This window comes from Platalea leucorodia, assembly GCF_965183815.1.
Source record: "Platalea leucorodia genome assembly, chromosome: 6".
NCBI lineage: Eukaryota > Metazoa > Chordata > Aves > Pelecaniformes > Threskiornithidae > Platalea > Platalea leucorodia.
Window position 1 is genome coordinate 56268741 of NC_138828.1, and position 71782 is coordinate 56340522.

Consider the following 71782-nt stretch of genomic DNA (forward strand, 5'->3'; position numbering starts at 1 on the left):
CTTCCCTTATTCATGTTGGTGTGAGTTTTAACCGTATCTCAGTGGAAGCAGCTGGCTTTACGTAGCTGGCAGTAGATACCACTTCAAAACTCCAGCTCACAGTTGGGTGCTTACATTTACAGTGTCCTCTTCTTGGTGATGATTTGACCCAAGTCCACTGCCAACAAGAACCTGACACTGATGGGGTGTTTTTCACTTGCAACTCTTCAAAATAACTGTGGCATGCTATTAGGGCCACCCTGATGTCAACATCTCTTTTGCTTTTGGCATTTTAAACACCAAGGTGTAATTTTCACAGCCAGTACTTATGACCAGGTGTGATTGATATAAAGTAACCATCAATCATCTGGTGGTACCCACATAGCAAGCACTGAAGTGGCTAAATGGAATTAACTCTCCAATGCTTAATGGTAGACATAATATCTATGCCTGCAATTTGTTTACTTGCAAATTCTGTGCAGGAGGTAGATTCTGGGACTTAAAGATCTGGCATTCAGGTTTTTCTCTTTCCTAGTTTCTTCTTCTCTCAGCTTGCATTTTTGCCTTGTCCTGTTCAGGCTCAGGAGTGTTTTCATAAGGGCAAAACCAGCTTTGCAATCTTTACTCAAGTTAGTCATTTCTGTGCAGTATCCCATTTATTTGAGTATTACTCACAGGTGCAAGGCTTTGCTGCTTTGGGCTCGTTTTCAATAGAAGAGAAGGTACCAGCCACCAGTAATCTTTTTGCAGCACATGATAAGAACCAAGTACTGTCAGGAAGAATGCATTTACTTTGGAGTATGAAAACCAACAAAATGAAATGAATAGGCATGAGGCATCCATGAGACAACAGCAGGCGAATGTTGGGGTTTTTTTTCTCTCTTTCAAAACATAAAGATGATGTCCAGGGGAAACAAAATCATGACGCCAAATGCTCTCTGAGGAACCCATACTTGACTGATGCTGTGGTCAGCACAAAGGGTGATCTGCTACAGTAATGGCCTATGTTTTTCCCACTGATGTTTTATTATAAGCATTCATATAAAAGAAGAAAAATATCTGTAGCGAAATTGTTAATAAAATAAAGGGTTATCTCTCTTACCTACACTATTAAAATTATTTTCTTTTTCTACTGAAGACACAGTAGTGTGCTTTAGATTTTTGATGTGGATTGAATGTAAATATGTTCCCCAAATTGACACAGCTGCATCGCAGAGATATGCTCGGTATGGTTACCTTGCTTGTCCGTGGATTCACAGATGCTTTGTAATTCCTTTTCTGCTGTGGGACCACACACATCCTCTCTTTTTTCACTGGCAAGCAAACAGGGCCTTAGGGTTCTTAGGCCTCTCAGCATGGTCCCAGCCCTAGGGAACCTGGGCTGACTTTCCTGTCCCTGTGTGTTGGCTTAAAGTCACTCTGATAACATTACTGTGGAGAGTTTCTGCCAGAACAATGTCACCCTATCACTGCATTTGAAAGTAATTGTATCTGCGAAGGGAAGACTCTGCAACACGCAAGCTAAAACATACTTTATTTAATATACTTTCTCTAATTACTCCACATGGCCAAAACTCAGTTACAGATGCTGAAGAGTCTTGATTCGTTCCTGCAGTCCATACACAAACAAAACTAACCTCTCGCTGGTGAGGATGGAATTATTCAGTGTAAATAAATTTTCCGTGAGCAACTAATTCCAGCTTAAATGAACTAATAGCTTGCAAACTGATTCCCTGATTTTCTTGAAGACATTCTGGCACATAAGGATTTGCCGGGCACAGCTGCCAGCCTGGTGGGCAGCTGAGCCACAGACCCCTTCCACTACCACCAGCTCTGCCAAGTCACCAGCACTGCTTCTCCTGGGGCCTGGTGGGATGAAAGAGGCAAGTTGATGCGAGAGGTGCAAACGGCAAACCACTCTCATCATCATGAACCTTCAGCGCTTGCAAGCACGAAGCATTCAGGGGCGATAACCGTGCTGCACACCCAAGCCCAAACTGAAGAGATGGCCTCTGTACATCGTAATGCCACAATTTTCACATCTGCCCATGGAAATTATTCACGAATTGGCTCATCTTCTATTTGATTAGCTGAGCTGTTTCTCCTATGCTTGTGTAGGGAGGCAGGGAGGGAGGGGACAGCAGGCAGATCGCTGAGGAGGTGAAATCAATGGGAGAAAATTAGTGCCTGCAAAGCTCTGTGCTGCCATGTGTACACCACAGCCATGTACTGCAGGCCAGTGCCTATCCCAGCACTAACCTGCCTTCTAGGTAATTAGAAACCCTCTGTATCGCCTTCTCTATTAAGTTGTCAGTCCTCAATATAATACTAAAAGAAGTAGCTTCCTACCATTTTAAGAAGAAAGATTTCTCACCAGTGAATAAGGAATGTCTGATACATTCAGATTTGCTTTTCAACCACCTGTAACCTGTCCCAAAGGATAAGTAGCTGCCTGCTTCCCTTGGACTTCATGCTGTCCGTGGCAATCCTATATTATATAGGATAATGGCTTCAGGTTGACTGTGTTGGAGGCAGAAGGGTTGCTGGGGACACTGGTGCAGGATGAATTTGTTTGTATTTTGTGTATGCTTGGAGCAATGGCTGAGAAATAAGTGATGAGTAAAAAAACGCCTACTGAGGTCAGCCTCTCTGGATGTATCCACCTAACTTTAAACAATGCAGTGTGGAAAAAAAAAATTTATTCACCAAATACTGTTTCCAAGTGAGTCTCTCTGGTGTATCTGCTTTTTTACATACACTAAATCATTTGGGGTTTGTTAGGCAGTATTATTTTTACTAAAATGATATTTTGCATTCCACAGCTTCCCATTTCCTGTAAAGGAAAACAGTCTTAAAATATATAGCTAAGCCACAGACAGACAGGAACAAGCTAATGCATAGACTGGCTCCACCTGTATAAGCCAGAATTTAAAAAAAACAACAGCAAACAAATAAAAAAAGTCGCAAAGGTGAAGGTAAAGCAGAGAGCCTCCCTTCTTAAACTTTGAAATTATATTCACTTCCAAGTGTCAGGAAGCACAAGACCGTACCTTGTGTAGGCTTTCGAGCTCACTCCTCGCTAGACATAGCCTTTTATTCCTTCCACAGGCTTCCTGACACTGAAATAATTTTGCCTAGAAAAGTGGTGTTTGGCACAAGGGTGCAGGGCTGAGGGAAGCTGCAAACCGCAGGGTACCAGACAGCTGCTCCAGGGAAGCAACGTGCAGGGATATATGACTGACATGGTCTGGCCGGCTTTGAATAAACACTATGAGTGCCCTTGCTTCACCTCAGCTTTCACAGTGAGGTGGCTTTGCGTCTTCCACTGCTGCCACACATTTGTTACCTCCTCCGTGCATTGCCAGCTTTGTGTGGGCATGGGCAGATGAGAAAGACAGAGAAAGACTTTTTACCCGGGTCTGTAGTGACAGGACAAGGGGCAACAGTTTTAAACTAAAAGAGGGTAAGTTTAGACTGGATATAAGGAAGAAAATTTTTACAATGAGGGTGGTGAGACACTGGAACAGGCTGCCTAGAGAAGCTGTGGATGCCCCATCATTGGAATTGTTCAAGGTCAGGTTGGACGGGGCTTTGAGCAATGTGATCTAGTGGAAGATGTCCCTGCCCATGGCAAGGGGTTGGACTAGGTGATCTTTGAAGGTCCCTTCCAACCCAATCTATTCTATGTTTCTATGATTCTATGTCAGACAAAGGACGAATGCCACTCTGACAGTGAAACCAGTGGAGATGGCTCTCACCATCCTGGCTGTGCTGGTAGGCTCCTACCTCCCAGCTGGGTAGGTACTCTGTGCAAAAATTTTAACAGTCCTGCCTAAAATAAAAATTAAAGAAAATACTACCACTGCAAGGCAATCTCTAATTCCCTGGAAAAGCTATGGACAAAGCCACACCAACCCAGGGAGGAACTTCGCTGGTAAAGTGGCAAAGCCCTTGAAGCTCCCTCCTCACTGGGAGCTGGTCTGTGACTCCCAACACACTTGGCAGAAGCCGGAGGATGCACATCAGGTGATGGTGGCATCTCTGAGCCTTTCCCTGCCATGCTGGGAGCAGTGTCACTGTCAGTGAGTCACACTTGTCACCGGCTCCTGCAGACATCCAGTTACTGCTGGCACATGAGCTGCCTCTGAAAAATCACTTCTGACTTCTGCTGGTGCTTGGGTTTATTAGTCTTGAATTGAAGATCCTTAAAAGGCTGGGGCTGGAGTACCTCAGATATCTCCTCCCCGTCTGTGATAACTGAGCTCATCAGCACCATGGTAGTGCTGCTGGTAACCAGGAGGGTGGTATTTTCAGTGCTAGAGTGTAGGCAAGGTGAAGTCCTATTAGAGAACCTGAGGGGCTAGAAGAAAAAATAAAAACCCAAGAACAGGCATATCCCAGAGCATGAGAGTCTGTTTTTGTCTCATGCCTTCAACTTTGCTGCGTTTTCTGCCTTCGCTGATTACGGAATCAGCGTCTTGATTTTTCTGACATTTAGATGTTGTTTTCTTTCTTTGCGGCTTCTTACACATGGTTTCCAGTTCTGAATTTGTCAAGCCAAACATCTCAGAAATCTTTTGTGATGTCAGTTGCAATTCCTACTTTGCTGGCAATTCTCTTCTGGGTTTCCTTACTCACTGTTTTTGCCCATGCCCCAGGATGACAAGAATCTGCAGCATCCCCTTTCTCTCAGATATTCATTTACGAGAGGTCTTTCTAATTGGAAACAATGTTTTTCCTGCTTCAACAAGAAAAAATGTACCGTTATGTTTTCAGAAAGTAGTGAATGCAACAAAAAAGCTGCCATATGAATTGAACATATGGGCTGGTAGACCCCATGAGATCTCCAAGCCCTGTGGTGTGATGGCAGTCACCTCTATAACTGCTCCGTTGGGACTGCAGATTGCACGAGGTGTGAGGAGAACAACTGAATTCCCTAGAAACATGGGAAACCTAGAAAGTGACTGGTCCTACAACTCTGTTTATCCAGTGTCCTTCAAAGTCAGTGGGGGCTCTGCAAAATCAGCTGGCTTTGGATCAGACCCCTGCTACCTTCCTGCTGGTTGGTAAGAAACAACAAGGGCCAAGTGGCTACACAAAACACATCCTTCATGGCAGGGGTTTACGTACACGAAACAGAACTACACACAGCTCTGTGTGTGTGTGTGTGTGTGTGAAAGAACTGTTCTGCTGTGGGAAGTTAACTTAAAGTGGCTTTTTTTAACAGAATTAAAACCAGAAGGTTTTTCCAACTTCAAATATTTATACAAACAGGAGTACTGTACTATATCAATCAAACACTCGTGGACTGAAGACACATTGAAATCTATGTACCTGATCTCTCAGAGAGCTCTGTGAGCTGCTTGGAGCTAGTTTATGTTAAAAAAACCCCTAGCTCAAATGACAATACCAGAGCTTGTTAGTTCTCTGTTTACACTGTGTGAACTTAAGTTACCAGCATGACAGGAGAGGATGTATATTTTAGATAACACAATCTGGTTTCTATCTTTTGTATTTTTAGATTTTAATCCTATCAGTCTCTTAGCCAAGCAACTGAGTATCAGGTTTAACTATTATTGTACAGAGGGAAAAATCCAAGCTTATCTTAAAAAAACAATAGGTTTGATTATTAAAAAAAGTTAAAACTAATAATTCCACTTGGAAACTGAGTCACATTTCTCAGACTCCTGTTTCAGTTCGTGAACCTTGCAGTGATAAAATAAAAGGAAATGGATTTGCAGAATTTTTGGTTCTGTTGCATGCATTTTTGTCCCTCATGAACAGAAATAGACTCTGAGAACTGCCTTCTACAGCATTATTTCTCAGCGATTTTCATAACATTTCAAGTAAAACATCCACTTTTCCTCTGCCTGCCCTGTAAACACCAATCTGAGAGTCAAGCCAGATCCTCTGCTCTTTCTGCGCGGTCGCAGAGCTCAGGTGGCCCAGCGCCGTGCCCCTCCCCATGCCCAGAGCAGCTCCAGGGACTGCGGGACCTTCTGGGAGCACCTGTGCTGCATGAACAGGCCACCTTCATTTTCTGCCTCACTCACTGCTGCCTCTCCTTGCCCTCCTGCTCTCTGAAATGACATTTCAAGCTACTTCTAGTCCAGTGAGAAAACTTCAGGGACTTGGAAGGTGCATTAGCCGCAGATAAGGTAGCTGGGCTGGAGTTGCAAACTCCAGTTTAGGGGAGATTTTTTGCAAGGATCTGGCTGCTCTTGGCAAGCAGAGGAACTTGACCAGACAGAGGTCATGGAGGAAACCTGTGGAAACCCACTGGTACCGTATGACAGTAATTATGCCCTGAAACCCCTTGGTACCAAACATGAGGATAACAAGGAATTGGTGAAACACTGTCGTCAACTGGGACAATCTTATATTTTACTGGGGAAAGGTGTATCCCTACATGAAGTTAAGGCCACCTCTGCACCCTTGAAAGCCATCCTGCTGTCCCAGGAGAATGGGCAGGTCCCCAGGATGACCATCCCGGTTGTGCCTGAGGTTCCGGCTGTGGCTAGGCAGTTTCCCTCCCTGCTACTTCCGTATCTGTTGTGATAACTGCTACCTGTGCTGGGCGAGCAAGGATAACTGGTTTAAAGAAGGTTAGTGTCACACTGTCTGTGCAGGTCAGGATATTATGCAAGTTGATTTCCACCAAAGCAAGCAAAACCAGGACACAATAGGAGCCAAGTGCCTGGTTAAAATAAATGGGAATTTTGCCTAAGTAAGGTTTGTAGCTCAGGCCTTTAATACAAACCAAGTCAAGAAAATTATGTTTGACTCAGCACTAGGCTAGCTATTTTAAAAGCTTTGAATACCTCTGATGTGACTGACCTTGAAGAAATTTTTTATTTGTGGTGCCATCAGCCAAAAAGGTTTGAATTCCTACCGAGGCTTTGCAGCGTGGTTTCCTAGGAAATTTATAGCAGTGGTAGCAAAAGCAGCAAAAGCAATTCAGATAAGCAAATAAGTAGATCCACATCTGCATCTTTCAGTGGATATAAAATGTAGAGCCAGAGAAAGAGCAGAAAATTTCTGTTTTACGTAAAGGATAGTACCCACTAATAGATAATATACCATTAACGCATGCTTAATTTCTGAGGGAAAATAAATAGTTCATAACTATAATGTATAACAACCACAGCAGCTTTTGCTGATGGGCTACAACTTGCCAGGAGGACAGACTAGATAGCTGGGTGCTGTATCATCTCTCCCTATGCCAGCACATTCCTCGAGTAGACTTTCTCCGCTTTCCACAGCGATGCACACTGCTGCCCTCCCTCCTGGACACCACAGCCACCCACGCTCCTCCCCAGCGGCACCACCCATCCCAACGCAGGGTTCAGGCTTCTCTGCTCCTGCTTCTGGCTCCTCACACACCCTCGCTACAGCTCTGTTAATAAAAACTCTGATACAGCATCTGTCAGCCACTTAATAACCCTTCCAAAACAGTGCATTAAACATACCTCTGTAAAGAAGAGGAAAGAAATATTTTGGATTGGTTCCCCTTCCAAAGCAATTTTGGAAAAGGTATCTGCAAACATTGTCAGGGTCCCCCTCACAGGTTTCTTTACCCATACTCATTGCCACCAATCTATTTATTGCTGTTAATCCTGCACAAGTGTGTCAAACTTTGGCAATGCCTTAGAAACCGCAGGAAGATTTCTGAAGGTTGCTTGGCCCCTGTCTTCCTCCCTTTCCTCCCGCGGCCACCCCTGCACTCCGCAAGCCCCAGCACCCATGGCACCACTGCCAGCAGTGCCTGATGGACCGATGGGCAGTGCAGGAAGCCCTGAGGGAGGCTGAATTTGTACTGATTCTGGGGCTTCTGAGCACTTCAGATAACCTCACCGCAAGTCCAAGCTGACTTTTTCTTCAGTGGTGGCAACGCTCTGCCATCCTCTTCGTCCAGCTGTTTTTAGCCCTGTTACTTAATCTGCGGATTTATGATCTTTGCTCTATTCAGGGTGAGGAATACAACTGATAAAAGGACAGGGGGAAGGGTCTTTTAAAGAGACAGATGATTACAGACCTCTGACAAAAGTCTGAAGACTTTTGAAGACTTTTCTTGACAACAAATGAAGTATCAGATGTCATCCTAGGCTACTCATTTTAAGATGTGCCATCAAAGAAAATAACTACCTGATGCTTTTCCTCATACAGCACTGTAAATGCTTCATATCTATGTTTCCATAGTTTCATATTTTCCTGTAACTGCTATATTTATACCTCCTTAGCAATAATAAATACAGTACTTGTCGCATCCACAGCTACAGGGCCTCGGAGCATTTTCCAAGGCTGATGTTGATCTTCAAAATCCTCTAGGCACAGGGTCTGCCTGTGGCATCCTTTAGTTTAATATGTCAAATGTAAAGTAAGAGGCAGAGGCACTGACTGGAAGCTGGAAACGCAAATATCTGGGTGCCCCATTCCCCTTTCGGCATTTAAACACCACTTGGTTTCAGCAGTTTAGGTACCGCTACCTCACTTCTCTCTGCAAAGCCTGAATGCGGCAGCGTGCCTGCAATGGAGCGGTGTGCAGGGCTTGGAGAGGGCCATCTCTTCAGGAGGCTCAGCTCGTGCCCTATAACAGAGGAGCAAAGGGGCTCTCGTTTAGTATCCTTAATTTTTTTAATGCCAGCTTTGGTGCGCATCGCTCCAAACCGATGCCACAACCTCTCCCCGGACTGCAGCAGGGCCAAGGCCCAGCACATCCCCAATGCCATGCTCAGGGAGGTGCCCAAAGCCAGCCTGGATGTATTCAAGTGCAGGTGTGCCCAAGGCACAGGATGGGGAAAGCCAAGAGGAATGCCCGAGACACAGGCAGGTTGAAATCCAGAAACAGAGGAGAGTTAGAAGAGGAGGAAAGCAAGACGGGTGAATCATTAAATGAACAGAAGCACACTGTATGTCTTTTCATACCCCCCTTACAAAAGGATGTGATTTTCTGATGAGCGATCATGGGACAGATCAGAGGCTAGCCAACAGCTGACATCATACATAATAAGCTTACACTAAAGCATGTGATGCCAGAACACCCTGTAACAAGAACACCACAGAACAGTTTTAATAACATATTCCAAACTTCCTGCGGTTGTTTATACCTTACTTCAGACTGATGAAAAGCATTTTCTTACATGTGGACTGGTGCAAAATACCTTTTAGCTAGTGCTAAAAGATCTGGGGGTAGAACACAGCACATACATTCTCAGCTAAGGACAGAAGAATTGCTTATGTACCTCAAGAAAGAAAAGTCATGTAATTACAAGATCTGGGGTGTATTCTAAAGCCTTCTATAAAATGACATGTCAAACAGCAGATTAACTGTTATTTTTAGACTAATTTTATGGTGTAGATATTATTCTGCAGCTTTTTCTTTCTCAGACATTAGAAGGGCTCTGGGGATCGATGAAGAGCTGTGAAACATCACATGAAAATCATTAGTCTGACCAGAAAGAGGGACAGATTCACTTCTGCACCCCAGATGTATGCTCATGCAAACCCCACTGACAATGGCACAAAGCTCAAGAGTTACAACCACGAATCAGACCCAAAGTCATTACAGATTGAAACTAGATACTGGTGAATGGCTTGTTTGGTGAGCCACATGAAAAAAGATGGTGTTTTCAGTACAGATTCTAGAAGACAGATGTCCACATTTCAGAAATTACTTCCAAACTGGCACTACTTGGCACTCTCAGAAGAGAGATAAAAAGATTTAAAAGAACACTCTTCATTTAAAAACATATTTGTGTCTGAACTATATTTACCCACTATGGCCTGTGAGGTTTTGAAGGAAAGACTCAGTTCTGCAGTTGTGTTGTTGATTGTGCCAGTCTCTAGACCTCAGAAATACTTTAATGCGCCTGAATTGATAAAAGCCAAAAAAGCAGGTAGCTATTTCTAGTTCATCTTCTACTGGGTGTTGCCGCCCTTTATCCAAGCTTCTCTTCCACTTGTTTCCAGCTTTTCTGGTTTACTTGAAATCCCTGGAAGTTGCCAGGTGAGAATCCTAGTAAAAAGGATTTAAAATCTCCCCTGCAGGCTCAGGCTTCTTAAACACTTTTCATGCTCCTTTGCATAGCTCAGAGACTGGAGAAGTCTCCACACCCAAAGGGGAACCCGCAGGCTCGGCACATATTCAAGGTAAAGGAAAACCCAATTCTGCCCTGCTTTCCTCTGTACAGAGATCCGTACCTTTATCCCTTCCCCAGGAGACTGTCTTAGCCTTGCAAACTGCTGTGCAGCACCAAAAGGCTCCTGCAGTCTCTCCCCTTGATGTGGTCTCACTTTGCGCGTTAAATTTGAACATGAATTGCTCCAGAGGGAGCATTACAGTGCAGCGATTAGGGCACCCAGGTGGGAGCTGGGACACACGGGACCATCAGCGCTAATAAATATTTAATCTTTGTATGCAAAGTGTAACAGCTTCAGCCAGAGAGACTGTGCACATGCCAGCCCCGCTCAACCCAGAGCCTGCTCAGCCAGGACTGCAGGAAAACGAGGCTTCAAGCAGATGGCAGAGTTGAACTTGGATCTCCCAAACCATAAGCATGTGCTTTAGTCAATCTGCACATTCAGCCCAATTAGTGAATAGTGCCAGATCCGCCAAAGCCGCATTTTTCTCATGCTCAATGATTGATCAAAACAAAAGAAAACATCTCCCCCAGGCTCACCAGTTAGTCTTGCTGCTGATCACGGCCCTACAGGCAGTGCCAGTGTTTTACAACAGTCGCTTTCTTCAGCTGTCAGCGCGCATCCTTTAGACACCAGCAGGAAATAAAGCACAAAACTAGAGACAGGAGACTGTTTAATGACAGAAATTGGCAAAGACAGGTGTAATCCTCAAGCTACTTTTAACTCATTTTAGGAAATAAGCAGGTATCATTTTGACAACATGTCTTTGGCAAACAAAGGTAGAGATTCCCATGGTAAGATGTGGTCTTCCTAGAGGACCCAGTCCTCATTCTGTGGGTAAATTGAGAGTGCCAGCTTTATCACAGCTGGGATGGGAGTTTTTGTGAAATCAGTCTAGAAAAGTATATTTTAAATTCAGCTTTCAATGCCATTAAATGCTATTGTTAAATGATGGCTATGGTGAGATACAAATTGAAGGAAGTCTGTTAGTATCTGCCCTTGATTTCACAGCTGCTGTATAAACACCAGCTTTGCCTCTGATATTGCCCTTTCCTTACCTACAGCTGCTCCTTTGCTGCAAGCTTTGATCCAGGTTTAACTTTGGTTCATTTAATCTCTAACACCTTCCTTACCTGTGGACTTTGCTCTGCTCTTTTCCTGCCTCTTCTCGTTAGCCTAAACCACACAGTTTTGCTTCTCAGTTCTCCATTCCTCATTAATTTATTTTCCAAGAAGCAAAAAGTGAAAATAATTATACATCTCAAACCCCAGGAAGTACCAAATTTAAACTAGGGAGATGATTTGTGTCCTGGGAAGAGTTTGAGGTCACACTGCTCTACTGCTCCTCATCGCAACCAAGAGCCTTGTGGCCTCCTTGACGGCTTCCACGCATACAGACAGGTTAGCTGTAGGAAAAAAAGGACAAACACCGCCCCTCTCCAGCTGTGCCTTCACATACACAGACAAATCCTGCTAGGAAATGACAGGGAGCAGCTAAAGGAAATGGACTTCAGAGATACGAAACACTCATCACTGCCTCCCTAGGAATGGGTGAAATGAAAGAGGAAGTGTCAAATCCAAACCAGACCCTGCACGTACACCTGCAACTGTGTACACACAGCCATCTGAACCTGCAGAAGACGAAAAGCAGACGAACAACTCCACTTGATAAGGGAATATGGGTATTTATGTTATTACATGCTAATGACTGCACGTAAGCCAGAGTATAAACCTGGCCTTTGTGAAAATGGGAGAGATAAACAGAAGTTAATCATCGTTTTCTTACAGTTCTGCTTTATGCTTGTGAATACTTGAGACTGAAGGCAGTACCTGGATCTCCTGTTGAGTATAGCCCTTGAACTTTCTTTCAGTTTTATTCAAATTTCTGCTAATTATTAAAGCTCAGCCAGGCAAACTCTAGTACTGTTTAGCAACAGCTTCTAGGAGTATCATTTTTAAAAAGTTACTAGCAAATTGAAAAAGACAAGAGGAAGGAATTTTTTTTTCCTGCCAAAGCAGGTAACTGTGCACATAATACTACTTAATCGGCTGAATGCTGGTCGTTTTCCCAGAGAATGAAGTTCTGGAGAAGGACCCCTAAAATCTTCTGTGAACTCCTGTGGACTTCTGTGCTGGCAGAAGGAGAGCTGGCCTGGCTATGTGCTGTATCAGATTGCTTTGCCATGTCTTTGAGATGGATGGTGAAGTCCCAGCTGCTGGAATCACAGCTTCTTCACTTTCATTTGTACACAGTGCATTGGTAGCTCTCATCATTGCAGATAAACATCATCATGTGAAGCAAGCACGACTTGAAAGTCCACCAAGTGGAACTGAAAGAACCCAGTGTGTTTTGCCTTGGTTTTAAATCATGCCTCAGAGGATCAGCCTATGATTTTTTGTCATTGGGTACAGCAATGCTTCAGGTTTTTTCCTGAGCACCATCATCATTTTGCCCCCTAGACATCTATCAGGGCTAATAAGGTCAGCCAGTGAGGAGCATATTGCACACTATGTAATCAAGACAGACTTTGAGTCAAAATCCTTCTACATCAGTAGGAATCTTTCCAGACCTGTACCAGAAGATGAATAGGGATGAAACAGCACGTGAGGACATTTTGGATAACTCTTTGATAATATATTGGAAGCAGAGATGGGAATGGACCTTCATTTACAAAGGATTGAAGAGTCATGGATTGAGGATCTGGAGATGGTATTAGAGGGCTGGTGCATATTGTCCGTTTATCATTTTGATAATACTGTTTCTCTGCTTTTTCTTGCTCTTCTCCAATGGGCAGCTCTTGCATCAAAATACTTATCTTTTAAAGAGGTAACCTAGCTGTGTTCCTGGACAGTCACTCACATACATGTCTCTCTGAAATCTATAGGTTTTAAACCCAAGACTGAGCTGTGATTCAAAGTATTGCAGTGAGCATGGAGCAAAGTACCTCAGTGAGCACCGAGCAAAGCATCTGTGTCCTCCAGAGCAATGTTCAGGCAAATGAGTCACAGCACCTGCAGGGAGGGAAGAAGAAGTCAAATTGATTTTCCAAAGTACTGACCACTGACATATCATGGGGACGATGTGGCCTTAAGGGAGAGGAAGGACAAGAAAGGACAATGGTATTGCTAGTTTGTGACTTCCATAATTATATGTTTGCAGAATTAAGAGGGAGGGAAGCAGGAAAGGCAAGTATTTATCAGTTGCTGCTTTCTGGTTGTTGCACCCTAAGGGACCTTTCTGCCAATTTCTTTGCAAAAAAGAGCTGAGCTTGCTGAAGCCCAAGCTGGGGGTGGGTTATATGGGAAGAGAACACATTGGCGACAGGGCACAGACAAGCCCAGCCACTGCACAGATAGTTCCTGCTCCTCCTGCTCCCCTAGGACCCTCTGATTACCTAGCATCCTTTGCTTTCATTACTCCATCCAAAACAATAATTTCATTTTCATGAGAAGGTTTCTCTGCAGAGAGAAACTATGGCCCTTTTGAGCAGACGTATAGCTGTACATCTACGTATTTAGCAGAATTTATTCTACAGGATTACTGACAACTAAGGTCACGTGCAAAGGTTGATAAGCTGAAACTGCATGTCTAGATTTGAGACAAAATTTCAACAAACCCTTTTGCTGTAGTCATGTTAACATAATGAAAAGTTTGAAAGATGTATAACTTCTGCAATAAACTCATATTCTCTTTTGCTTTGAAGTATTAGTACTTGTGTCCAGCCTTTGAGCACTTCCAATCACAGGACTACTAAAGCCAGAAGAATTCAGGCGGTTACAAAAAATAGTATGTCTTCAAGATGTGGCTACTCTACTAAAAAGATTTGATCTCAGCCTAGGCTGTGGGTCACATAAGATAGATAATAATTGATTTTCCATTGCTGTTTTTAAAATGTTTTATATAAATGGGTTTTTTTAAACTAAATTAAACCTCTTCTCCTTTTGTTTTTTCCAGATTCATAGAAAAATAGAAAACTTCAAAACATTCCCAAAAATTTCTGGTAGGTGTTTTAATGAAATAAAAAAATAAGCAAAAAGTTTATACTCATTTCATGAAAGATGCAGAGGATATATTTCAGTGCACCAGATGACCAATATTTGGAGTGCTTGACCATTCAAAGAGAGAAGAAGGTATGGTTATGTATATACAAACATAAACAATCCAATCTCATGACATCACATCAGGTTCAACAATATAACAATATCGTAAAATCATAATTTGTCAGTGTCCTGGTTTCAGCTGGGATAGAGTTAATTTTCATCTTGGTAGCCGGTATGGGGCTGTGTTTTGGGTTTAGGATGAGAACAATGTCGATGACACACTGATGCTTTGGTTCTTGCTAAGTAGTGCTAAGCTGTCTCTAAATAGGTGCTAAGTGGCGCTCACACTGGTCAAGGACTTTTCAGCTTCCCCTGCTCTGCCGGGGGCACAAGAAGCTGGGAGGGGGCACAGCCGGGGGGAGGGCTGGCCCAGACTGGCCCAAGGGCTATTCCATACCATATGACGTCATGCTCAGTATATATATGCTGGGGGAAGAAGAAGGAAGGGGGGACATTGGGCGTGATGGCGTTTGTCTTCCCAAGTAACCGTTACGCGTGATGGAGCCCTGCTTTCCTGGGGATGGCTGAACACCTGCCTGCCGATGGGAAGCAGTGAATGAATTCCTTGGTTTGTTTTGTTTGCGTGCACGGTTTTTGCTTTGCCTATTTAACTGTTCTACTTTATTTTACTTCAATTATTAAACTGTTCTTATCTCAACCCACGAGTTTTCTCCCTTTTACCCTTCTGATTCTCTCCCCATCCCACTGGTGGGGAGTGAGCGAGCGGCTGTGTGGTGCTTAGTTGCTGGCTGGGGTTAAACCACGACAGTCAGTATTTTAGCTGCTGCATGATTACTTGACATAAAACTCTAGCTAAAAAGAAGAACGGATGGTTTGGGGAGTTGACAGTAGGATCAGTTGTCAGCTGGTCAAATCCAGCCCAGGTTGCCAACAGCAATAATGATAGTAATGGAATTACCACTGCTGTTACCTTCTGGCAGCTGTTTGACTTAAGTAAAATGAGTTAATGGACTACTCCGATATTTTTAGGTTACCCATCCCTCCAGTTTCTAGACAGTGCCATAAAAGCTGACAGACCACTCCCTAGAAGAGAAGTGTCAAGGCGCAAAACTCACCAAGGGTGTTTTGATTGATGGTAAGCACACCTAGAAGTAAGAAACTTCAAGCCAGAACCACAAAATCCTCTGAGCCCTAAAAGAGCCTCTTTCAGTGCAGGGCTGGGACAAAGGGGCTGCTTTTATGGTTTTTTGAAATCCCCCTGGTGATTTCCTCAAGGCTAAATCTTTAATTGTCCCTCTAGGTAGTCCAGGAGTGTCACACTTTTGGACTTGCTGGTGTTGGCCAGATCCTTGCTCAATGCTCCTGTGTGAAGGAGAACAGAGTTACATTGTCCTGGACAATGGTGACAGGGTTTGATCCTTGCTAGGACTGTAGGGTGTGTTATATGACGACATTTACCCTGTCCTAGATCTTACATGGTCCTGTTCCCTCTTCCACCACATACATACGGTGGTCCTTCTACCTCCCTCACCAGCAGCTGATCCAGTGCCACCTCCTGTTGTTGGAGGGGTCTCCTTGGCCAGAGCTACTGTTCCCCCCATGGCACGAGTCAGACAAGTCCCAGCAGTAGGGCCAGCAGGATGTGTGTGACTGGGGGACCTCAGCAGGAGCCTAGGGACAGCCTGGCAGACAAGCTTCTAGGGCGAGACACATAGTGTTGGAGGGAGGAGAAGACAGGGGGAGAGCTTTGCCATGGGCTACATCACTACCATTCAGTAGATATTTAAGAAAACTCTTCCTTTGTGCTGACTTAGCATTCTCACAATCCCCCTGCTCACTCTTGGTGCAGAAGAAGATGACTTGAGCAGCGTTGTGACAAAATTCAGTGCTAGCACAGCAGAGCTCCCCTAGCTGAGATGGTCTCAAGATGAACGTGCGGCAGGTTCAAAGACAGAGGTAACGTCTTTTACGAACCCTGTCCCGGTGGCTGGCAAAAGCCAGGCAACGCTGGCAGTGTCTCTGACCAGTGTGAAGTTGCAAGGCTATGGTGGGGTTCAGACCCCTTCTTTGCATTATTCCTGGGACATAAAGGTGAGTGCCCCGTGGGCAGGCAGGTGGGCAGACGTGTGCCCGCACACAAGCGCCGCTGTGTTCTCTCTCATGTGTGTAAGCCCTTGCATGAGCAATGCTCCAGGGAAAGGAGGCTCTCACCGGCTCCCATAGCCAACTGCCACAGGACAGAGCAGAGGAATAAAATCCACCTTTCATGCCCAGGCTGGTGCTGCTGGTTCCCTGCCTGCAGCACCCTGGCAGGGGCAGCTCTCGCGCCCTGATCCTCTGCCGGGATTTTTTTTGGAAGCTGCCAAGATAAGAAAACCTGATAAATACTTCCCTGGAGTTGCAAGGCAACTTCTAACAGCTGTTCCTATGAAAGGTCCTTGTAGTGGCACAGTCTCGGTCTTAGCACAAGATGTCATAATATGCAGGATGAGAAGAGGAGGTCCTTTTCAGGAGGAAGGAGGTAAAAGTGGATTTCAACAGGGAAAAAAAAAAGAAAAGCTTGCGTTCTACATTCTCCATAGTGAACGTGGCATTTTCAGGAGAAAATTTGAATACCAAAATATTCGAGCCAAAAAATAAAGTTTTTAATTTTTGGCAGCTCAGGACAGGTTTGGGCTGCTCAGTTTTTGACAGTAAAGCAACATATATTCGCACCATTTTTTTCTTCTTCTTTTACAGAATGCTGACATTTTCAAACGCATTTTCTCTCAAAATGCAATTTCTCTTGTACATTTTCAACAACGCTTTTTCACGGTATTGAATTCTGAGGGTTTCTCACTGCCAGGGGAACAGCCGAGGATCCAGGGAGAAGCTGTGGAAATATATTAGCTATGCAGACTGACGGGAGCAGCTTGGAGCGGCGCTGGACCCCTTTGACCCAGGCCTTTGGCAACAGTGGCTGTCGTCCGAGTCTGAAGCAGGGCAGGGATACAGGAGAGCTCCCAGCCCTCTTCACCATGGGGGAAGCTGAAAAGGGTGGGAGGAAAAAGAGCCAAGTCAAGTGCACCTTTGAACAAATCGTGTAGTCTTAACAAGACCGCAGAAAAAAGCAGAATATGCCATGCCCCAGCATTGTCTCACTACTCGTGCCGAGCCTTGCAGCCAGGGAGAGCATCTCCCAACCAGCCCACAGCTGTAACAGAGCGTGTGCTTGCAGCCAAAGGCAACAGCTCAAACCTCTGTTTTGCTACATTATGTTGTAGCTGGGATTGGTATAGAGGGTCCTCTGTCCACTCCTGCTTTTGCATACATAAAAGTCAAGTGCAGGCAGCTCTGACCAAAGCCCTGGGGGGGTGGCAGCAGTGGCACCCCTCCTGCTCTGCTCAGAGCAATCTCCCTGGGCTGTCCAACAGGGAGGCACAGATCAGAAAAGCATGAGAAGGTCTTGGGACAGAGAGGGAAAACAAGTTTCACTAAATTCACCCACAGTTTCTTACTGGCTAGAAACACTATAGCAGTTTTTTTGGCTACAGGTGTCTTTCCTCCTTCAGGCCAGTCCACCTCCACTAACTTCTAGCCAGAGGAACTCCCGTTTCATACACAGAGCATCAGAGTATTGTACATAGATAACTAAAACTGCCAAAGGCAGCCAGCAGAAACTACACTGAAAGTGATTGAAATATGTTGAAGAAATCCCACTCCCCTGCTCATCCAGCTGATCAGACTAGAAATGATGGCTAACGGGTTTCTGAGCTCCTCTAAGCAAACAGTGTGGAAATATAAGTCTTGGTTTGGTGCATGCCCAGAGTGCTGAACTAATAACACTTGTCTCACATGTAAGCAGCTGCAAAAACTGATATTTACACAAGGATTCACAGAGATGAGAAAAGACTGCTTTTTTTGCTAGATGACAGGATCTGGTTCAAGTGGGAATCAATTTGGGAAAACCCTCTGGTCTGTGTCATAGAGCATGTCAGGTTAAATGACGACAGTAGACTCTTTTTTATATAGTTGAAGATTGGCTTTAATGCATTGACGTCATTCCCACATCAGTACAGCAGCATTTTTACCTACCAAAGCACCCATCATTTTGAATGTCAAATAGATTGTGAGCAAAACAAAACCCTACCTTTGAAAGCAATCAATCAAGGAGTTCACAAATGCACTTGGTATAAATACAAATACACCCAAATACTTGCTTGTGGGAGCCACTTTTTTGCAGAGCTGTCGCTGGTAGCGCACACACACATGCTTGCCTTACCTTTGACAAGGTGGCTCCAATTTCAGAGCTTAGAGCTGCCTTTAAACAGACATTTCTAATGCCTGGGCATCAGCTGGCACATGCTACTGCTGGCAACACAATTGCTGTTATCTCAACCACCCAGAATTAATATGCAGACGGTGTCTTTTATGATGCCAATTAGCAGAGCTGGAAAACACAGCCCAGATTTTAGATACTCAAGCCCTACCTCAAGTCCTGATGTGAGTGACTTCGCATTTTTTTCAGCTGTATCAGCTGGCCTAACAAATCACATTCCCCTTCTTACAAACCTTGCATCACTTTTCTGGAGAAATGATAAAAGCAGGTGATGCTCCTGCTGGCAGAGTGAAGCAGTGCTAATGGCAGGGTGGCTATAGCAATGTCTGATACGTCAGATGGCTGCAGGATTTGGAATCGCTTCGTTCATTAGACTGGTCCTAGCTCTTTATTTTTTGAATACCATGAAGGCACATGAATCTGGCCCTCAGCTCAAGAGCGCTTCTGGCTCCTCATCTAGCATCAGCACAACACCAAAGCAACAAAAGAATGGATGCAGAGGAGACAGACGCAGTCTCAGCTGAGTTTGGGAGATTTAAGGTCTCACTCCTCACCATATTTAAAATCATATTTTATTCTAAATCCCTCCCTCTCTCCACTAGAGGTAAGTTTTTTGAGGCAAGAGGCAGAGTGTCCTTCACTGCGATCAGGGATAGCATGGCAGTTGCTCGTGAAGTTTCCGGTTTTGCAGAATTTGGGCTGTATGCTCTAACACAAAATGGCTAACTGTGGCCCAGAAAAATCCCAGGCAACTTCCCTGACTTCCATGATGCTGTTTTAGTTTTCCCTTTGGTAAGAGTAGACTTGAGTACATATTTCATTCTTAAGAAGGAGTGTCTACCACAGGTCCCATCCTATGCAAAACTATCATTATCATAACAGGTTCAAAGTTCTTCTAAACAAAATATTTGGAGCTGACGGACACCATATGTATTCCTTTACTTCCTGTTGCTGTAAAGGCTCCAGCTGTTCTGCCTCTGCAGTGGCAGCACATCTGTGCTGCTGTGGAAACAAAAACAGAAAAGGGATGAGGAACAGAAGAACTATTTAACATATTTTTGTCTGATGCTTCCATCTTGTGGCCAACTCGGAAAAGAAAAGTTTGGCTCTTTGTTTCAGTAAAGTTATTAACAAATGTAAGGAAACATTGGAATTTTTAAAGGTGTCCCAAATCCTTACCTCCAGTTATATGGATAAGAATGAATTGGGGTTGGAAGTTAGATGAGTTTTCCCTTTGGAAGGCATTAAACATCAATGCCAGCAGAAGAAGGGGCTGGTGCCTCCTCTGCCACCTGCTGCGTTGTGGTCTCACACGAGCCAGCTGTGCCAAGGGGTGCAGGACAGAGACGGGGCCAGGTGGACAAGCCCATGAGTGCTGAGTTCAACCCTTTACCTTGCTGTAGGCATTGGTGGTGGGACTCCCACGGCGTATGGACTCTGCTTCAGCTGCCAGCTTCATGGGCCAGCCCAGGTCCATGAGGTGACTTTTCCTCTTCTTTGTTTTTGAGCATATGAAAGTCTTTCCTTTGCTTTCCTCTGATCTTTCCCAGGGATTACGCCAGCACACATCTCCCGTACCACACAACCTGTAACAATGGGGATAAGGTGATGGGACATGGCCCTCTTGCTGAGAGAGTTGCAAGAGCACCATGCCTCAGGTTCCCAGAGCCACTGGGAGCATCTCAGGGTGGCTGGATGACTTGCTTCTGGCTGATGAACCTGCTGCTCCCCTTTTGCACCACTCATAGCAATCCAGAAGCTTAGCCAAAGGTCTGTTTACCTGCATAAACTGAAGTCTCCTGCATAGGGTCCACGTGAAAAGCCGTTCCCTACCTTTCCCTTACCGTCCTGGCCAGGAGCCTGCCCCTCTCTGCTGCTCCAGGCACAGTGCCGCTCTCCCCCCAGCTCCTCGCTCGTGGGCAGACTGCCTCTCCGCGTGCCAGTGCACTCCCTCGGTACATTTCCAGCCAAATACTTGCAGAGACCTTGAGACAGGGAGCAAGACGATGAGCGGGACTCCCGCCAGACACACAGACTGTGGTTATCAGTGGAGTGAGGGGTTAGGCTTTTGCCCAAAATGGATCTACTTCAGCAAGAGGGTGAGACATTCACCATCCATGCTCCCCAGTGTGGACAAACACGCTCACAGGCACACGCAGCCATACCTTACACATGGAAGATTGCATTCCCACTCTGCAAAGGGGAAGAAGAGGATGGAGAACTGAATCTGAGCTCTGTACCCAGCTGCAGGCTCTTGCATAGAGATGGATTTTGGTACCACCACCCTTTACCATGCACAGCAGGAATAATGAGTCCATCTGTCCTCATGTCTCACACAGCTGCTGAACTTCCAGAAGAGCAGGTGCACAGCCAAGCAGGAAAGACATAAGGATACAAGCACTGCCAGGACTCTTTCCAAAACCCCTGGGGCGGCAGGAAGCATTCTTACTGAACACTGTTGTACGATGAAGACTCCTCTTCGGCAAGGATGCAAAGGAGAGGGAACCTGCTCTAACTCTGATCTAAGGCAAGGGCCCGGGCTGCTGCACCCTGTTTGAAGTGAGGAGGGGTTTTGCTTTGCAAGGAAGTGGTGAAGGAGAGGGAGATGTTAGATGGAGAATTCATCTCCAAGCATGTTTTAACAACAGTGACTGCTCCATGGACGGGAGGTTGCTAACCTGCCTGTTCACAGGGCTTTCCCACAGCCAGCCTTGCCTGGCTCCCACTGGCAAACCAGGACAGGCCCCAGTGCAGGAAATGCACCTGAGAAGTTTAACTCTGTTTTCAGGTTGAAACCTTGCAATTCTTCTCAAATTCACATTCAGTTACATCCACTGTGTAAAATTAATTACTGCAGGAGCACGGAACCATGGGACAAAATCTGGTTTGATTTATAAAGAAGGTGAGCTCAGCCAGAGGCAGAGAAACCATGGCCATTTCAAGGTGAGGCCATCTAAACCTCTGTAACCATCAAGAGCTTTAGGCTAAAGACTGACACAAGTCACTTTTAGTTCCTTGTTAAAAGCAACCTTTTCATAAAACCTTTTATTGTATACCAGTGCTGGAAGTGGCAGAGAGCATATATCGCAGACACATGGTGCAGCATGTCCATTTGCATCCCATGTCCCCCCTTTCCTCAGTGTGTGCAGACCAGCAGGCATCAAACCCCCCAGCACACATGGTGCCAAGGTCAAGAAAGGTTTCATCTTGTGCGAGAAGCCCAGTGCCCACCTCGGGGCACATGCCCTGCTCCGGACAGCAGTCGCTGGAGCACCGCACCTGCCATGCTTTGAGGGACAACATGGGTCCCCGCAGATGTCACTTGCTATCCAGGTCATTTGCCACAGGCACTTCCCCACTATGCCCACTGGAAGGGCTCAGAGACCTGCTTGTCACTGCTGCCCGATGGCTTTGCAGAGCACTCAATTAACCAAAAAACCTCTTGGGGGAAAAAAAAACCCAAGCAAGACTGATTCTTTGTAACCATCTTTCAATAAGTGAGTATAGACCCCTCACATATCCTTAAATTATATATCATTTATTGAAATATAGAGATCTTAATTTACAGGATTTTTTAAAAGACAAAATATCAACAGGGGCATTTTTGAAATACATTTTGTGCCTACCATCACTCAGGCCAGTTTGCCCTTCTTCAAACATTTCACAACAGCCACCATTTTGGAAACACTTCCTTTTTTATTATTCTAAAATATAACTTTTGGACATTCAAAGTGCAACAGTTAACGTGCCTGTGGAATATATCACAGTAAAAAAAATATAAACAAAGGCAGTGATATAGCTGTCATAAATGTTTTGGCAGTATTCTAGAAGTCTATATAAAAATACTTATATACATATTGATGTATAACATCACCATATCTCACGTCCTTCATCATGTAATAGGACCATTTTGTACAAGTTGCAGATCACGCTGTAAGGAATTGGTTGGCCATTCCAAATCAAAAGCTGTGTTTCGTAGGCTAACACTGATTGTCATTATATAATTACTGTAGCGAAAGGTTTGGGAATATCTCTTCCAGTGGCTTCTAAAAAATTAAGCCATAAAAGAAAAAGTCTGTAATACTGATAATATTGTAAAACTAAACAAATCATCCTCTCACACTTCTCCCTCTCTAGTAAATCCCCTCTCTTCCTCTGCTTCTCATTCCAGTTTCCAGGCCAGTTTATCTGATTCGAAGCCTGTAGTGAGCTGGGTTTGGCTAGACCCCTGCCACAGATGACGTTCATCTACATGATACTTATGACAGGATGGGGAATCAACATTACCATGCATCGGAGAGTGAGCCAGCTCTGGTTCACATCCACCATTTGGGTCTAGCCCTGAGATGCGCTGCAAGATGCAGAATGAAACCAGTGAGGGCTAGGGAAGACCACGTGAAAATGTCCTTAGATTCCAGTAACTGGTATAATAAATGCGCTGGGGCTGATTTTCAAACCCTGAAAAACACTAGGCCATGTGCAAAAATGCAGGTGAAATTGCTTGCCTGATTTGAATGTGTAGTTGTAATGACTACACATGCAAATTAAGGCATGTGTGGTCTCAAGTGGCCATTCAGATATCTGGGATATCCAATAGACAATTTGTGTTTCCTCAATTCATAGTTCATAGCTGGAGGGAGACTTTACATTGTCTCATCTGTCCTGGCTATATCAAGAGTCTTTGTGTTTCACAGTTGTCCCCGTACAGAGCTCATTGACGTGTTTGGCTAAAGCATGGCTCCCAGGAAGACACTTGGCCTTGATCTGTTGACTGCAAGAAATGGAGGACACACCATCACTCACGGTTCCTTCTGATTGTCAGCCTCCATCAGAGTTGAAAATGCGGATGCCTTGCTTCAGGTCCTGTTTTCACATCTGCAGTATGCTTGTACGTGGCCTCAGCCAGGTGACATTTTGAAACCCAGACCCAGAATTATTTGCCTGTAACACTGACAATATTACATTTGCTTTCATTTGATCCACAACTGTCCACAACAAGTAAAGTCAAGGGGACTTGTGTAGCTTTTCTTAGGGCCATTTCAAGTTAAACTGTAGTTTAACATGGCAGCATGTTCTGTCGGTCACTGCTGGTCCATCTTTCACACTTCCTAGGAAAAATACTGCAACACAGGGATGAGTTTGCACCGCGTTTGCATTGGTTGTGTTGTGCCAGAGGCTGAGCACGTCCTGCGAGGTGCTCATCACACTGAATTAAGGTTAAGTTTGAAAGTTGAGCACCAGAAAGGATGGGGCCCTTCGCAGTGATGTACCTTTTTTCACATGTAAGTCTTCCAAAGCATCATATCTCAATAACACATTGTACAGTGATATCAGTAATCATAATACTTTGTTCATATAAGTGGTGTCAAGAAACAACTATTGCAGGCTGAGAGTAGGTTCATTTTCATGCACCTTCTTCTGAAAAACACTCTTGGAAGCAATTACCGTTTGTCATTACAGTCTGCAAAGATAATAGTCAGAGCTTTCTCTTCCTGTTTAAACCTGAAAACTAAGACAAGAATATTTGCTGCAGAATTATTTCTGCTTATTTAATCTGGAGTTCCAGGCTGGGAGAGATGTCTTTGTTCCAAAAGAGCAGTTCAAATACCAAATTGATTCTTCACAGCTAACCCCAGGATAAGATTTCTTTTGAGTAACCATGAAACACTAATAATGGGATGTTGCTGGTAGTTTATCATAATCTTCTATTCTTGAGCATCTTGGAAATCTGTTGGGTTTTTTTTTTTTAATTAAATTTTTAGAACCTCACTTAATCAGAGGACAATAATTGCTTCTAGTATATCTGATTAGAAAAACTACTCAGCTCATGATAGAAAACCAAGTCTTAAATTTTTCTCCATGTTAAAGTAGTTTTAGCTAACCAGAGCAGTTACCATACTGTGTACAGCCAAATAAAAGAACTGTTTCATAAACATTTTCTGGTCATAAATTTTTTCCTTGTACTTAAAAAAGTTTCTTGAGATTGTGCTTTTACTGAAGGACAATGAATTATAAAATATACATTTAGTGTTACTGAAAACAGTAGTAGTATTATTTTGAAAACAGCTATCTTCTATAGTTAATAAAGACTTACTAGGTTTCTAACACCTATTATAGACTGGTTTTTAATTATTATTATTATTATTCCCCTTTACTTGCATTAATGGTAAAAAGTAACATGTTTTGTAGTACCGGTCAGTCCCTTGCAGTTTTAGACCTTTTTGGTCCAAAAGTGGTTTTTGCATGTTCTTTAATTCACATGATAGTTCAACAGCAGCTGACATTGAGATTGAGGAAGGAAGTACACAAAATTCATGAACAATCTCTTCTAAAATCCATGGCATGTGTTCAATGTGCACCTCAAAAGATCCTTGAGTAGATAGATATTTACATAATTACAATGGTGAAGTATTGCTGCAGTGGAAATTTGATCCATCAAAGTCACATGAATGCCCTTGAAACACAAAACTGGTCTGTTTGTGGCCTTTTCCTTTGTCCTCCTACAAGTTCAAATGGCAAACAACACTGAGATGCTACTGAAGTACTGCAAGAAGCAACACTAAAAAAAATCCGTCTTCGACATATCTCTTTCATTCATACTCAGGCTGATTCCTCTGCCCATCGCTGGGAATTTCTCTGTACAAATCCACCTCCTCTTCACATCCTTGACATTGCAATAAAGTGGTTTTCTCTGTGGAGCAGAAGTCTGTAGACGACATGGCAAGCTTCCTCGTGTGCAGGGCTTGAAGGTGTCCGTGGGGTTACAGGAAGCTGTCCTCCACCAGGTCTGAGGAGTCGATCCCAATGTCATCCATCATGTCAATGTCCTCAATGGTCTCGTCCTCTCTCTTGATAAAAGTAGAGCTACTGGAACCAGTTTCAATGGCACTTTCTTCAGATGTCTGGGAACTGGAAGAGACAAACATCTCGGAGATAAAATACGCAGCAAACATGGCTGGGTAAGTCCTCGAGTCTCTAGCAGAACCGAACACCACCTCCACACATGCTTTCTGACCCACAGCGCAATCTTAGGTGACTCTGACCCCCCCATTTCTTAGGACATGACACATCTTATATCTCAAGAGTAATGAACCACCTTAGAATTCAAAGGAGTGGGTTGTTCATATGTTCCTCCAAGCACTTTCTGCCAGAGACTCATTAGAGAAATAGCTGTATGACACTGCTGTGACAATAGGTCATTTAGGTAAATCTAGGGAGGTCAGGTGAAAATAAAATAACAATAACAGACAATATAATAATAAGAGAGAGAGGTAAAAAATCTTAATCTGGATAGTGCTTCTTAGAGACTTAATTCATCTCCCTCTTGAAAATAGCGCAAAAATATGAAAAAAAAAAAAAAGAAGTCTCTAGGTTGCTAATTCTATATACTACGAATTAAGTGCTGAATTAAACCCCCACTATTCACAGTAAGGGTTATACTGTTGTGTTGTAGTGGAATCAGTCATGCAAACTGACAAGGGAGCAGTAAAAAGCCCTGTATACCCTGCTGTCAATGAAAAGAATACTATGGAAGATATTAAAAACAACTTCTCCCAAATTTTGGAGCTGGTCTCACACAGAACAAATCAATCCCTTGAGATCTCATATGTAGCTCCAAGGCATTGAGCTGTAGGGGCAAGATGTGTTGCCAAATGTGCCCACAGCACACAGCAGACAGCAGCTTGGACTGGTCCAACATAACAAGGGAGTCCCAGTGACACCCAGGAGCACCCTACCAGCAGTCCCTTTCCCTGGCAGTCACAAAAGAGCCAAAATTAGGTTTTTCCCTCTAAAAACACTGCGGCCAATCATACTACTCTATTTACATGGGACCTTCCCAATAAGGAGTTTCAACAGAGCTAAGGAAAGCATTTGTGGAGTAGGATGCTAAAAAGTGTTAATGCACATTGCCAAAGATGACCCCGAACGGTGACTATGGGCTACACGGTCTGTAAACCGCACCTACCTGTGCCTGTTCCTTTTGCCAAGCTCATCTTCAGAAACAGGGTCGATGTCAGGCAGGGGGATAATGTACCCACTGTCAGCACTCAGTCTCTGCTCATCAAATCCGCTCTCCCTGTCCTTTAACTTGTCTTCATTCTTGTAGGTGACGCCAATGTAAGCATTGTCACAGTCCCCTCTCATGCGTGTGACAGCTGGGTGATCACTTTTCAGGAAGTCCAGGTGAATCTTCTCATAGCTCTGAAAATGTTCATTTCAAACGCCTCATTAGATGCTATTCACTAAGGCTGCCTTTCTTCACGTGGGTAGCTGTGATTCACTAACCCAGCAAATATTCTGCCCTATGAGCCAGCAACACTGGATAGAGAAGCCCAGCATCTTCAGAGGATTTGAAGGGAGAACTGACGTGTAAGTTTTAGATGATGCAGGAGTGAGTGTGGCAGCACAGAGCAGACAAATACATGTGAAAGAGGGGTAGGGAGAGGGGGAAGGGAATGAAGGTAAGTGGGAAAATGAAACACTGAATGATGGGGCAGGCAGAGCTTGTCCAGAGGTATCAGAAGGATGAGGGGAAAACTTGCTGGTGTCAGGGTCCAAAGAGGGAGATAGGGAGATTATATAGATGGGCCAAGTAGTCCCTTTTCTAGAATTCTTTCACTGCCTAGAAAATCCTGTGAAAATATATAAAAGCCATTCTCCAGCAGAAAAATTGATTTGGTAGGATTTCATTAGAAACGGAGAGTTCTGCTTCCCAGCTAATACTGCAGAACTGCTTCTCCAGTAAGCTTGCATGCAGAAACCGAACATGCAATGTCCCTGTCCAAATCACGTCATTCACATAGGTTAGGATATGCCAGTTCAGTGCTTGTGGGTCTGATGGCTGGAACAACACGCATAATTCCCTCTAAAACGGTATGTAGAAAACACAGAGAAAATTGCAAAAAGCAAACCTTTTTGTACTCTCCAGGCAACAAGCTCTCCACAATTTCACTCAAATGGTAAAAAGAAGGTCTTTTCTCTGGTTCACTGTTCCAGCACTTCACCATGATCTCATAGCTGCAGATAAGATGGAAATAAATTTAACCAACTGGTAAAGGAAAATGAGTAACCAAACAGAAACTAAAGCCAAAATTGTCTGGAAACTGGCCAGGTGTGGAAAAGCCAAATGCACACATACACTTCGTTGGTAGCATGATCAGGTTTGGCCATTCGGTATCCACTCTTGATCTTGTTGTAGAAAGTAGAATCAACCATCATGCCAGGGTATGGTGTGCCACCTGCAGAGAAAAGAGAAGAAAAAATGCTACTCTATACTTTACTATCCATGCAGAGTTCCCAAATACTGTCTTGCTGTTCATGTCAAAAAGTGTTAAAGCTATAATTTGACATGCCATCACAATTAATCTTTCTTAGCCAGTGTTTCACATCAGAGCTATTGCCTTGACCACATTAAGCTCTGATGTGAAACGTTGGCTAGGAAAGATTGAAGCAGGTACTGCTTAGAAAAAAAATCCCTTTACGGTGTTTATAGAATGTATCGACTGGGGACAGAGGCTGGATGATATCTGGATCAGGTCATCAGCCTGCATTTGGCAGATCTGAGGTCATGGCTCTGCTCTGCCACTGGCTTTCTGTGTGACCTTAGGCAAGTCACTTGCTTTGTCTGGTTTTATTGCCTTTGGCACCTGCACGACAGCTGAGAGTGACGTGGCCCGAGTTACTCGCCTCATCCCGGCTGTAAGGGCAAAGCCTTAGTGTGAGCCAGTCCTCTCCACACCCAAGTCTTCCCACCTGGGTAGCTAGGTTTAGATAACAGCTAACATGGCAGGTGCATGGGTTGTCGAAAAGTTTGGACTCAGACCCTGAGTTGGCACAGTTAAGCAATCATTTGGGGCCACAGCATAGAGACATTGCTGAAGGACCATTCAAGCTGAAGTCAGTGTTGCAGCAAGATGTCAAAGCTGACTTTCTTAATAAATGCTGCTGAGGATATTTTTTGCTTTCTGAGAAACATCATCTTTCTCAGGTGGAGGAGGCATACTATAATATTTACACCAGAAACCTCAGCCCTTTCAAAAGCAGGATTTTCACCTAAAACTGGGCTTCAGAACCTTCCTTACAGGTAGGGCAGTGAAGCACAGGCTTAGCTGTGCCTTAGCTCCTGAGCTATCCAACAGCATTCCCATGCCTCCCAGGGATGCTGGTGAATGGATATATACAGGATCCTATGATGCCCAGAGATTACGGTAATCAATACCATAAATAGTGGCACAACTGTGGTTTGCTGAGAAGTAGCTACATGACAACTTATTCTAGAAAATAACATTAGGCTTTGGGTTGCCATGGGGCAGTAGTAGATACCATACAGGCATGATTAATTCTGCTCAGAGTAAATCTGGGCAATGCACATTTACTGAAGCAGGCCAGCCACCTGCCCGGGAAGCTAATTAATCAGGCTGAGGAACGAGCCAGGCTGTTCCCAGCTGGGAACTGTACATTGTCTGTAAATGCTATACGTTGTCATAACCACTTTACACTGCCATAAACCAACTGCGTGAACAGTGTTGACCTGGAAATGAGAAATCAGCGTCCCAGAAGATTGACATTTGTTTTCTTTCTGTAATGGCACTAAAACAGGATCTTTTGAAATGTATACGAAGAGAGTGTTTCAAAGCAGCTACTGGGCTGGGCTGCAGCCCCAGGCACCCCATTGCAAGAGGGAAGCATGTTCCTTCTCATATTAGCCAGAAAATCCATCCTGGGCCGGCACAGCAATACTTTTTCACAAAAGCTTTTCCAAAAGCTTTTCACTCAGTGCTTTCAGTTTTCTAGCAAAAAAAAAGTAGCTTGGAAAAAAAAATCTGAGGAGAATTTTGGGAGAGTATGGACGTTTTACTTCACACCTAACATTGAGATCCAAAACCCCATATAGAAGAATAAGTAACAGTTGATTTCACACATATATTTTTACTGTAGAATTTGAAATACTTTATGTAGAACAGCTTGAACTGAAAAAGCTTAATCACTACACATAAGAAAGTGTTCACAGTACATACCAAGAGAAAATATTTCCCACAGCAGAATGCCATAAGACCAGACATCACTTAATGTTGTGTACAGATTGTCAAAAATGCTTTCAGGTGCCATCCATTTTACTGGGAGGAAAGTCTGTAGCAAAAAGAAAGAAACCCCAAACCACACAGATTAGTCATTAAAGAAACACTTCCTATTACGACTCTTGTTTGATAGCCAGGATTAACTTCTCTCTAACAAGAAAAATTGTGTTAATCTGGCTAGTGTTTATTTTTAATTCCATATAATACAGAAGTACTAGGATTATAAGGAATGCTACTATTTGCTCCCCACAAAAACTAATTAAGCCATAACTGAATTCATTTTATTACTAGCAAATGACCAGGCTGATTGAAGGTATGATACAAAAGCTGGCTCTGCTCATCTAGGTCTGATACATCATTGACTGATGTATCACTACTCTACATATCACAGTGACAGTTCCTTAATGATTTATCCAGTCACAAAACTTGCCACTTAAAATGTAAGCCTGTGAAGCACTAAGTGTGGCCAAGTACTCTTCAGCTTTAAAGCAAAATTAGGAAAGCTACAGTAATTAATGAACCGAAGAAAAATTGTTCTCAGGAGCGTTCATCCCAATGGTCAATTAGCGTAGCCAACACTGAATGGCAAGAACGTTAAACAGCCTTTAAAACTGACACTTCTCATTTCAGTTAAAGCAGAGCTCAGGAGATCAAGAAGTACATACGCTGCCCTTGGAGACATAGTTGGAATCATGCATGATGTCTCTAGCCAGCCCAAAGTCACAGATCTTCACGATTTTTCCTTGAGCCAGGAGGACATTACGAGCTGCCAAGTCACGGTGCACACACTGTATGGAGAGAAATCAAGTTGTTCAAGGACAGGCTAATTCCACAAGGACCATTTCCCTTCCAAAGATCCCTGAAAAAGATCTGTTGACCTTCTGGGCACAGGCTTAACAAGACCTTCTACTGAACAAGCACCTGTATTGCCCCACTAGCAGGGGCAGGGAGGCACCAGTCCTCAGAACCAGCGAGGCCTCATGCAGATGTACTGCAGTGGGAAGATAAAAGTGATGTCACCCTTTCCGCTTCTACCCATCATGTACTAATGATGTGTTTATGCTTCTGACCACGCTGGCCTGGGGCTGTATGGACCCTCCACCCAGACCCTGCTTAGATCCACCACCGTCTCTGGCACAGTGCCTCCATGAATGTCACAGGCTGCAACGGGAGAAGAGGACCGCTGCTTTGATTTTTCCAACCATGGTGATCTCAGTTGCCAGGTAAGTGAGAAAGCTGTCTACAAACCCAAAAAGAATATTATGTTGTGTCCTGTTTTCAGAATCTAAACTGAAACCCATAATTGGAGATGAAGACGGTTCTACACTTTCTTATATTTTACTTACTTTTTTATTTACTTACATTTTTAGAAGCCAAGAATTCCATTCCCCGTGCAACCTGGTAGGTGAAGCTCAGCAAATCCAGTAGGCTGAGGCCCTCCGAACTGTCATCTGAAAGAAGGTTTTTGACTTCTGATTCTATTGAAAAAGAGAGAAAAATTTATTTGTGCTGTGGCATGTGAAAGCAACATCCATTTTCCCCTACCTATCATGATACTGAGCTGATGACTTTAACAGAGTACCATGACCAAACCAGTCTTTTCATAGTAACTAACCACTTTTAATGTCTGCATCAGTCACTGACACATACTGCATTCTTTAAAAACATCCAGAATTAAATATAGTTTTTTTCTTCTGTCTGTGCTTTTTTCCCCAGAGAACTGCAGGAAAAGGTGAAGTTAAAAAGGCCCACCGAAGTGTTTCACAGGTTGTTTACAATACTCAGTGTGCAGTACAAAAACATTTATTTAGAGGTGGTGCCTTCATTAGGTTTTTGTGCATGCATGTACATTTTTATCTGTTTACTTTTGTTGAACAGTTATGTTTCCCAGCAAGTATTCACTGGGACTAATCCAATACCAGCAAAAAGGGTCAGGAATTCTATGGCAACAGTTCTTATTTTTTTATTAAAGATGTCAGCAAAAAAACCAGTCAAAATTCAGTGACTCATTTACCCCCGACTGTCCTAGAGCACAATATGAGCACAGTAGTCTGCCATGTAAATCTGGGACTGGATATGGTTCAGTTTCTGAGGCCTACAGGCAGAAGTGGCGGTGCCTATTTTTAAAGCAAAGCATATTTGGTTTCTGAGAACGGAGCTGAGGAATGGGATGCATTCATTATTTTCATTACATAATCCAGGAAAGTATTTGGGGGTGTTCTGCATTTGGTAAGTGTCAGTTAATGTGAAATGTAAATTTACTATTATTATTGTTCATTGCTATTGCTCAAAATCTTGCAAACTACAAGACTGATAAAATTGCTGCCTCCAAAGAGTGCCTACAGCCCCGTTGCAGAGCACAGCCGCTCAGCACTTCAGCGTGGAAGCAAATACACAACCGGCCTCCTTCTCCTATTCCCAGAGCATAACGAAGAACACAAGCATAAGCTTTTACCTTACAGCTTATACTCACACACTTGGAGAACGCAGCTGAGTAGTTTGTGTCCATATAGAGGGCAAAAATAAGATACGCATTTATGCAAGAATTATTTGTATTATGATGTATGCAGAAGGGACAATTCTACATTACCTGACATAGATTTTTTCTTATATGAAGCAGGCCGATCGTATACAGATCTCTGAATATCAGAGTATTTAGATCCCTCCTTCCTTTCCAGCATTGGTACATACTGAGTTGTATCAGCTTGTTTCATGTCCATGTATTCTCCAGTGTTTTCAAATGATAATATCACATAACTGAAATTTGAAAAAAATACAGGTGTATCAGCTAGTATGGCCCAGGTGACTTCCCTGCCACAGCATCCAGTAGATCTAACAGTTCTCTTATGGCATACAGTTGTATTGCTGAGAAATGTAAGAGCTGTTTTCTTGATAGGGAATACATAAAAGTCATGTATGACAACAAAACCATGTATTGTCACATATTAGTACATGTTACCATGTATCACTGTAGTCAAACACAAGTGCTTCAAACTTATCCTTTTGTCAATAGTCAGGTATGTAAATGTATATTGTCTAACTTCCCAAAATCCCACTGAATTCAACTATTACTACCTAGGGCTTTTAGTTCAAGGCATTCCAAATGATAGATGTCATTTATTCACCCAGAGAGGGTGCAACAAATCCAGTCCTGCTGAGCAAACCCATGCTCAGATGAGTAGCCCTGGCTGTACTCAGCTACCAAGTCAGTTGATCTATCTACCTGAGTGATTTTTTGAAGGAATCTCTGTTCACCTTCTAAATCCTAGCTAATTTCATGACATTGCCTTATTGATGAATATATGATGACAAGCTTCCTCCAGCATCATCTGGAAAAAGCTATGGGATGAACATTCACCATAAGGAAACTATTGAGACTGGCTAAGCCATTGGTAGATAAAGGAGAGTACTTGAGCTTAGAGAACAAACTCTGCCAGGTTGTTTGAAGGGAAGGAGTTTTAGACAGTAAAAATTCCCCAAGCAGGAGAACAAGGAAACCAGGTAGTTGAGCTTTACTTTTAAAACTTGGGTGGGTAGAGGCAAAACAATGTTTTTACAGAAAAGGGGAACACTGGGCCATGCTTTGTTAATAGAAATGTTCTTTGGGACCTCAGGATGTCTATGGAGAGCCCACAGTGGTCCCAGGACTGCAGGCATCTCTACACAGGGGAAACATGGATCTAGGACACATGTCAGGGAGACTGAACAAAAAGTGCTGAAACCTTCCCAGATCTATGAAACCTGATAAATAAAAGTCTAATGAGAAGAATTAGGGAGGGCTCTAAACCAATGAATGAGAGGAATGGAGTAAGGGTTAGTAATGACATTTCCCATTTCCTTACATTGCAGGTCATATATTTATTTCCTTTTTTCCCACCTTCTTGTGCTTTCATCGGCTGGGTTCATCCCAAAGATATCCAAATCTTTCTTGGGTTTCTCTGGATGTCGGCTCAGGAAATTGTCCCTGTTCTTATGCAGATAGTTCACCAAATCACCGTAAAAGCAGTATTCAGTGATGATGTAAATAGGACCTGGTGAAACAAAGCAAAACAATGAGTGGAATCTAACAAAAAAAAATACTCCAAAAATAATAGAAAATAGAATATAAAACATAAAAAGTATTGTGGGTTAATACATTTTTATTTACTAAGTTATGACTGCAACTACTACCAAATATCAAGCAGGTTTGTGAAACCTTTTATTTGTTTATATTTATTGTCAAATCCTTTACTTGAAATTTGTGTGCTTGTTAAGCAGTGAACGATGGCTCCACAGCAAACCTCCATTTTGTCAGCGAAACCCACCTGATTTTGTACAAGCTCCAAGCAGATTCACAATATTCAGGTGGGGGCCAAGATGTGTCATTATCTTCAGTTCAGACATGAGCGCCTGTTTTTCACTGGATCTAGCTGTAGCTGTTGAAAAAACCACACCAGCCACTCAGTGAAAGCAACTGCCTTTTTCACAATAACAACCGATTTCTTGCTTGCCTCATTAGAGCATTGCTACCACGGCTTCTTGAAGAAGGCTGTGTCCTTTACTTGACAAGGGGCTTTCCTAAGACTTGGAGAGGAGTGACAAATCACCAATGAAGGACTCATTTGGTGCAACTCAATAGCTGACCCAGTCTGTTTGTCCCTCTCCAGGGGTACAGTGGATTGCCCGGGTGGCACAGAGGCACTTTACAAGCTGCTAGTTTCAACACAAGAAAACTCCTCGTGGTTCCTCCAGAATTACTGCATCAGATTCTCAGCTCTCATGAACCAGGAAATCTTCAGTGAACTTAAGATTCTCACATGAGACCTGCCTGTTTCTCCTTTGTCGTATTGCGTTCATTTGTTCACAAACATTCATGGTTATTTTATCTTTTCTGAGTTATTGTGGCTACGACGGTCCATACAGCTAAAACCAAATTTTGGATGTTTTCAGAAGACTGGATACTTCCAGTCTTGAAACACCATGAAGCAATCTAAAGTATAATTCTAAATTTCAGTTATTCCACAGTTCATTTTCAACTTCAGATATGGAGAATCTATTTATACACAAGCAATGCTTAAATAACCCTGTGGGAATATGCCCTACCCAGCTTGGGAAATAGAACCATGACAACTTACGTTTCAGCATTTTCACAGCTACTTTCATCACTGGTTGAGAGCGACTCAGTCCATATGCAGTGCCTTCAACTACTTTTCCAAATGCACCAGAACCAAGGATTCGACCTGAACACAAGGGAGAGCATTATTGACTTCAGAAAGTAACAGCAATTTGCCTTGTTTCCCACTGCCATTCCTCTATGGGTTGTGATTCTTGTGTGGAAAGAGCACACTCACTTAGCCAGACCATTGTTATTATTATTACCGTTGTTGTTAAGGAGAAAAGGCAAATATATTTTAAAGAAATGTTGTGGTTAAGTAAAATTCTTAAATAAAAACAAGCAAGCAAACACCAGGAGCACATCTGCACGTGGGAACTTGTAGGAAAGGGACTCTGAGGAGCAGCTCAACCCATTCAAATTCGTCTCCCACTCTGCCCTGCCACCCTCACTTTACCCTTTCGAAACACTGATTCTCCCATGATCAAGTTGACTTCTCTGCCTCAGTCAGCACCTGACTACAGTACACTTGTGCCCTTTACTTAAAAATCTGAATTGAACTCCTTAGCTGTAGTTTCGGGCTGTTATATCAATGCTGGATACATGTAGCAGTCAGATAGACTGAAGCACATCAGCAGCACATTTAGAAATAGACAGGCAGGACCGTCAGTGATCTGCAAGAAGCTGAGATACATGTTGATCACATATGAGGGCAAGCTTCTCTGAAGTTTAATGTACAAGTGTGTTTCATATGCTTGAATAAATTTTATTGCAAATTTCCGAGTGCTGTAATGAAATGGCTAATGTTTATACACACTTTACTCTTCCCACAAATCAATTTAGACAAAAATTTTGGATTATCATATCCTGTATCCTGATATGGATACAGTGTGCAGAAAAACTGTGTACAGATTGAGCGAGATTTTAGAGAAATATGAACCGCACAAACATACTCCAAAACACTATATTTCATAGGTTACATATTGAAAAGCTAGTTCATTAAGGCAACGCTTATTCAGTGAGCAAACCCATATATGAGGTCCAGATGCCAGGATATTTTCATATTCCTGACAAGCTCTGTATTTTATTTTATGTTACTTTTTAACTTCCAGCACAGGAGGAATAAGCAGTGACTTTTACTATGGAGATATACGGCATTTTGTCTTAGACATTCGTTTGCAGTTTGAACTTGCCACCTTTTACGCTTCTGAAGGTGTTATCTAGCATGCAATGCCATATGTTTCTGTTATCTTCTAGCTACAGCCCCCACTTTTATTGTATACATGCTTTTAATAGAAAATTTCCAGCCAAATGCTATCTGCATCATTAACAAGCACAAGAAACAGTTAAAGTATGCTTAGCTGAGTTACTACTGAGAACCTCTCCAAGACTATGACAGCGTAGTTTGTCATGTAACTATGGAATTTATTTTCAAGATTCCTGTGCTCCAAAGGTTATTCTTCCCAGTCAGGATGTGAGAAAGCTTCCCACTAAATTTTGGACTAATTCAAAAAACCTGAGTCTGAAATTTGGCCCCTGAAACTTTTCAGACCAAAGGTCTGGGAGCCACATGGCAGGATGCAGCCCTTCAGAATGTGATGGCATTTGCTGATGCTCCTTGATCTTCTTGTCTTCACAAGCTAATTCCTCCCCAAACCATATTGTCGGCTGAGCACGAGGCGCACATCTCCCGCTCCATCACCTCTGCTGAGCCGGGGTGCATGTGGAGACGGTGAGAGCGCTTCCGGAGTGGCGGGGAGCGAGCGCTGCTGTTTCCCCTTTTCACCCCTCTCCACAGACATAGCCCAAGCCCCATGTGTTTTACACTTGAAATTGGGAGCCAGGTGGGAGCTGACTGCTTAAGAGCTGGAGACATCTGTAAGGCCATCACATTCGTGATGTTGAGGCCTGCAGTGGAGCCCAAAATTATAGTGTGTGATAACTATTCCTAGTAGAAAGGCACCGCTGTGATCTGCCCAGCAGAGGAGCAGCACTCCTTCTCCACCACAGAGGGACTGTGCAGACACAGCAGCAGCTCAAGGCTCCTCAAACTAGTGGAGGAACAGCACCTGGGGGTGAGAGCGATTTCAGCCTCTGTTACCCATCCACAGAGCTTATCTGCTGAGCCTGTTGGAGAGGTGCTGTTTTTCTTCTCGGGGGGGACACAAATACAAAGGTGAAGTCTGTGAATTTGTTCCAGACTCGATCTTCTCAATTGGATGATGCTTTGGCTAAAATTGAACTGGGATCATCAGCCCACTCCAAATTAAACCATAACTGTCCTGGTCTATATCAAAAGCCGAACAAGTGACAAGCTTTATAATGTACATCCAGTTTCTAGACATTAGGTACCACATCCCTAAATGCTGTTTAACTTGAATCTTAACTTGCCTTTTGCAAATGGGGATGGGTCTGATTCTGTGTCAGACCAGCATTTCATTTTATTAAGGTCATCAGGACAAATGGGTGGCTTGCTGGGAAGCGATGGGAGCAATTCTGCCACCTCTCTACAGCCACCCCAAGATCCTGAGAAACAGCAGCACTCGGACCCTGCTCCTCAAAAGGCCCTGCCCTCGGCCATCTCAGCCGAAGGAGGAGGGCTGGGTCCTGCTGGGACCTCACCACTTCTCAGCAGAGCCAGGAGAAGGCAGTGACATTCAAACAGCTCACTGCAAGATCACATTTCTCATTCTGTTACACATCTCCTAGGCTTGTGCTGGCTGCTGCGCCCTTTAAACAGCAGTGCACCACATACATTGTGGAGTGGTGATAGCAAAGGGAAATTTGCAGTGTAACCCAAATTTATCAATTGAAGCTCCAGCCAGCCAACGTTCAGAGTTGGCATTTAACGCAGCACTGCACTCCAGGCACTACTAGCTAGAAAAACAAATAAATGCCAGCTGGCTTGCACAGCTAGGATGGGAAATGCTCATCTGACTGAGCCAAAATCATTTTGTATTCTGCTTCAGAGCCTCCCTGAGCTAAAGGTGTAATTGCTTTGCTGCCATCTCCCACTTCGATAAGCGAAAACCCGCACTAACAAGAATTTTATCAGCCCCAGAAACAAAAGAGGTCCCCACCAGCAAGCATTTCATGTGGCAAACCTCCCAGCGGGTAAATGTTAACCATGTCAGGAAGAATGCTTGTGCAATCCAGATCACTAAAAGGACATATAGCATTAGTTTTTAAAGCACTGACTATCCTGAATGTGCTTGTAAACAGGAAGGCATTGAAGTAGGCTGGTGCTCATGAGTCAGAGGGAGACAAAGTCACAGTGGTGGTCTGTTAACAACTCAGATCTGACAAATCCTACTTAGGCATATAATTAAAGTCTGGGTTGTAATAAAATAGTTCCATTAAATATCCACCCCTCTCTAGTTTTCAATTAGCAACATGAATTTAATTAAAGGACATCGTTCCCGAACCAGAAATTTTTGTGCTGGTTCTCTCAAGAATTAACGTCAATTCTTTCTCTGTGATGGGGGAAGGAGAACTACACTAAGGGGTGTGTTAAAATGTATCAAACAAAAACATCTTTAGTTTCATTGTCCTGTATTTTGTGTAGACAACTTGGTGCACAGATACTTCCAAGAGAGGGATGTCTTGTGGATTTAAAGCACTATCTGGATAGAACATTAAAATTGTCTATAATCATTACACTTTCAGTTGATATAAATGACACGTTGGGAGAGCCCTGAAGAAGTAATTACTAACAGAGATTCATATGAACTCCAATGCAGGGATAACAAAGCAAGACAGCAGAAGGGGAAGGAAGAAGGACAGTAGCCACAAAAATAAGTTATGCAGTTACTCAGCACTGATACATGCACATCATGGATTAATACTTCAAAAAATAATAAAACTACATAACTACTTGCAGATTTCCCTTGGCCTCTACACATAAGCGTATAAATGTCTTGCAAGTAAAAAATGCTAATGCGCTTCTTGTGGGTGCCTTAGCAGAAGTGAGTGTTGAAGAGGAAATTTAACACTGGGAGAGGCTGCCTAAGCCATGTGGAGGTGGGCACTGCACGCAGGGCACGCGGAGCAGAGCTGGAACGGAGGCGCGGGAGGCACTAACACAAGGAGCTCAAGGCTGACACCACTGTAGGGGAAGAAGAGGATGTGGCAGGAGAACTGAGGAGAACAGACAGGTTCAGAGAGGCTCTGGACTTCATGGCCGTGAGTTACATCACAAATCCCGGTAGCAGAGACCTCAGAGTTGGTCTGAATCGTCCTTCTCCCCAGAGAAGGATGGGATTAGTCCTTTAGAGGAAACTTACCAAGCACTAACCCGTCTCGAGGAAACTCCCATCTGGAGTCATAAGGCAGTTGCATTGGGTCCACATAAATGTATTCGTGGCCATCAGGGCTGATAGACTCAATGACTCTCCATCTTATCTCGTACCTTGGCTTCTGCAAAGCACATTGAATGCAAAACCAACCATTGGTCCTGTGCCTGACTTCAGAGCAGATCAAAACCCAGCAAGGCTCAGCATCCAAACTGAAATACTTTTCTACATTACCTGTTTCCATATGATGACCAGGACAATCAGTGAAATTATCACAATCACTAACAGCACTAAGACTGCAGCAGCCACCGTTAGTTCTGATCGCAAGGCTGTGGAGTAAAAAGACAGACCATATTTTCCTCCTGAGCCACGAGCAACATGACACATGCATAAGACACCCACCTCCCCTGCCATCGCAGTTCCCATGTCCTGCAGATGTGGCAGGAGTAGTTCCTGGGGCTGATGACTGTAAAGTCTTTCCAAGCCCGGAGCTGCTCTGCCTTCCTGTTTCAAAACCAAATGCAGAGATTGTCTAGAAGAACATCCCATAGCCAGTGGCCATAAAATGAGAAAATGAATCACAGAACCACATAATAAGTGAAAAACAGATGCACCATAAAGACCTGTAGAATGCCTCATCCTCAGATATCCCAGGGTGGAAAATAAACCATTTTCATTTATTTTTATCGGCAACAATTCATATTTTTACCTATTAAGACTGAACTGGGGAGTGTTAGAGAGGGGTCAAACTGACTGCTGTAATTTCACAGAAAGGCAAAGCAAACTTACTGGGAGCCACAAGCTTCAGTTCCCGAGTAACAGCACCAAGGTCATTCCTTGCCACACATCGCACAGCCAGGGTTTCCTCTACCTTCTGGAAGGTCACCTGGCTTTCCACCATGTTTTTCTCATCCAGGTGGGCTTCCATGTGTATATCAGAGATATTGTTAGTCAAAAGAGACCATGAGGTGTCATTGCTGCACCTGCAGAGAATAACAGGGGAAACAGGAGTTGAGCATAGGTATGGATAAAGAAGAGTTAACAGAACAGCAATCATCTTTCCCTATTTCTTCTGACAACGATAATTTTAAAGACCAGAAACGCTTAAGACTACCTCTCTGAAAAGCCTGTATCTTTCTTCCCTCAGAATAATTTGCCTTATGATCTTCATTACTGCTGCCACTTTGAGGGCCTGACAATGCAGCCCAGCAGGTCTCGTATAGACAGACCTTGGTGTCACTATGTATCCCACAGACACATAGTAGGAAATCGGATCTCTATTTCTCCCTGAATCCTTAGTGCTGTACAAGGCTCCCTGGGACACGGCTAGGAGGACAATGGTCCCACCAGGCAGCAAGAGATTTTAGCACAATGAGAGCAGAACACACCTGGGAGGTGCCCAGGGCTCCCAGCCTTCTTCCATGCATGGTCTCCCTCTCCCTGGTGGATAACCTCGCAGGGAGAACCCTGCCTCCCAGCAGCCACAGAAGGACCCAGTCTAGAACTAGCAAAAATGGGAGTAATTGCTCCACGTGTCTAAAATACTTTGAAAGTTAAAATTGTAGTTGGGAGGGAAATAATTGCAAGTGAAAATTTAGAAGCACGCAAGAGTGTTAATGAGGCAAATGGAACTATCTGTGAAATGATAAGACCTCCTTGGTTGGAGGGGCAGCTGCTCCTTGAGATCCTTACTCAAACCGGGACTGTGAAATCTGCTGAGTTCACTTATCGAACATAAAGCTTTTATGAGAGAAACCTCCTGAATCGATGCATTGTGCCTTCTCCTACAGGATGCAATAGGAAGGACACTGACCACCTCTCTTGAAATATAAGCAACATGCCTCTATAAAGAAAAAACTGATCTATAGCTTACTGACCCTTGATGAGGAAAATGTGGTACAGTAACTAATAATGTTAAGCTAATCAAGGATGCAACAAGTCATATTTTAGATAACAAAGCACACGCTTTTCTTACTTTTTAATGTCCTTGCAAACCAGCCATTCCACATCAGGAAGCGGGGTCCCCTCCGCCAAGCACCTCACTGTCTGCCCCCCCGCAGAGCCATGGTGGTCGTCCACAAGGTCTAAGATTAGGGCTGGAACTGGGAAGGAGACAGGATTTTGTTAAAATACTCATCAGGTCTACAAATGCAGCCTGAAATTTCAAATAAACCAGGACAGGTATTGTTTGGCTGACAGCTTAGCGACAGCTAGAGACCTGGACTCATCCAGGAGGTCCTTAACTCCTATAGGACAGAGCGGATCCTAGGCTAGAGCCACAAAAAGGAAGTGCTGCGGTTATGCCACGTCCTCATGTCGTACTAAAGGAGCTATCGTCCCCGCTGTCAGCTGGAATAACTTAGGCGGGAGGATAAAGTTTCTTTTTGGCTCAAGGCCAGAGTCGAAGTGAAAGCCAGGATCAGGGTATGAGAGCTCCAAGGACTCAGCACGCACGCACTCCTCCAGACACCCCGGTTCACGTCTTTCTTATCTCAGTACTCCAGGGAATCTGACGTGTAAGTGGATCAAGTCTTTGCTATGTGCCCTTAGTTCTGCTGGGCAAGGCTTTGGGGCTCCTTACCTTGTATTAGCAAGGAGAAGGTGTATCTTTTAATCTCATCTTCATTTTCAGCAACCAAAGTATAGTACCCACTGTCTTCTTCCTTGGCCCGGATCAATTTTAATATGCTCTGAAACCTATAGAAATGAGAGTTTTTGCTTGTATTTTTAGGGCAGGCAAAAAAGTTCACTTTGGTGCAACATGTAATCTGGGTATGTGGAGATTACAACGTAGTGACATTTGGCATTTCTAACACGCCTTTACACTAAAATCATTACTCAAATGGTAAATAACTACCAAAATACAACTGAGAAACAAGTGGGCATAGTTATATTTTGCAGGAATCTGACAAAGCCCCTGATATTATTGGAAATAGCTAGAAATTATTGGTGTGGAGACATGTTGGAGGAACTGAAGAGGCTTAGCACTCAGAAACCAAGATTTATATGGTTTGGAGGGGTTGATGTTATGAAGGTAATAAGAAGAGGCAGATTAGGCATTGCCCTTCAGAGTAGGAAACAAAGAAAATATTTTCAAATGCCAGTGAGGAAGAAGCAACAAACTGTGGTGGAAAGAGAGAGCAGGAGCAATGCCCAGGTTTCTGGGAAAGAAACTCAAGTCAACATGGCAAAGTAAGGGTCAGAAGAATATTTTTACCTTGTTTCCTGGACTCTGTTTGAACTAGTAACAATCTCAGTAAGATTTTCAATCAGAGTCACATTATCCTTCAACCAGTACATTTTTGGAGCTGGGTATGCCTGCACATCAACAACAAAATTTTTGACTTCATGTAGATTGACAGCTTCCAGAGGGCTAAACTGAGGCTCCAGGTGAACGAATCCTTTGTCTGTAAATGAAAAAGCCTTGTGTAAACAACGGTGTGCAGCATTTTTCAAGAATGGTGTTTTCCAACACATTAATAATTTTTGGACACTAAAATCAGACTATACCATGAACTGTAATGACTACTTTCTTATTTTCCTTAACCTCCTTGGTTGCATGCCGAGCAGTACATTCATAATCCCCTGTGTCTTTCACTGATGCCTCAGGAATGGTCAAGGTGTAAACCAGCTTCTGCGATGGGACTTTGATATCATCAAGTTTTATCAGACCTTTTTCTTTCTGTAGTTTGGAGAAGGAAAAAAAACCTTACTTAAGTAACTGAGCTGAAAGCACACCGTTGAGGATCTATGATGGCACTGGAGTGAGAGCAACCATCTAAACCCTGTACGGCAGAAGACTTGTTTACTCAGTCAGGAATGTATTTTTCAGCCACAGGCACAAAAGGTGTGTCTATAAAAATACACCATTTTGGGGGCAGACACAGAAGGGTGAGGAGGTTGAGAACTCACATTTTGTTCACTTGAAACAAAATACCATTCAAAATTTGGGTGAGCAGCCCGAAAGAGTGTTTTACTGCTTATTGTGGGGTTTTATTTTGAATTTTATTTGTTCAGTTCCCATGAAATAAGGTGAGTCTTTATCCCCTCCATCAGACAAAAAGTAACCAGTTGCTAGATACTATGTTCTGGTGCTCTCAAAACAAGAATAATTTATTGGCAAGGAGAAGACTGTTGCAAGTAAAAGGATGGTGAGAATGGCAGACCATGTTATCATGAGAGGATAGAACAAAAAATATGCTAGGGATAGTTTTGAAAGGTGGCATATAGCAAACATTATAATGTGTAACTTGGAAAATAGAACAAAACCTTCTAAAATAATTTTTCCTCTTGGGCTCTTAACTTACTTAAATAAAAAATGGGATTTGGGGTCACAATTAGATAGTCACTTCAATGACTCCATCCCTTCAGTGACCAGACTTTGTACATGGGATACTCTGAAATTCTCCATTGACCAGGACTGGCTCTAATGAAGTTTCACTGAATAAAAATTTCCACTACAGAAGGATGTTAAGTCAGTTTGAAAATTTCCTAGGTTCTCCAAAAATTTTAAGATTTTCTTACTAGGTGGTTCTCATTAGTGATTAATTACATTGACTGTAAGAGTAATTTTAATTAGCACTTGCATAATGAGGAACAATTAAGTCTATGAACTTGATTCTTCATTGTCCTCTATTATACCCAAGAACCCAGGGTTTAAGAGAGTCATTTTAAAGGTTCAGACCTCCAGCAGCAGAGCTCTATGCAGATGTCCCACACATTCCTAGAGCTCTCTATTTCTACAACATTTCTTTTTTTGAACCAGCACAAGACCTGAGAGACAGCATTCCTCCCTCAGAGGATGGACTCCTAGTCACACCTCACCTTCCTCTCATGCTTTGCATACTTGCTAACAACAAACTCTAACTTTTGGGACTGACTTTCTTTTGCGGTAACCTAAAAGTAAAAGAAATTACTTTGTTTTCTCTCCTCAGCTGTCCTCACTCAGAGAAGAGAAGTCTATTTTACAACCCCACCTTCTTCCCCAATAAGTAGCTACAAACATTCAAACAAACAAACAAACAAACAAAAAGAGATATTTACCACTTTCCCAGGATAATTCCACTGTAAATTAACCACCTCATTGTCAAAGACCACACAAGTTACTACGATGGTCTCGCCTGTTTTGTAGACAGTTTTAAGAGCTTCAATTTCAACTGGCAGCTGTGAAGTAGCTAAGAGAAAAGAGAGAGCAGATTTAGTTTAAAACAGTGTGCAGTTTTCACATGGTGTGATTTCAGGGGGAGATTTCCATTTCACTTCCTCTACTGAGGAATTACCTGGAAAATTTAGTGAAAGTACTACTGATTTATACTGATATAAACTTTGTGTATTTAAAGCATGAAATGTACATTGCATTCAATCCCACAAAGAATGATCTATGCTTAAGATGTCAAGAAGAAGTTCCTATCTCAAACACCCCTGTGAAAAGGCACTCAGTATAAAAGCAATTTCCCATTTTGCTAATCAGTGACCGTCTTTGAGAATCCATTGCTGGCCAACAAAAGCCTTGTTTTCAAAATATTTGAATCATGCTGTTTTTCAGACTAACCGAGGGCCTATGATTTGAAGCCAGTGGGAAACACCAGTCTTTTAAATTACGTTTCAGCAAACAGGATGAAAAGACATGGATTACAGAAGACTTTTCTTGCAACCATTTGGGAGAGGAGATAAAGTTCAGGCCACTTTATTCTCATCAAAATTGTACATAACCACTAAGTAAACTAGCAACTAAATAACTAGCAATACTGTCACAAGAGCAAAGAGCTTATCATCAGGAAAGCATCTGATATAACCCTGTGATGCTGATGCTAATATGGCTTTTACACTGTGAGGAAAGAACTGGGCTGAACCCTATTACTTCTTTTTTTTTTTTTTTAAATGAACAAAAATAAATACCTCTTAAAATATAGATGAGAAACTCATCAGACTTGAACTCCACGCCTTTAACCATTGTTTTGCATGTATATGAGCCCGCAGGGAAATTCCCTATGAAGCCTTGTTTGCTGTCATAGAAAGCATGAACAGCCTTGTCTAAACTGTTAATTAAAGTCACTTGAGCACTTGGGTCACTTGTCCGACAAGGGATAACGGTGGGATCACCTTCTTCTACTAGGATGAACTGATCTTCTGGTATAGAAGGAACAAAAGGCATGTCTGGGTCTGTAAAAAACAAGAGGTAATCAGACTATATCTTGTTTGTAGTAAGTCCATGTACAAGAACTGGATATCAATAACCGCTTATAGATTGTAACTGAAACTAGTACAGTTCATTATTCCGCTTTTTCAGAGGCAGAGCATGGTGATTGCATGCAGTATCTTGTTTTTGCTATTTGATGTGGCATGTAGCAAGGCATTTAACCTAAGCACTGAACAGGAAAGGGCTTGGGCTCCTTTGTGACGATTCAGGGTGCAGAATGAAAAATACAAAAGAACCCCCCCAAAAAAAACCACTGAGCATTATTATTCCCCTTAGACTTGGTTCTGAGATATTCCTACAGTGAAGGCAAAAGAATATTAGGTGACAAAAAGCAAGAAAATCACTAGTGGGTGTGAAAATATTCATGCAATTGCTAGGGACTAAAGACGAATTCACTTTATCATGGACAACTCTACCAAGATATATGTACAGCTACCATATATCTACTAAGATATATGTACAGATATATGTATATATGTAAGATCTTAGGGAAGAATTTGGACTTAAACATCTTATTTTTATGACACAAGATTTTGCACTTAGGTGCAACATTCACTGCACACAAAAATGTATTAAAGATCCTGCCTTTTATTGGCACAAATCACTCATCTTCTTCAGTTAGATTTTTTTTTCCTTTCGTAATAGCAGCCGTTCCCTAACCAATATATAAGCAGAGAAAAGAAATAAAAAGAAGAAAAAATCCAAACACTTTCAATGTCAAAAATGTAGAAATTAGTTTCATGTTGTTTATGTTGGACACCATTAAAGCCACATTTCATCAAAAATAGTACAAGGTACTTATCTTCATGGATTTCTAACATGTCCAACATTACAGTTATGAGACATATTCAATTATGGTCACAGCATGTGGTTTTCAAAATATGGTATTCAACCAGAAGAAAGCAAACAAACACCTGGTAGTTTTATTTCTTTTAAAGTCAACAAAATACATGCCAGCTTTCCTATCCAGCCAATCCAAAGTCTGAGTTTAAAACATAACTGTATAACATATCCAACTTAAAAAGAACATCCTTCAAATTATCTCTGTTTGGCCATTCGGAATAAACAAATAATCCCTGTTAGCCTGAAGCTTCTGTGTGAAGCTTTATAATAAAATTTAATAAATAGCAATCCAAATCCCTCCAACAATAGACTTTCTGCTGCACTGGCGGGCTCTTTGTAGCAATATTCCAAACACAGCGCTCTGTCCCGAACACGCTGCCAACTCCATGCATTCATTTTCCCACTGTAATTTAAAACAGAAACAGGATTCACCTAGTTTAGTTTTCTGTGTGCTGTTACTGAAAATAGGATATTGTGTGAAGTCTCAATGTAATCCTCCTTGGCTAAAGTGGGTTGCTGCCACCCATTGCCCTCCTAATTCATTGCAGGAAAAACAATTGCAAAGACAAAGTTTATAGTGGAAACAGAAACATTCTCTATAATTTGGAGAAAAGGATATGTTTCTGCATTTATGACATCTTGATGGTTAGTGAGTGGAAAAAATTACAGGGTGTCTCTGCCCTGCAAATCTGGTAGGCTGATGTCTAGAGGCATTTGAAAACCAAACCAAAAGTCCCTCTTGAAGAAATCTTCCATTTCTTGCCTTTATGTTCCTTCACTGAGTGAGTTACAAGACTGCTTAACACCAAGAAAATCTTCTGGTGATTTAGTTAGAGCTGCTTGGAAATTGAGATACATGTGCCAAAGCCTGCAGCCTCTGTTGAAGCATCTTCTCGCTTCAAGAATGAAGGCAAACGCTTTGCATTTGTTGTGGGAAATGGAGAAGAAATCTTGAAGAATCATTGCCCTCAAATCACACATCATGAACTGCAAAAACTTAATGCCACTGCAAAATTGCCCTTAAAACAAGTCCCGTTAGTGCTTCCTGAGTTTTTCCTCTTCCACAATCTTCCCTGCAGTATCAGACATCATCTCCTTCACAACATAGTGCAGTTTTGCAGGATGATTTGCAATCTCTTCTCTCTTTCGTTTCCTCTTCAAAATATTTACTGCAAATCTACTGGCTTGATCTTTCCTGGCCCTGCAGTTGTGCCACTCATCCCCTGAACCCCAGCCAACGCTGAGGAAACATCCAGACAGGGCTTTACAAAGGCAGTCCGTTGTGGCTCAGCCTCTGCTGCCTATCTCAGCTACAGCAATAAAGACCATCCCATGGATAGTGTGGAAAGCCTTTAAACACATTTCCAGTCAGAACAAGGGGGTGGGAGGGCAAAGCTGGGGATAGATACTTCCGAAAAGAAGGGATGCCGTTTCTTCTGGGTCCAACAGGTTTTCCATCACTAAAGAGAAAGGCGGCGCGGAGCCTGGGAAGGCTGTGTTTGCTTTGAAAATTACAGGGCACTGCATGGCAGCACCATATTTTTAATCTTGTGTCAGACTGGCCGGCAATTAACACTTCTCATTTCACCCTGCTTTGTGACAACCACCCCCACCAAGACACCTCCCTTGCTTTACACTTCCCAGGCCGTGTGCACACGTGAGCTTTTTCCAGTTCTCAGTTCAAGCCTAATTGAGGTTAAGAACGAGATATGGCCTTCCTTGTCTGGCAACTGCTTTAATGCCAGACATGGCACTGGTTTGGTCAGTACACGTCCCAAAACATCCGCCCAAGTCACCCCTGAAAAGATCAACATTGGTGTTAATCCCCTCGCAGGGCCAGGCAAACCTGAAGGCTGGACATGCTCTCACAGCTGAGCTGGGGCTTAGCCTAGCCACCAAGGTCTACTACCCAGCCCCTGGCAGTCAGAAGACCTCAGCTCTGAAGTTGTGAATTCATCCCTCTTCTTAAGAACTAAAACTTTTACCAAAAAAGTGAAAAACAATAGAAAGAAAGAGGAACATATCGATAGACTCACAGGGGCTGGTCTTGATTTACACCAGAGGAAATGGCCCTGGGGTCATTCGTCTTTCCCCAACATCAAATTGCCACCAGCAATATGCTGCTTCTGAACATGCACGGCTCAACCCTCCCATCCAAACCTCCAGGTATGGCTGTGGCATCCCCCACTTACCAGGCACATAGATGTAGATGTCCTTCCCTTCCACTTCCCCATCCTCCACTTGAGTGTGGTTATAATAGCAAACATACAAGCCCGTATGAGCGGCTGAGGCATTTCCTACTTCGAGCACCGTCACGAAGAGGCCACTGTTGTTTTCTTCATGTCTAATGTCTATCCTGTGGCTTCCCTCGGTCACTGGGTACTGCCAGCTCACTTCACTGTCTCCAGAGCATTTGAGTGTGAAATTGGAATTCAGCTGTACCACCATTTCATTCCTATTGGGAACAATAGTCGGCAGAGGAAGCTGGCAAAATGTTAGGAATGGTCCTGCAAAAAGACACGAATAAATAGCATATGAACACACAGAACAGCCTCAGAGCAGGGATGTGAAAGAAAGCAGAGTGGATCCAGAGCAGCTGTTTTTCTGACCATTTCAGATGTGCTGATGTCCCAGGAAATTTGCCCTTGTTAAAAGCCAGAGCTTTGCCCAATGGATGGCAAACACATAATCAAAGCAAACCTTTGAAATGCTAAGTGTTTACTTGCTGGCTTCTGTTTGTCAAATCAAGAGGTGAAAGACAGAGGTGAAGTTAGAGATGGCTCCCAATCCACACCTCAGCCTCCCAGCCCCAAATGCGGCACCGCTCTGCTGCAGACCAGTGAATCCCACACCCTGGCTGCTGGGTCACGGGCATCTTGCAGGTCCTTACAGCAACGGTCAGGAAAACAGCAGTTCTGTCAGCCTTCGAGTAAGCTCACAACTGAAAATTAGAAACCCCTTCCCAAGACCAACACCTGCATTTCACATCTGGCTTCCATTTCTGCAAAGGACCGGAGCAGGGGCTTAGATCCAAAATTTGTGCATCAGGTCTACCTCTATCCAAAATGTACAGGTTCATAGCCAAATAAAACTGTAATTCACTGAACTAGATGTGGTAGGTGGCACTGGTTTTCAGATGCAGTCTATGGTTAGAGGCTGAGATTTGCAAGCCTAGGTAATTTGTAGGTGGGCTGATGCAGGTCCAACTCCCAGAAGGAAAATTAGAGGATCCACACCCTAAGCCCCACAGAAAAAAAACAAGGAATTCACCAGGGAAACAGATTTGTTGTTTCAATCTGTAAAATGACCCATACAAAACAGATAGGGTAGACCATGATAAACAAGCATTTAGGCCCACGGCGTGAAAGTGGGCTCTGTGCAATAAACCTGCAGCAGAAATCCAGACTGTCTTTGAAACCAGTTTCTCGCTCCTGCATGTGTTATCTCAATCTACAGGCCCTTTCTATATTTGGCACCCTGTGGCAAACCCTGCCCTCCCGTCCCGGCACCATTCGCTTGGCAGATGTTGGGAGGTTCGGCAAGCAGCCCCGGCGAGCGCGGTTCAGTGGTGCAGCGTGGGAGGATGCGGGGAGCCCACACAGGCAGCCTCGCCTGCACCGCGCTGCTGGAGACAGCGGGAGGTAGGCAGGCTCACTTTCCCTGCACAGGCAGACAAGCTGGGCAGGAGGTTAGAGCAGCTGTAGGGGTGCCAAAGTGGCCGGCACAGGCCAGCAAAAGTACCGTCTTCTCAGTAGTTCTTGTCTTAGCCTGCCAAAGGGACAGCCAGAAAAATCGAGCCTGTAGCCGGCTGGCAACCATTTGGCATTTGTTATCGTAGGCACAACGAAAGCAAGCTTAAATAAGGATCTACAAAGGAGGCTTAGAGGACTGAGAAACATTACCTGTGAGAAAACATCCCAGGATCAGGAACATCCATGGGGAAGTACCCATAGTTACCAACAACTGAAACAGAAAGAAGACAAGAGGGAGCCAGTTAATGGACTGAAAATGGTATCAAGGTTTGCAGGACCCCTCTCCTGCAGTGCCCTAGCACAGCTTCCCAACACTCTGCATGGTGCCACAGAGAGAAGCGGCTCCCGGGACCCCAGCTCTCACCCACAACCCACTGAGATGTGTATCACCACCTCCCACAAGGTACGTGGGGCCACGGACACATCACCGGCACGGGAAATGCAGCTAAGGCACCATAACCCCTTCTCTCCACTGGCAGCGTAAGGAGCCAAGTCCTGGTGCATCCCTCTCTTGAACAACCTGCAAGCAGCTCTGATGCCCGCTGCAGCTGCCGGGACAGAGCCAGTACCCTCACGCACATCGGGGAGGGTGCAATGGCTTTATGCAGTAAGTGCTGGCCTTTTAGCTGCAAGCAGCTTTTATGGGAGAAAAAGCCTATTTAAAAGCTACTTTTATTACAAATAGTACAATCCCAAGTGATATTTTTGTTTTGCCATTGTACATATGTATATATATATATATATATATAGCTTACTGAATACAATGCAATACAATAGTGTTTATTGCTTATTTAGCAAGAATTCCCTTGATCGAGAGACATGCTATTTAAAACATATGCTGAAATTTTCTAATGGTATAAATCCATGACAGACTGTAGGCCAGCACTGCCATTCGCAGAGCATCTCTTCTCCCCAACAGTGTGGAGGGTCATAGATCACATGAGATAATTTTGGCTTTCAAACACATAATCCTGAGGCATCAGTCTTGAAGAGGCAGCAGTGGCAATAAGCATCTATGTAATTTTTGTGACATCTAATGATATTTCTATTAAAACCCTCAAGCAGCCTGCCAGATAATTTCCAAAGGAGGAGGTCCTACAACCCCTGCTCCCATTGAAATCAATGGACATTTTGTTAGTGACTTAAATAGTAACTGGATTTGGCCCAAAGCCAATATAGATTAAAAAATGTCATCATGGAAGAGCCCCTAATCTGAAACACAGACCAAGGAGTAAAATAAAGGATGATGTGCCAAGACGGGGACTACTTTTCAAAGGTTCTGGAGAGTTTCTATTCACCCTCTGGTATTCAGCTCCTGATGCTGAGACAGGAAAGCACATAGGTACATCCAGTTATTACGACTATGCCAGTGCCATATGTGAGTTAAATCCTTACAACATGCCAAGGAGTGTTTCTGAACCAGTCCCTCTTTCCTCCACAACATGTGGAACAGAAAGCGCACTTTTGCAAAGCAAAAAGTATTTGATACGCAGATCAAACATAAAGGTCTCAGAAACAGGATTAGAAGACTTACAAACTACCAATCCCCAAAAACACATACAAACAACTTTGGAAATTCAGCTGACAACATTCCAGCAGAGACAAGGCGTTTTGCCTGATTCTTCAATTAGCAATAATTGCCATGTGTTTATGTATCTGTCTCCCATTGATAACAGACTCTCGGACATCAAAGAAAGAAGTCCCTCGGTCTCAGCCTCCTTACTCATCTTTATCACATTTATATCCTGTAATTTTTTTCTGATAAAGTAACCTACTGTAAATCTTGAAAGACTTACCATGGTCTGCTTTATTGATCTGACTCCTAACCTCCCAAGATCCACAAGACAGTGTTGCCCCGCTGTCTGCCAAGTTTCCTTTCTGTTCCCCTTTTGTGTTGTTTTTGCAGACTATTCAGTGCAAGTGACGCAGCACAGAAGGAGAAAACACAAAGCTAGCTCAGCTCTTGCACACCAGCCTGCCAAAGCTCTGCTGAAGTGGCCTTACCCTGTTGCAGAGCTGTGTAGGTAAGTGAGGAGCGAAGCCCCATGACTATACTGATGTAAGTACAGATGATGGCATTTCCAAAGTGCTACTTTGAATTTGCTGTCTTGGCTGGGCTGCCATAGAAATCAATAAGAGCTGAGTGCCGCAATCTACCATTGCAGTTTAAAAACACAAGGACTTAACTAAATTTGCACTTTCTAGCTGGCTATTCTTTCACAACCCAGAGCTTTGATCTTTCCTCAGGGGCCTGTTAATCTCATCAAGACCCAGAGCAACACTTCCTCACTGTGAACGACAGAATAACGTACTAAGGATTCACCATCTTCTGTACTCAAAATCTATTTGAATTGGATTTCTTTACATCGTGCATCCGACACAAGCATGCTGGAGTCCCATCTCCAATGTATCCTTGCACATCAGTGCTGGAGTCAAGGTTTAATACAGATATGATTTCATGCTTCTTGGCAAAAGAGAGTTTACTCATTCCCACAACACCCAGCAGGTATGCTTACCATGTTTTTGTTTAGTTGTGATCACCTAATTTTTTGTATGTACTCATTTGCCTTTTTTACCTTTCTTATAACAGAGCAGCCCTCTTTGTCCTAAATCACCCAAATCTCTGCCCTGAATGAATATGCCAGGTTCAGTTCCTAACACCGCTCCATCAAACCTTAAATTGGTGTAACTTCACTGAAGCCAGTAGATTCATGCAAGCTGAAGCCCAGTACTGACAGCACAGTTACAAGGTAAGTTTGAGCCAACCTTAATTCCTTGCATACCTTGAACATTGCTAGCTAAAATAGAAACATAGGCGTGTAGAGTGAAAGCTACGTGATGCCATGAAGGGCTGGCCAAGCTCTCCGCAGGGGAGGCTGATTGCCCAGGGTAAAACAGTCATTGCATCTACTTTAACCACTGGGATTTGAAAGGATCTGACTGAAATTTTGATCTCACTCTTGTGTGCTTTAGTGATTAAAAAATCAGGAAAAGAACATCTGAAGAACTGTTATCAGCAAAGAGTCAATCTTCTAAACACTCACTGCCAAGCGCTGGCTTCCTACCAAGAAGGGTTTCATTGACTGCACCGTGGAAGACAAAGGAAAATCAAGATCCAGAAAGCCGATGGAAACATGCTTAGAAAATGGTGCTTTTCCTAGGTGGTTGCTCTACATAACCTAGAGAGAAAGCTCCGTGGTGGACCAAGAAGAGCCAGTGGTATATATTTTTCATAGTGCTGTAAATCAAACAAAGACCCCTTTCAGGACAGAAAACTAGCCCATCTACCAGAAGACCGGAGACTAACACATCTCCTGCCAGCTACCCAGTCTCTGCAGTTCATCCTCTTGGCCACAGGATGGCAATGTTGATCCACATTAATGAGCCAAATTGCCTGCCGAGCAGAAGGAAGCGCTAGTCTCCAACGTAGCTGGTGGAAACTAAACTGGGTCTCCTGGATCAACTTAAAATTCAAATTTCTTACATTTTAATTTCATCCGAGTTCACCGATTTAAAAAAAATATATATAACAAAACCAAACTGGTCCCTATTGATCTGTATTTACATAAGGGATAAGACAGTAGTTGGATTGCAAATCTTGGCAAGTAATGATGTGATTATCCTTGTTATGAGAGGGCTGGACAATTTCAGTGGTGATTTTGTCAGAGTGGCAGTCTGTCCTTCTGGGAAGACTGATCTTTTCCAGGAAGAGCTAAGGCCAGCCCAAGAAAAGCGGGGAACATTTCCTCTTTGTGGTATATGTCACCAGCTGAATATAAATGTTCAGACAGGACCTCCCAAAACATTTCTTGATTCTCAGTTCCCAAATTGCAGACTCAGTTCTCCGCAAGAGCAGAGCTGCCCTGCAGTGCTAACAGGCGGGTCTGAAGGTTTCACTGGGGAAAGGCTCAAACAACACAAAAAAATATCCTCAGTGAGAAAGACTGGCACAAATGTTCTCCTAAAATGAAGCTTGTTCCACATCCCTTTACAAGTATTTGCATTCAGCATAGCCTGTATGCAGAAACAACTACGCACCAAGACTAGCCCAGTGCTGGGCTCCTGCAGTGCGCTGCGGGCTCTGCAGGACACGCAGTGATGGCTGCTACCGAAGGAGCCTTCCAGTCAGCCCCGATTCTTCAGCCTAACCCTCAAGGAGAGGCTCCACCAGTCCAGGAGCTAAAGGTGGAGGGAAATTTGCAAAGTCTAAATTTCCCCACACAGTCCAAAGAGGATTTTCCAGGCTGTCTCAGGAAACAGACAAAAAGACTGGCACTTCCAAGGAATGCATCTCACTTAGATTCTTAGGATCAGATCAAAAAACACCTCAGAGCCCAAATCAAGTGCTCAGAAGCATTGCATGGAAAAAACCAATCCCATCTCTGTTGACCTCAGGAACTAGGAAGCCTAGCTGTTGCAAACTTTTCCCTCGGGTGCCCATGCAAAGCTCTATTGACTTGAAAGAGATGAGTCAAGCAGGAGAGCAAGGCAAGAGGGAGAGAAAGGATTGTTTGCTTACTTGCTTGCTTTTTTAAAATTATCAGCAATTCTTGCCACCACCAGGAAGAATAACCTCTCAGAAGTCATTCCCTGGTCCTTACAACAAGTAAGCAAACATCTTTGATTAAAATTTCCAGAGTTCACAGGCAGAAGTACCTCCATTGTGGCCATGATCTAAGGATGCAAGCGAGGCAAGGACTGTGTAAGGTTATACATTTCACCCTCATTTGTAGACCAGCTGGTATAGCTGGAACTAACCAGCAAGGTCTGGGGTATGCAAGACTTTTTCTGTCTATATACGCTGTACTCGAATCCTAGCTCGATGCTGTAGCACTGCAGAGAGGTATTTTATTAAACTATTTATTACTTCCTGCTTTCTTGAAACCTAATACCTATATATTACTCTCACAGCCGCATGAAGATTTCCCATACATCAACAAGCAAATAACAGCAAAGATGGCCCCAGTGTCCGATGGCAGGCAGACTGGCACACCTCCTGCCCCTTGGTGCCTGGAGAGGAGTACCAGAACAACAGGGTTCGCTTTAAAGCAGCGGGAGAGCGCCTGCAGGCTGGGAGAGCTGGTTTGCTTCTGGACTCCTAAATCCCAGTGCTTTGTGCGGTCTCATTTTTCTTCAAACTTTTTTTTTTCCCTCCCAAGCTTTGAGGTTGGCTAAACTGCTGTTTAGCTGAGGGCCTTTCTAAAATGCTCTTTGTTAACTAGAAGCTAAAAACGAAGTCCCTTGCTGGGAGATCGTTCCCTAGCTTTTCTAGACCCAAAGTTAACAGTCGGATCTCCACAGTTCATATTTTGATCGGCCGATGACAGAGGAACCTTTGATGCCTGTCTCCTTGCTTTGATCCGGTGCCTTGCCCCATCCAGGGACACGGAGTTAAGGCAGCCGAGCCGGGACCCCGGCTGGGCTCTGCGCCGGCCCCGGGAGACGCCGAGGGCATAACGAGCCGCCCCCCTTCCCCCGGTGCGCCCCGTCGGGGAGAGAGCGGGCCGCCGACAGCCCGCCGGGACCGGGGTGGGGTGGCGGGAGGGGGGTCCATTCACACTCTCCGGCCCCCCTCAGGCTGCTGGCGTTTGCCAGACCCCGCCTGCCCGCGGGGAGCCCGAGGGGCAGCCCCCGGGGAGAGGGGAAGCAGCGCTGCCGCCGATCCCCCTCGGCGGAGCCCGGTGGCCAGAGCCGCTGCGGATCAAAGGCTGCCCGGGACACCGAGCAAACCTAGCAGAGATGGCAACTCCCAGCCACTTCGCTGTTTGTCTGGGAAACAATAGGAAAGCCTTTGCCAAGCTGGAGCGATTTTTTTTTTTTTTTTTTTTTAATGCGAGGTAGCCAGGAAAAAGAAAAGCGGGGTAGGGGAGACGGAGAGGGGCAGAGCGAAGCCGTGTTTCCCTCCGGGGCTGGTTAATTCTGCTGGCGCTGCGACCCGCGGCTTCTTCTCCAGCCCTCTCCGCCGGGCGAGGCAGAGACCCCGGGGGGCGGGGGTCTCGGCGGGGGACAGGCGTTGTGCCCCGGCTCGGAGCTGTGGGACCAAGGGAGCGCGACGTGCCCGCAGCCCTGGGGACGTGTCCGTCGGTCCCCACCCGGGCCGAGGCCGTGCCCTGTCCGCCCCGGGCGTGCAGCCTTGGGCTCCCGGAGGGAGCTGGTGCATTCGCAAGAGACGCGCCGAAAATGCCGTCGAGGGGCGCTGGAAACGTGGCCCCGGTGCGGGCGGGAGCCTGGGCACCGCCCCCGCTTCTGCCCCGCAGCCGCCCGCCGGGATGCGGGCAAGCCCCGGGGGCTGGGGCTGCGCCGCGGGGCTGCTGCTGCCTCGCTAGGTCTGTCGCTGCTGGCTCCAGAAAAAGCTGTCCAAGTCCTGTTCTCTGGAACGGCTCCTGGGCTGCGGGATCCGCGTCCAAAAATGTTGAGCAATGCCGCGGACAGCCAAAAAGCCATTTCCTACTTGCTCCTAGGACTTTTCCAGGGGACTCCAGCCTGGCAGAGGCTGGCAAGTTTGCAACCTCCGCGCTTGACAAAATCCAAACGGTGGCCGCGAAGACGTTGCCCTGCCCCGGGGTGGGAGGCGGTGGGCTCCAGCAGTCCGGCGGGGCGTGCGGCAGGGCTGGCGTTCCCGTTGCGAGAGGGGGCTGTAAGCTGGAAAGGCTCCAGGTACCAGTCCTGCCTGAATTCAGCATCTTCTCTTTCGCTGAGACGTGTAAAAAAAGACGGGGCGCGCAGGGATGGAGGTCGGCTCGCCTTGGGGGGTTGTGTCTGTGCCCCCGCCGGGGATCTCGGGGCGATTGGGGCTACCGGGTGAGGGGGACTGAGGTGGGGAAGGGGGATCTGGAGAGGGGAAGGTGGTGAAAAACAAAGGGTGGGGGAAGGGACGGGAGAGCAGCGGGGTGAAGGCAGCAAGGGATGCGAGAAGAGGGGGAGCCGCTGGGCGCGACCCTACCTCACTTTGTCGGTGCGCGTCCCCCCCGCGCCCCCGGGCGGGCACCGGCGCTGCCCGCGGAGCCCCGGCGGTCGCTCCCGCCCCCGCGGCAGGAATGCGGCGCGGTGGCCCCCGCCGTCCCAATGTGTTTGTCATTAGCGCTGCCCGCGCTGCTCGCCGCCGCGCCCCGACGGCCCGCCGAGCCCCGGCTCCCCGCTCCACTCCGCGGGGGCCCCCCGCCGCCGGAGCCCCGCCGCCCGGCTCAGAGCATCGGGGAAAAAGGAGAAAAAAAGTCCCAAACCAACAACAAATAAATAAGGGGGGGAGGGGGAGAAAAGGGGGGGGGGGGGGAGAAGAAGAAGCGGTAGAAAAGGCGAAAAATAGAAAAAGGTGGGGAAACTGCCCTCACCTCTTACCTTCTCCTTTATAATCCGCAGCCCCAATCCTGCAGATTGTAAAATATCCAAAATAGGTCCACGTCTTTTGCGACTTTCCCCGCTCAGCCGCGCTCTTTCCCTCCCGCTCGCCCTCCCTCCCGATCCGACTGTAATGGTCTCACAAACCGCGTCCCGTAATTGATTCAATGTTATAGTCCATCCTTCCAAAACTAATCATTTGCTTTAAGTAAATAGCTGTCAGGAAATGAAGCCCCCCTCCGGCCCCTTCAGAATAAGAGCCGCCCTGGCTCGCCCGGCGCCCCCAGCCCCGCGGCCGGAGGCGGGCGCGCCGGCGGGAGGCTCTTACGCAGGCAGGGGGGCCAGTCTCTGCCTCCAGATTTCACCAGCCTTGCAGGGGAGGGGGGAGGTTAGCCATATGGCAGGGGCGAGGGGGAGGAAAGGGGGAAGCGGAGAGTTTTGCACTGCAGGGGGAGAAAATAAAAATAAAATTTAAAAAAAAAAAAAAAAAAAAACCAACCCAAAAAACTTTCATGAAAACTCCGAGTGCTCCCAATTTCATGAATGAGCCTTCCCTCCTCAGACCCTCCAGGACGGCGGGTCGGGCGCCGGGCTCGGTGTCCACGGTCACAGTGTGAGTTTATGGATGGGAGTTTGATCTGGAAACGAATTTGTGGCTTCCTCGTGTCCTTTGTACACCACTGAGCTTGAGCTTGGGCTAGCGAGCTGGATGGACGGCCGTGAGCCAGCCGGGAGCAGGAGGCACTGAGAGAGAGGGGGAGAGACGAATCACTAACATTTATGAATGAAAGACACAACGAAAGGTAACCTTCGCCAGGAGGCAGCCCCCCCAGACCCCGCTGCTCCGACGGGACCGGGAAAGCTCTTCTCTTCCCCTCCGCCTCTGCTTTGCCCAGCGCAACCAAACCCCGGTCACAGGCGACCGGGGGCACGGCGAGGGCCGGAGGTGCCTGCGGAGGCGAGGGCAGCGCACGTCCGAGCCCGTCCTGTTTGAACACGCTCCAGACGGAGCTTTGATCCCCGCCGGGGAGCCAGCACCGGGTATCTCTGCTTTGTTGGCCGTCGCTATCTGCTGGCGATAAGGGGTGGCCGGGGAGCTGCCGGGGAGCTGCCCTCGCAGCCCTTCTGCTGCAGGCTCCGTGCGGAGAGAGGCGAGCGGGGCCGGCGGGGCAATGCGGCGGCCGCGGGAGAGGGGGCACTGCAGCCCCAGCAAAGGAGCGGCGCGGGAAGCCCTGCCTGCCCGCCTGCCTGCCCGCCCGCCTGCCCGCCCGCCTGCCTGCCCGCCTGCCTGCCCGCCTGCGCCCCGGGGCTTCTCCCGCTTCTTCCCCTCCCCAGTCTGGCCCTCCTCCCCCCCGCACCTCTTTTTTCCTTTTAGTATTAAACAAAAGAAAAGTTTGTCCTCCAAGTCAAGCGCCAGGATCCGGTGGTTTTTCTCCTTCCTGAGCGAAGGAGAATTAAGGCTCTGAAGCGAAGATGCCCCGCAGAGAACAGGGGCAGAAACGCGCACCGACTCCCGCGCAAGGGGCACTCGGGCCGAGGTGCCCCCGGCGGGGCGCCGGGGTCCCCGGCGGCGCCGCCGGCCCTTTGCACCCCTGCGCTAGTGCATCCTCGGCTCGGGTGAGTGCACAGCCCCGCTATTGCTTCCACATGTGCCTCCAGGAAATCATCGGAGTCAGAGCTGTGAGCAGCCCCTGGTCGGAATGCTAACAGGATACCGTAATGCTTGTGAATAAACAACAGGCTCCCAGTGAGTCAACAGCATGGCAAAAAACCAAAACAAAACAAAAACAACCTAGTAAAAAAAACCACCTCACCTTGGAATGCTCTACCTGGGGGGGGTGAGCGTACCCAGCAGCCTGAACCCCTTAATTTGTGGAGGGAAAGGTCCTAGCATGACTTGGGTCGCAGCCGCGGGCTCTCGCAGATATGAACCCCACGAAGATGTGCGGTTCAGACCGGCGGCAGCAGCGGCCTGCGAGCCCCGAGGCCACCCCGCTCGGGCCGTGATTTGCCGCCGCGAACCTGTCCGGTTTAACGTGCGGGACGGTGGAGGTGATTCCTGGCGAAGGACCGTCAGGGCGGGATATAACGCAAGAGTTACTCTTGCAAAAAGAAAGGAGCAAAAGGAAGGGGAGAAGGCGCCTTCTGGTTGCAATTACCTGCCTCATTTGAATAATGCCTTTGTCATGATCATTATCGAGCGGTCGTTAACGGCTTCCACGTGGGATCTCACAAGAGCCAGCGAAAAATAAAAATTGCAAATTTCGGGACTGGCAAAGCCGCCTGCCAGGCCAGCCGGGCGCTGCGGGCGGGGAGCCCGCCGGCCTCTGCGGGGACCGGGACCGGGACGGCGGTGCCGCGTCTCCCCGACGGCGGTGCCGCTTTCCCCGACGTGGCCTCCCCCTTCCCCGCGCTAAGGGCCGGGCCGGGCCGGCCCCACGCCCGCCGCCCCGGGGGGATCCGGCCGCCGGGGCCGGGCAGCTGCTGCTGAGCCGCTGCCCCTCCGAAATGCCAGGGGTGCCGCGCAGAGGAGGGGGTAGTTAAAATAAACCCTCCAGGGCGGCTGCTGAGCTCTACCCCCTCCCCGCCCCGTGTAGCGCAGGGGGGTCCCGTCCAGGGAGGCGCGGGGGACTTGGGGTTAGGGAGAGGCCAGGCTGGGGGTGGGGGGGATATTCACCGCTGCAGCCCCCTTCCCCTCCCCCCGAAGGGCTGGAGCATAAGGCGTCCCGCTAGCGTCTGTTTACGCGGCAACAGATGGAAGCTGCACATCTTAAACAAAACTGCGGGCTAGAGCTGCTCTCGCCTCTTCGTGCTCCCAACCTGCCCCCCCGCTGCAGCGGGCACCGACGGGGCGGGTTTTTGCAGGGCGGCTCGCTCCGCTCTCGGAGGCTTCCAGGGGAGCTGGGAGGCTGCGAGCCGCCCCGCTCAGCATCCCCCCAACCCGGGAGGAGTCCCAATTTGCTGCAAGTAATGAGCCCTTTCCTGCGGCTCTCTCCCGAGGGTGAGCCGGGCGGCGTTGAGCCGGCTGAGGCTATTAGGCAGCCTAATAGGTGGCCCCTGTGGGGTCCGAGCGGTCCCCTGCAGCGCAGGGGCGGGTGACGGGGGGTACCCCGGCTCGGGGCCCGCGGGAAGCCCCGCCGTGGGGCCGCAGCCTTTTGTCTCGGTGGGAAGGCAGGTCTGGCTTTGATTATCGTTACCCACGTTGCAGCAATGCACGGTGCGGGGGTCAGCCGCAGCCTGCTCACCCTTTTTACCTTTTGGAGCAGGGACCCCTGCGTGGTGAAAAGCAGCTCCAGCCTGGAGCAGACCCCCTCAAACCCCTGAGAGAGGGAGAAAGCGGAGCGGCCTCTCATCGCTTGTCGCTATAAATCTGTGCTTGCATCTATCGCGGAGCGAGGAGAGCACAGCGGTGAGGGCTTCCTGAGACAGAAGGGGACCCCCAGGCCCCCCAGGAGGTGTGCGCTGCCCGCAGGAGGGTCCTGTGTGCATTTACAGTCCAACCAGTTTGGGGTTTTTTCCTTTCGCTCTTTCCACACCACCAGATTCCCTCATTTTGTTTGTTCAACCTAATTTGGCTCTGAATAGCAGGGATCCCGTGTCACGGGGAGAGCAGGGAGCCAGACAAAAGAAATTAACGTTGCCCAGCCTGCCCTCCCCAGCCTTTATTTTGATGCCCCCCATGGCTGGCTCGGGTAGGTGGCTCCCCGCGCCCGTCGGTTTCCCACTGAGGCCGCCGCTGCCACGACGTCGAGCTGTTCTGCTTTCATTGTTGCGTTTGACTCTTGACATTAAAAGACGCCAGAACAGCCGTGGAAGCCTTGTTCTTTAAAAAACAGGCTTTGTTTTTCCTTCTGCTCCCGCCCTGCCTTTTTGACTGGGGCAGGATAAACGCGCCGCCCTGCTCCAGAAGCGGCCCGAGCCCGGTTTAGGGGTGAGGTAAGGCAGCCCAGAAGGCCAGGGGCAAACGGGCTGCTCCTCCAGCCAGCCCTTCACCGGCGCCCCACTCCGCGCTTCGCTCTGCCCCGGCCCCCGGGGCGGGGAGCCCCGGGCCCCGCCACCCCACCGACGGGGCGGCGGGGCAGAGCGGCGCTCGGCGCGGGCCCTCCGGAGGTGCCTCCGCCGCCGGCCGAGGGTGCCCGGGCAGCGGCACCGCCGCCCGCGACACTAGAGGGCACCGGAGCCCGCGGGAGGAGCCAGCCCCGCCAGCCTCGGCCGTCGCTGTTGTTCATTAAGGGATGGAGCGGGGTTGGAGAGGGTGGGGAAGCGGGGCCGCCCTCCCACCCCCGGGAATCTGAGGGCTCCATCCCTGCAGGTCCAGCCCTGCACAGCCGCGGGCCGCCGCGGGCCGGGCTCGGCAGCTCGGGGGATGTGGCAGGCTGCAAGTAGAGCAGAGAGAGCAATTCCTCCCGCGCCACAAATGAGAAGTTTTCCCTCTGAAATCAAAGGACCTCCTCTGCTGATTCAGCCCAGGTTTGATTTCGGTTCCTAACTCCCGAGACCATTATCTCTGCCTTTGTTCTTTCAAGCTGCAGCAATTAATGGATTACAGACAGCAGGACAAAAACACAGCCAGACCAGGCTGCTCTGGTTCTGTGTCTACTTACTATTAGTACCAGCTTTGCCCCCTCGGGCTGCTGTGCTTGGGGACCCAGTCCTGCGATCTGCACGGGGGAGCTGGCTGGTGCGGAGGCCACCCTGGACATAGTGGTCACGGCCACCCTCGACAGGGTGGGCATAAGCCACTCCTGGTCTGTGTCAGCGTCGGTCCCTGCACATGCCTGGGCTGACCGCGTCCACCATACATCCCTCCCATGGGCACAGAAGAGCCAAGGTAGGCTGAGCATCACGAGGGGGCAAACTCAGGAGAGACCCAGCATGTCTCCTTACTGACTAGCCTGAATTGCCCATGCTCCAGACATGGGATGTCATTTTTCTGCTTCATCCCACAGCAGGTTTTCTTCTGATGCTTAGTGGTTAGCAATGCATCCCTTTGGGATGATTTGCTGTAGAATAACTGGAGCTATGGCCAAGGTTTCTGAATTGTGAGTGGCTTTCTAAAAGGATCCCTCTCCTCCCTGGATGTTTCATGCTCCAAAACACCACGACAAACAAAACATTATCCCTCTGTTTCTGTGGCATGGAGAGATTCTGAGCATGGGTCTCACTGATTCCAAGGATAAAGAGGAGGGAAGGCCATCAATGCCTCCTAAGAGCCTGCAGAATTGGGGTTTGTGTGGAGACGGTGGAGATTAGGAGTTTCACCCAATACTTTCCAAAACAGGTGAACCCCTAATCCACCATTAGGAATTGCAAGACTCAGCGTCCGTGATGACACAGTCAGCAAAAAGCTCCAGCCCTGGAAAGGAGTTTAGTCATTTCTCTTAGTCAATGAATTCAGTCATTCATTTTGTATTTACTTACCAAGATTGTGCTGGAGGTGCGCTAGCAGGAGGTGTGAATCACGTTGTCGTTCTTGCAGCGCTGTGTGCTTCCTGTGCTCAAACACAAGCTTGAGGTTAGCCCTATAACCTAACCTGTGATGGAAGAAACCAAGCGGGCACCAATGGCACCTAGAGCCATTCCACGAGGTACCAGTGACCGAAGCCCACAGGTTCAGTTTTCATTCTTTAGTTGGGAGACAGGAGGGACTGACACACTGAAAAGTCAGGGGAGACTGTTGCTCTCTTTTCTGTCACTTCTAGAAAAGACGATTTGGGCTTTTCCTTTTGTCTGAGATGAACAGGTTTTAGCCTGTACCTCTTCTAATTCTGCAGGGAGCACTTTTCTGCTTCAGTTACGTGTTTATTTGCCTGTCCGTTGTTGACAGTCCTTTAGAGTACTGGGTTACATGTACTTCACTTGAGCCCGGTGGTTGCAGAGGGAGAAATGAGAAAGTGAGATGAGAGGAAAATGCAGGGGAAGGTCCCTTCCCTGCAGCCATGGGTGTGAAACTGCAGCTCGGGCTTCTCTCAGACAAGGGAGCTCTGGTGTGGCTCAAGCACAGGGGATACGGGAGCATGTAGGTAGGTTTTGATCCTTGGTCTGCTAGCTGTTTTAGCTAGATACCCCAGTTTTTAACCTAAATTATCTTTTGAGAAAGTGTCTGATGTGGAAACTGGGCCAGATTCTGCTTTGTGTAAATCTGGTGTAACTCTAACTTCAAGGGAAATATCCCAGATTGAATCTGGTATAATTAAGATTAAAAATTGGCTCTGGGAGTCTTTTCTTTGGCAATAAAGTTAGAGAAGCACTGTGAAGAAAAATAATTCAAACCAGAACATTGTTTCAGTGCTCTTTTAAATAACACATGCTATAGGAGCTTTGAAGGCATTTGTTCTCCATGGCAGCAGTATTTTAAAACTTTCACTTTGGTTCCACTAACCAAGTTAACCCTTGAGAACCAACTGTGTTTAAAATACATACATAAACTTACCATTTTGCAGGACATTGTCCAAATAACAGCAACAAAAAATATTCTATTAAATTGATGATTGCTGCTGTGGCAGTAGCAAGCTTCCTCTTGCTGGTGAACATTTCACTCTTCTAGCCACAATACAGGCATTGCAATGAATCTGAATTTATACCTCACTTGTCAACAGGGTTTTTTTCATGGTGAAAACCTTGTTATCTGAAAGCTAAACTCAACACACTGAGAAGGAGCAATTTTCAGAAGGTGGTTGCTTTGTATCCCTGGGAAGCAAACTCTGAAAGGAGTCCCTAAAGGGCCGCTGAAATACTGAAGACCCATAAATTACTAGACATTTTTCTAGCTCCCATGAATCAGACGACAAGATGTCCTTTAATAGTTTCTGTGTCCAATATCACTTCATTTGTTAGCCCCATGTCCCTGATAGAAAGTATTTTACCATAATTCGACTACAATTGGTGAGAAGATGCTGGCCATTTTTTTCCGGGTTTGGCATTCAGCCCCAATAAAATCACAAAGACGTTTGTCTTTCTCTTGAGTGGTCCCAGCCTTTCACCACAGGTTAATCAGATCTTTCCTTAGGGTGTGTAGGAAAAGAGGGGGAAAAGAAGAATTAGCTGCCTTTGATTCGTTGTGGTGTATGAAGAATATGGACTTGGAAAATGTGTTTTGCTCTTTTTAAGTGGGGTTGGGATGTAGGAGGAGTCAAATCTTGTTTGTTATTTCAAAAGTACAGGGATGTCAAGCCTTGTCCGCCTTCTTTTTGCTAAAGGACTCCTTGCTGAATCAGTGAACAAAGACATCATGGTGAAGCTGACTCTTTCATGGAGCAACCTTTTAAGCTGTGTGTTGAGCAGTTTTGTAGAGCTAGGGAACAGTGAGACACACGTCATGCCCCAGCCTCCTGCTGCGATGAGCTTATCCGCCATCCTTCCTCCGCCCTGCGTGGGTGCCTTGGAGGGATGCAGGAAGAAAACGTGGGAGAGCCCAGACCGCAGCTCTGAGAGAACCTCTACTGCAAGAGCCGGGAAGATGGGGCCTGTTCTGATCTTACCCATTTGAGGTTTCTGTCAGAGAAAGGAATCGTGGGATAATCCCTCACCTTCCTGGCCCCTGTTCCCATCCATGTTTTGCTTCCTTTGTCCCCCATTAATAGGCTAAGTGCTGAAGGAATAGCAGTAAGAATACAAAAAAATGCATAAATCAGAACAGTATTCTTTGCTGGCTCTCTGTCCATCAGTCAAGAACACCACAAAGAAGTAATAGAGTAGGAACATGTCACTTTATCCCTGTTTTATATTTTCATTGCCAAAGGGAATAGAAATATGCTGTCCTCATTGTCAACAGAATACAGACTTTCCTTTCCCTCTCTCTTTGTGATGGGAGAAAACATTTGTAGAGCCAAAGTAAATCCAAATAAATTCTTGCAATTCCTATCCATCACCTAACTTATATTTTCTTTTCTTAGTTACTTTTCTCCCAATGTGTTTTGTACTACTATAAGAAAAAGGTATTATTTAAATCCATACCTCTATAAAACTTCATTGGGAACTTCTCATTAAGAAAGATACAAGCAGAGTCTCTGGTGGTCTGGATGAATCCATGAAGCCTGCTCCGATTATCCTTTTCCAAAACATAGTAGGATTTAGTCTACTTGACAAGATGAAGGGTTTGAGGAAATGCTTTACTCCAGAAACACCAGCAGCTGTACAGCTGGGGGCTGATCAAAACAGCGCTCGGAAGTATAACTGTAGCCTCTGCCTTTAACAGGGAAGTCGGAGGCACGCAGGTCTGCCTATGGGAGGTTAAAATATATAGGTAGTTAGACAGTTTGAGTGGACAGAAGCCATTGTAAATATCTGAAGAGTCGAGTGCTTTTTTTTTCTGGGAGACAAATGGTCCCCCAGCCCACTTAGCACCTGCCAGTGCCTCTCCGCTGCCCTTTGCCCTGTGGGGCTGCTTGTTCTGACAGCTTCTGAAGCTCTCCCGGCTTCAAATTCCTTCTCCGTATGTTGGCTTTTTTCATTGCTGCCTATCCCAATATTGACTTAGGAGAGAAGGAGAGTTAAAAATAGCTAGCTCCCGTACTGTCTACAGACCTTCTGCCTAGCTTTGCTTTAGGCCTGTGAATCACAAACATTGGTTTAAACCATCATTAGCATCTGAATGGAGATAAGGGGGACAAGAGGAGCTAGGATAGGCAGTCACCTTGTGTCAGTATCACCCCTCAATTATTTTGAAGAGTAGGAGAGAAGCAGGATCACAGCAGAGGATGTTTGCATCCCATTTCAGCAGCAGGGATTATTCAGAATTAAGGATGTAGCAAATTTGCTTTCAAAAAAGCCATGTTGGATCTCTCAGAGTCCACTGCAGCCTGAGTGAAGCCTGCTGTCATTCATGGGTAGCTTCGTTTCCTCCCTTCTCCTCACTGCCATCCTTGCCTCTAAACTGCTCTGCCTGCCCAAACCCAGGAGAAGTATGTGTGAAGTCCCAGGTCACTGGGGTACGCAATGCGAAGGGGGATGTGCGTGGCATGGAGGGGGGTCTTACTGCAGTGGGTGGCACAGTTTTATGAAGGTCAGTAAACCTGGGCTCCATCAGACCACTGGAGAGAGTGGGTTTCCCAGCTGGAATCACTCAAACATGTGGCCCTGCACTGAAAAACACCCTCGCTCCAGTCTCCAGGAACGCATCATCTGACATGGTTAGTAAAAGTGTCCCAGAATATCTCAGCATCCCAGTGTTACACAAGAAGAGAGCCAAACTCCGAGAGAGAAGCATTCAAATTGAGATTAAAAACAACTGCAGGCTTCCCACCCAGAAGCAAAAATAAAACGAGCAGCGGCTGTAAGCACAGGCACCACAGGCTCCCTCCGCCCAGCTCCACGGCTTCGCCAGCTCTGCAACTCCTGTGGCATCTCCAGGAGCCACAGCAGAAAGGAAACACCACAAAAGCCAAACCCAAAGTAGGCTGCGGTGAGGTGTCCTTCAGGGACAAAAGCTTTCAGCTCTCTACAGAGGTTAAAACGTGCCAGGAGTGACTGTTTTGACCCTGTTTGGATTCTGAGAGCAGGTGGTGAATCCAAAATATCCCAGCACTGTGGCTTTCTTTGGTGTCATGGTTTAACCCCAGCCAGCAACTGAGCACCACACAGCCGCTCGCTCACCCTCCCCTGGCCGGTGGGCTGGGAGAGAGAATCTGAAGAGCAAAAGTAAGAAAACTCATGGGTTGAGATAAGAACAGTTTAATAATTGAAATAAAATAAAATAAGACAATAATAATAAGAAGAAGAAGTAATGAAAAGGAAAACAATGAGAGAGAGGAACAAAACCCAGGAAAACCAAATGATGCAACTACTCACCGCCCCCCAGCCAATGCTCAGCCCGTCCCCAAGCAGCGATGACCAGCTCCCCCCAGTTTATATACTGAGCATGACATCATACGGTATGGAATAGCCCTTGGGCCAGTCTGGGTCAGCTGTCCTGGCTGTGCCCCCTCCCAGCTTCTTGTGCATCTGGCAGAGCATGGGAAGCTGAAAAGTCCTTGGTTTAGTGTAAGCACTACTTAGCAACAACTAAAACATCAGTGTGTTATCAACATTATCCTCATACTAAATCCAAAGCACAGCACTATACCAGCTACTAGGAAGAAAATTAACTCTATCCCAGCTGAAACCAGGACATTTGGTAAGGAGTCAGTGCTGAGAAATCTGATGTCATCCTGATGTTGGAGCTTGAATGTGACACATTGATATGGCAACGTAATGACTAACCCATGTGGACTTGAGTGTCTACCATTTGCTGGGGAGGCTTGAGGACCAGTCCCACCACACAATGAGCGTGCAGATGTGGGCAGAGGGGCAGGACAGTAAGACACTCAAGGACACGCTTGCTGGCATGCCCTGGCAGCAACCTGGGCAGTCCTGGAGGCAGAACACAGATGAGAATTGTGCATCCACCAGCCACACAAGCCATGGGCTGCTCGTGAGGCCACTCTTTCCTCGTCATGTCTGTGTGGCTTTGGAGCCTGGAAAAGAGCATCCCTGTGGCTCCAGCCCTGGAGCATCAGGAGGGTTTGGCTCTGGGGACCATGGGAAGGAGGGAGAAAGGAAGCGGGATTGCACAGAAGCTCTAAAATAGCCAAGAGCTATTTTATATTTATGCTTTGTTTCATTCTTCAGGTTAACAGTGGAGGCAGAGCTGAGACAGCGTAAGTTTGGGTGGCGTTACACATGTATGGTCTCTCCACAGCAGGCTGCAATGCCACTGTTTCACATCTTTTGCAGGAAGAGGGACTGGGTTTCCTCTGCATGGTTCAGTGAAATGGGAGCACTAATGATAAAGTAGTAAAAATCCACCCTCCCTTGCTCCTGTGTTCATTACCACCTGAAGCTTTGCCCACTCCCAACACCTGATGGAGTGCCCCTGATCCCAGAGGTGTCCTGTGGCCTGACAAGCATCTCCAAAGCCAAGCTCTGTTGGGAAAAGATCTGGGCACAGTCTGTAGTCTCCTGAATCCAGGGATTACGCTGAGACCTGGAGCCTGAACCAGACCACAGAGCAAGAAATGCCTCATGCAGAGGGTACAGGCAGAGCTTGCATCCTCCTAGACTTTATGGTGTTGGTGACAAGTCTCCAGGCTTATTGAAATGTATTGATGCCAGTCCTTACATTCTCCATTCGGATGGGGAGTGTTTTTCCTGATGATTAGAGTAGACATAGTGATGAGGTCCATGTTAGGAGCATGAGTTTGTTTGGGTCAAGGAGAATTCAGGGAAGAAGAAACAGCTAAGCCTGTGGAGAAAACATAGGCAGAGGCTTGTGTCCTCTTGCTGGGATTTAAGTTAATTATGCACTTAGCAATTCACTAAAGCAGCTACAAGGCTACGAAGGCGCAAGTTTAGACTGCCTACCATTTCAGTTCATATTAGCGTGGAAACCTTTGGGCCCATGTGTACCACACATGAAAAACTTATCGGAGTTACAGTCCAGGAGACTGGGTTTGACCAAGTAAATGAAATGGATCAGCTCAGGTTTAGTGCTAGTTGTATAGGAAAAAAAGACCAGTCACTTTGCAGATGCAGTGTCTTCACTGGTGCAAATGAGGAATAAGTGTTGAAATCCACAAAGTTACAGTGAGCAAAGAACTGGACCAAGAGGATGAGCTTGTTTTCTTTGAAGTCACAGTGATCACCCATGATGTTTTTCACTTTTGGAAGTTTGAAATGGTAAAACAGAAAATCTGTGAGGACAACATTATATGTAACAAGACGTAACTACAGGGGTCTCGCAGCAAAAATCAGTGTCCTAAAGGTGGGGTTCTAAGAAAAGTTTCTAGGGTTTTTGTTTCACTCATTCGGTCTGTGTTAAGAATATCACCAAAAGGAGTTTGTTTTGGAAACACACAAAAACCAGAGCCAACTTTCCACTTCCAGCATCTCCCATTCAGAAGGAATGTGCAGAAGACCTTGATATGATATGAATTAAAAGGATTCTGTCTTTGCCAGCCCTAAATTCCAGGAAGTGAAACACAGCATCCTCATCTGCTCTTGCAGGGAACATTTGGTTTTACTCTAGCCTAAATACCAGACTGTTTCCTAAATCCCAAGAAGTTGATCGTTTGCTTAGATTCCTCAGCCTCTCACAACAGAGCAGCAGGCTCTAAGCAGGCATTTCAAGCACTCTTGCATGCTGGCCAAAATCTGCTCCTGCCCCTAGGGATTTAGAGGCGCCTCTGGAAGAAACACAATGGGATTCCACTGCGTGCAGAGCTGGTGGGACAGAGCTGGTGGGACAGAGCTGGTGGGACACACAGGCTGCCCAGAGGCCCCTTGGTGGCAACGCACAGAGTGATGGGGCCGGGAGACCCTTTGCTATCTGAAGTCAGGTTAACACGCCAGCTTGCGACCCTGCGGGGGAGTAAATGTCATAGAGCAGATTCAGAGCTTCATGAAATCCTTCCATAGCCCTGCAAGGGCTGCTTTCCGTTATTGCTTCTTTCATTCCTCCCTGTAGTGTCTTCTATTACTCTACTTTCTGTGCATAAGCAGTGGGCATCCTAGCTGTCTAGCACACATACTCCCAAAAATGTGAAGAAATTCTCTGGCCCCAGCTTCTGAACTGGCAGATATTACCCAGCCAGTCCCTCGCTCCCTGCAGAGCACTGGGCTGATGCTCTCAGAGTGCAGAGTGCATCACGCTAGCAACATCTGACACTCTTCAAAGAGGTTACACGCTGCATCTGGTGGAGACGCTGGATTTGCTACTATCGTGTAGAGGAAAGATATAGATAAAGAGGCTTTTGCAGTCACCAGACAGCTATTAAAATTTAGAGGTCCTGATCCTGGGGACAATTGGGTCAATAAAAATCTTAAATTTGTCAGGAGGCCTGTGCCTGCTGTATGCTGGTAAACCACCACCCTGCCTGCTTCCTCCTCCTCTCACCAAATGCTGCTGACGGTGGCATCCCAGAAGCACAGGACTGGTGCAGCAGAACAAACAGTCAAGCATGCTGAAGTGTGTGGGTTTTCTCCTGGTTAACACTGGTGTAAGATAATTAAAAAAAACCCTCACAAAAAAGCTGTAAGATACTAAATATTTTACTAAATATTTTCTGAAGCTGCTGAGGGATTTAAGTAGTGAGCAACGTTACTCAGAGGTAGCATAGTAGCTTTTAATCTTGAAAAATAATTAATTAGACACAATAGCATATTTTGGCAAGCATTGCTCTTTCCCAAACATAAAAAAAATTTATCATTGTACTAACTACATAAGAATTAATCAGGGACTTTGTAAGCATTTGGTCAAAACCTGTACGTCTGGATATCTGCATACAAAACGTCCTTCCTCTTGGCCATACTACTTGGGGCCCGGGTTAAGACCAGTGTTCCCAAAACTCACTATAAGGTGGTTAAAAAACTTCACAACATGCTGTACACATATATAGATCACCTCACGTCTGAGGTCCTCTTTCAGCATCACTATGGAAGAAATTTGGGACAGTGAGTACAACTCAGTAGGACGGCTTCTATCCAAAATCCCTCTGTGGCTAGCAGTGCAAAATCCCTGCTCTAAATGGGCTTCTGGCAGCTGCTAAGATAAATGAAAAAGCTTCATCTAGCCAACACAGGTCCCTGCTTTTTGCTGAAAATTTTTAACAGATGCTTGTGTGAGTTTTTTAAATTTTCTCAAAGAATTCTCTTATTTTTTGACAAAATTAAGAAGCCCCAAACCCTAAAATAGGAAAATCCATTTAAAACACTGTCAGGTTCTCATCTTTCGCATTTCTTTATGTTTTCTTTTTCCCCCTTTTTTCCCACAGCATGTAAGAAAAAAAAGGGGAAAAAAGAGAAGACTGACAAATGTCCCTGCTGCGTGGTGACTCTCCCCAGCTCGAGAGCTGACACCGAATGCCCAGGTTATCTTAACTCCGTACTCTGGCTGGGCTTGTTTACTACTTTGTGCAACGATGCAGTCGTGCTGGCTCACTTTCAAGCTGTTGCAACACACAGCCACATCCTAAGACTTTTCCTCCGTCTGTCTGCAGACTGAAACACGTTGCCATTTACTGGACCAGGGACAGAGAAAAATTGGGTCAAGAGAAAGACAGGTCGATGCTTGCTCCTTTGCGGCCAAACCAGTGCCGAGGCTTTGAGCTGTGCTGGTGGCACAGGCAGAGCAGATGCTTGCTGCAGTTCTGGACTGAGTCAGGAGATACACGCCTGAGAGAGAAGGAGATTGTGATGGGTTTGGTCAATCTAGGGATCCAAGACTTCTCTAAACAATTTCGAGGACAGAGAGTGGTGAAAAACAGTGACAGGATCGAAGAAATGCAAATAGCTCCTTCTCCCTCTGCCACTGGTACCATCTGGTTAGAGCTGATGTGGCTGGGTATGGGTTCAACAGGCAGAGTGACTGTAATCCTAAGTGTTCCTGTGGTACATTAAAAGACAGAAGAGTTTGAAAAAATACATAATTTTATGAAAATATTGAGAAATGTATGGTATCCTTCCTCAAGAAAATGAGATATACAGTATTTTCAGTAAAGCAGATAACATTCATGCAAGAAAAACTTAGGAGAATGTGACTACGTGTTATATTTACACTGATTTTAGACTGATTTTTACTTTATTTGACAGCTGCTTTGAACAGAAAATAGCATTTTATCCTATACTCATATCAAAAGGATTTTGAGATGCAAGGGTCACTCATTTTTCTAAAGAGTGCGGTGACGTAGATCAAAAAGTTATACCATGGCATTAA

General features: G+C 45.6%; 1 protein-coding gene across 1 annotated transcript; it reads right to left on the reverse strand.

Annotated features, from left to right (window-relative positions):
• Positions 1–25236: 25236 nt before the first annotated feature.
• Positions 25237–49966, reverse strand: PDGFRA (platelet derived growth factor receptor alpha). The gene is made up of 22 exons (XM_082315518.1): positions 49906–49966; positions 48196–48510; positions 44860–45123; positions 44005–44135; positions 42472–42643; positions 42179–42368; positions 41543–41658; positions 40937–41063; positions 39751–39944; positions 39196–39290; positions 38953–39085; positions 34692–34796; positions 33882–33992; positions 33455–33608; positions 32168–32334; positions 30940–31055; positions 30243–30365; positions 29518–29629; positions 27639–27738; positions 27412–27517; positions 26466–26701; positions 25237–25408 (listed from the first exon to the last, which is right to left on the reverse strand). The coding sequence occupies exons 1-22, from the start codon at positions 49952–49954 to the stop codon at positions 25261–25263; spliced, it is 3264 nt and encodes a 1087-aa protein (XP_082171644.1). The 5' UTR covers positions 49955–49966; the 3' UTR covers positions 25237–25260.
• Between the last annotated feature and the right edge of the window lie 21816 nt (positions 49967–71782).

Excerpts from the sequence above, each read along its gene's own strand:
- PDGFRA (XM_082315518.1), bottom strand. The coding sequence starts at position 49,954 with ATGGGTACTTCCCCATGGATGTTCCTGATCCTGGGATGTTTTCTCACA. Across the intron at positions 48,511-49,905 it reads CCTGGGATGTTTTCTCACAG|GACCATTCCTAACATTTTGC; the intron begins GTAATGTTTCTC and ends GTCTTTTTGCAG. Across the intron at positions 34,797-38,952 it reads TCGAGACGGGTTAGTGCTTG|GTCGAATCCTTGGTTCTGGT; the intron begins GTAAGTTTCCTC and ends CCTTGTGTTCAG.